This window comes from Marmota flaviventris, chromosome 15, assembly GCF_047511675.1.
Source record: "Marmota flaviventris isolate mMarFla1 chromosome 15, mMarFla1.hap1, whole genome shotgun sequence".
NCBI lineage: Eukaryota > Metazoa > Chordata > Mammalia > Rodentia > Sciuridae > Marmota > Marmota flaviventris.
Window position 1 is genome coordinate 52,259,733 of NC_092512.1, and position 72,089 is coordinate 52,331,821.

At 37.8% G+C, this 72,089-nt stretch overlaps 2 protein-coding genes across 2 annotated transcripts in view; both read left to right on the forward strand.

Annotated features, from left to right (window-relative positions):
- Positions 1-20,960: 20,960 nt before the first annotated feature.
- On the forward strand, positions 20,961-33,718 carry Fabp12 (fatty acid binding protein 12). The gene is made up of 4 exons (XM_071602433.1): positions 20,961-21,111; positions 22,779-22,951; positions 24,824-24,925; positions 33,668-33,718. Exons 1-4 carry the CDS (start codon positions 21,039-21,041, stop codon positions 33,716-33,718), a joined length of 399 nt encoding a protein of 132 aa, XP_071458534.1. The 5' UTR covers positions 20,961-21,038.
- Positions 33,719-66,214: 32,496 nt separating this feature from the next.
- Positions 66,215-72,089, forward strand: part of Fabp4 (fatty acid binding protein 4) — a 6,141-nt gene continuing 266 nt past the window's right edge. The window contains exons 1-4 of the mRNA XM_027947350.2: positions 66,215-66,362; positions 68,989-69,161; positions 69,901-70,002; positions 70,462-72,089. The exon at positions 70,462-72,089 is cut by the window's right edge and continues 266 nt beyond it. Of these exons, the coding sequence (XP_027803151.1) occupies positions 66,290-66,362; positions 68,989-69,161; positions 69,901-70,002; positions 70,462-70,512 (399 nt within the window). The 5' untranslated portion in view covers positions 66,215-66,289 and the 3' untranslated portion in view covers positions 70,513-72,089. The remainder of the gene's footprint in view (positions 66,363-68,988; positions 69,162-69,900; positions 70,003-70,461) is intronic.

Genomic DNA, 72,089 nt, shown 5'->3' on the forward strand with positions numbered 1-72,089 from the left:
TAGAAATTATCTGGGTGATTCTGGTGATTTCTCTACCAGAACTGAGAACCATGGTTACATTTGAAAGACATGAGAGGTAAGGATCATTGTCTATTTTGGTATCATGGTATATCCCAGATGCCCAGGCCAGTGCTAGACATATAAGAGGTGATCAATAAATATTTGAATGAATGGATCATATCTTACCATTTTTAGCTCTATGAATTCTGTGGAAGTGGTTTTGCCTCTGTAAATCTTAATTTTCCATGTTTCTAAAACGGGGTAACAATACGTATGGACATTTTGGAAGAACACATGAGATGACAAAATAAATGATCTTCCAAAGTGAACTCCTGAGTTGCATGTGGTGGCACAAGCCTATAATCCCAGCTACTCAGGAGGCTAAGGCAGGACAATAGCAAGTCTGAGGTCAGTCTGGGCAGCTTAGCAAGACCTTGTCTCAAAACGAAAAATAAAAATGGCTGGGGATGTACTTCAGTGGTAGAGTGCTTCCTTAGCATGAGTGAGGGCTTGGATTCAATTCCCAGTAACATACATACACACACACATGCATACACATACACAAATTGAGTTCTTTCCCCATCAAAACAGTTCTAATCCTATTTCTGACATTGATTAGAATACTATAAGCACAGAACTCAAAGTATGTATGAAATGTGTAATGAATGAGTGAATGAAGGAGTTGTGGAAATTGAAAGCCACTGTTACAGTACTGAGTGATTTAAACTGGGACTAAAAGCTGATATTATTAGATTTTAACTGTTGGATTTTGGGGACCCACTGTCCCACTCTGGGTCAGGGATAAGACAGTAAATGTTAATTGCAGGATATGTTGCAATTACTTTTGCTAAAATATTTCTGCCAGAACCTGCCAAATGAAGAAGCAAAGCAGTTATAACTTAAGTGCAATCTCTCTTATTAAAATGAACACATAGTAATTAAGAAACTGGAATATGATCAAATGCACTCATTTGGTCTCAAAACTTACTTGTAATAGCACGTTTGGTTTTCATTGACTCCCAGAGACCTTAAAAGTTGTAGTGCAGTGCTTGGACTAAATGAGGAAGGAGCGAGAAACACATTATTAAATCGTCCCTTCCTTTGTCCGTGGTGTGCAGCTATTCATACACACATGTGCTTTGGCAATATGCTTTTGGACCTTTATGATGTTAAAGTAAACCTGGTCCACGTGTCAGGACTCTTTTAACTGGTAAAGGCTACTTCTGTTTCTAAATTGTTGCTAACTGTTCAGGCTACAAATCCTGGGAAATTCTGATCCCCCCACCCTCTCTTCCTTACATCATTCAGAAAAAAAAAAAACATAAATGGAGCAAGTGAGTTTTTGCAAAGAACTCTTGTGACTCCTACTGCTTGCTCTGTTTGAGCACGTAATCATAGCCTGAGGACAACGCTACTCCAAGACTCTATTTCCAAAGGAAACTTGGCTGTTCTGATTTGAGGAGGGCTGTGGTAACAGGTAGCTGTCCTTGTTGGATTGATTTGATTCAGCAATAGCTAAGAACTGGAAACATAAATCACAGATCACAGAATATGTAAGGTTGACATTTTCTCACAGAAGACAGCTTGAGTGAAAAATGAAGCCAGAAAACCAGTATGCAGAGCTGCTGTATGTTGAACCCTAGACGTTAGCTTTCCTGTAGACATTGTTTAAACCCATTAAAGTTAGCTGAGAACACTTCCTGTGAGGAGAATCTGTTTCTGGATCATTTTAACATTTCGTTTAAATGACCAATCCAGAGAAATCACTCTAGCTCACCGAAAAATGTCTTTTCCACACCTACACACTGTACACACTGTCCCAGCAGGACTTTTTCATTTTCAATACCTCAGATGCAACTAGCAAACTGGACTTTTTACAGATGCAAAATTTCCTCCAAACCCTTAGGTGCTGAAATCAGAAATATCGGCTTTTAGACATTTTTCATGTCTGAAAAATGTGACACGAGGCAGCCACCATGGATCATGGGGGCACCTTGTAATCAGACAGTATTTCCTCAGCAAAATGTGACTTGACTCTCAAGAGGGTGAGGAAAGATTATGAATGACCTCCCTTCATTCAGATTAGGTTTGCCACCAAGGGGGCTGTGCCAAGTTACTTCTTAAATGTTAGCTTCCCAGGACTGTTTAGATCTAAAATTGTGGTCAGGGAATTGTAAAGTTGATGTCTTTTATTCCGTCTCAGGGGTCACTATCTCTATCAAGCCCCAAGGTCATCTTTGTTTTTTTGTCTCTCTTAGAGCCTCTTTCCTGTGTCCAACATGTTGACATTTCTGCTCTCTGCTATTTCCTCTCTAAGCCACCGCATCAGCCATCCCTTCTGACAGTTCCTCCTGTTTCTGGTCTCCACCTTTCCAAACTGTTCCTTCAGAAATATTTCCAAAGCCCGTGTTTACAATATATCAGTCCCAACTCTTAGAGCCCCAAACCATTCTTGAAATTTTCCAGCAGTGAATGGTATTATTTGTTTCCTATGTTGATTCTTTTCTTTTTTTTTTTTGAACATGTAGTCATGTTTTGGGCTTTTTCTTACATGGTTTCTGGCACCAGAAATGCTGTCTCTTCATTGGCAGCCCATCCAAAAAACAATCCTCACTTTCCACAGTGAAATCAGTTTCCATTTATCCCAGGAATGTGGGTTTTTTCTAGCCCATGCTACTAACCTCTCTCACCCTCTCTCTCTTTCTTTCTCACCCCACCCCCACTTCCAAAGCGATTATGGTGAGCACTTTATAGCTTAGCATTAATTACTCTGTTGATTAATGTGGATAATTTAACTTTTTTTTCTAAAATACAGTAGAAGCTCTTTAGGGTTAGAATTCATTTCTTTACTTTTTTGTGTGTATCCAAAATCCACAGAATAGATGAAAGTAAATAATCAATGTTAAATGAGTTTGATTTCACATGAAGTCTGAAATAATGAATAACTTAATATCCTTATAATACTGGACCACATTTTTAAAATGCAACAGTAAACAAATGAGTTTCTCTATTGTGGGGACCTAATCACATTCATCTTTATTTCCCCCTAGCCCAGTACCAATACCCTATATCTATTAAATAAATAAGTTCTGGACTTATGAAAACTGTCTTTTAAAACTCCAAAGGGACATCAAGTGAAGATTGATTAGACTTTTGTGTGTGTGTGTGTGTGTGTGTGTGTGTGTGTGTGTGTTTTATACTGGTGATTGAACCCATGCTAATTAACTCTCACACTAATCAAATGCTCTATCACTGAACTATATCCCCTACCCTTTTTATTTTTTATTTTGTAACAGGGTCTCACAGAATTGGCCAGGCCGGCCTCAAACTTGGGATCCTCCTGTCTTAGCCTCCCAAGTAGCTTGGATTACAGGTGTGTACCTCTGTGCCTAGCTTGGTTAGACTTTGAATCTGACCTTTTATAACGCTACAGACAAAAACCAAGATGAGAAAGTTCAGGAAGACAAATTTCATGTTTTATAAGAAAGAGTTATTTAACAATTGAAACTGGCCTGAGGTGCACTTCCCATTGAGGCAAGTAACAAATTGAAACTAGATTTTGACCACATAGAGAAATTTGTTCAAAAAAATATTTCTTGGGCAGCTATGATGTGCCAGCTATGAATCTGGATTCCTGCCATATTTAGTAGAAAATAAAGTCCATCCTTTCACAGAGTTGATTTTTCTATTGCAGTGAGGTGGGTTGAGGATAAGCAAGTTAATGAACAATAAAAGAACATTACTGGTGAGTACCAAAAAGATAGTAAAACCATGTAACACTTTAGAAAGTGACTGGGGTAAGGATTGCTGCAGACAGATGGCCAGAGATGGCTTCTACAAACATGCAACAACTGAGCTAGCATCTAAGTGATAAGGAACTAGCCCCCTGGTGATCCAAGGGAAGAGGGCTCTAAGAAGAACGATATGTGATTGTAAAGGCTTGATGCTTAGAAAAGCCAGAATATAGCGAAAAACGGGGGTGAATGTGGTGTGTGGCTGAACAGAGATCTCACACAATGCAAACAGGTAAGGCTCTGTGACCTCCAAGGTTTTTATCAAGAGGTTTTAATTTTTAAGCTTTCTGAAATATTAGTTGAATATATATGGAAAATTAAATAGGAAATTATTTTAGAATTTGTAACACTATAGTTGGAACTATTGTTATAGCGTTAGTTAATATTCCTATAACATCATTGTAGAAATTAAACTAATGCTGCATTAACTCTATTAATTTTATGAGTAAAAAAAATCAGTTGTTAATAATAACACACTCAGCTGGGCTTGGTGGCTCGCACCTGTAATCCCAGTGACTCGGGAGGAGAAAACTAGAGGATCACAAATTCGAGGCCAGTCTGGGCAACTTAGCAAGATGCTGTTTCAGATCAAAGCAACAAAAAATAGCTTAAAATAGGGCTGGTGCTATAGTTTAGTGTTAGACTACTTGGTGTATATTTTCAAGGCCCTGGGTTCAATCCCCAATATTGCAATAAAGAAAAAAAAATTGTTTTGGTTTTCATCTTTTTTTTTTGATAAATTGGTAAAAAATCTTGGTGTGATTTTGACTGAACAAAAATATTCTAAGACACATAAGCAAAAGCATGAAGACTTGCTAATGAGAACCAATGTTGTTCCAATAAATCATCAATAATACTTGTTTTGGGTGCGAGGAGTTATGATCAAGTCATCAATTGATGGGGCCGTAAAACACTCATGATGTTTCATCTTGTGCTGAATTATAAGATCTTGGTGCCTAACTAATTGTTCGTGGAAATTAAAGGAATAAATCCAAGGCTGAGAGTGAGTGTCATTCAGTTAGGGAGTCAACCTACAACTTTCTTTCTAGAGGTTTCCAATGGTATAGATTTTGCCTGTGGACTTGAAGGGAATTTTATGGGAAGAATGAGTGACCTGAATGACAATCTCTCTTTCTCTCTCTCTCTCTCTCTCTCTCTCTCTCTGTCTCTCTCTCTCTTTCTCTCTCTCTTCTCTCTAGGTAGCATGGATTGAACCCAGAGGTGCTTAACCACTGAGTCACATCCCCAGCCCTTTTTATTTTTTATTTTGAGATATGGTCTCAAAATAAGTTGCCTAGGGCCTCACTAATTTGCAGAGGCTGACTTTGAACTTGAGATCCTCCTATTTCAGCCTCTGAGCCACTGGGATTGATTACAGACGTGCACCACTGGGCCCAGCTGAATGAATCTCTTGATTAACAAAATCCCTGCTATAGTCTTTTCTTTCGTTTAAGTCGCAAATACTTTTAAAACATAATTTGGAATCTTGGGAAATAAAAAACCAGTTTCCAAATTAACTAGGAACAATTTTATAACATCTAAAAAGACAAGGGAAATAATTTGAGGGTTGTCCTGTTGTCCTGTTATACTGTGAAGAGTGAGTGCCACATGCATTTGCAGAATTACATAAACGCAAGCGTCCCTTATTAGAAAAAAAAGTAGGACTGCCTATAGCCTTTATCAATTTTCTATTTATTTGAACAGAGATGTTTTCATAAAGCATTACATTAATTCATTTTGAAAACTGCTACATTACATTTCTTTATACTGATTGGTCCCTCAGACCCTAGTTGTCATTTTAGTCAATACTTCCCATAAAGAAATTTTTCTACACCAGAAATCCAATCATATTCTTCTCTGAAAAGAACATCCCCTTGGTCCCCAAGGATGACATAATGTCCAGATCTGGATTAGAGTGGGACACAGGGCAATTTGTGTTCTGTTGCCAACCCCAGCTCTATCCCACTTTATTCACTTCTCCCTGAGACTTTCCTTACCCACAGGTTACCCAGACTCTTGCTCTTCCTAAGTACTTTGTGAGCATTTCCTGGCCTCTAAGCCATTGCTCACAAAAACTTCTTCCTGGAATTATTCTTCCCCTAACCTTCCTTTTTTTCTAAACTAGAGTATACTCCATACACTCTTCTTTGAGCCCACAAAATATGCCTTTTTAACTCTACCCATGCTTCCAAAATACTTAAGACATTTTTTGGTTTAGCACTTAAGCAATGCTTTGTGATTTTTTTCTCTTTCTCACTAGACTCCCTGAGGGCCAGACTAGCTCATCTTTGTATTTACACTGAGAGAAGAGAGTGCCAAATGCATTTGCAGAAATATGTGTTATTCAAAATTAAGCAGTCCTTCTCTTTCTCTTTCAAACTGCAGGAATTCTCATTGTCTGATCCATAAAAAAGGCCCTGCTCTCCCCGCACAGTTCTCACAATATTTTGGTCACCTGGCCCCTACCTTAGATTGAATGGTCGTGCCCTGAAACATAGGCCTATATTCTAATTGGTGGAAACTGATAGTATTTGAAAAAAGGTTCTTTGAAAATGTAGTTAGGATCTCAAGACAAAATCACCTTACATTCAGCAGAGGGGCCCTAAGTCCAATGATGAGGTTTCCTGTAAGAGTCAGATGAGAAGACACAAAGAGAGGAGAAGGCTCTGTGGAGACAGGAAGAGACTGGAGTGACCAGGCTACAAGTCAAGGAGCATCTAGAGCCACAAAGAAGCGTTCTCACTCAGAGCCTTCGGAAATGTCCCTGATGATATCTAGTTTTCAGACTTTGGGTCCCTGGGATGATTTTCTCATGTTGTGAGCCATCAATTTGTAATCATTTGTTACAGCAGCCCTAGGAACCTTCATATCTTAGTCACTTCCACTAGTTCTTGTTCTGATGCCTCCATTGATGTCAATTTTGTCCATAGCTCTGTACCTGTTCCTGTTATTTTATATTCTAGTGACCTCAGCTATTCCAGATCACCAGATGTTTTTTGGTTCTGACTAGATCTTTACTTTCTGTATTCCAGATTTGCCTATCCAACTTTCTATTAGACATTTTATTTTTTTTATTATTGTTTTGGTTCTATTTATTTATTTATTCTTTCTAGGTATACATGACAGTAGAGTGTCTTTTGACATGTTGTACAAACATAGAATAAATACAACGTGTTCCAATTTAAATCCCTTTCTTGTGGTTGGACATGATGTGGAGTCCCACTGATGGTGTATTCATATATAAGGACAGGAAAGTTATGTCTGATTCATTCTGCTCTATTTCCCACTCTTATCCCCTCTCCCTTCCCTTCATTCCTCTTTGTCTAATCCAATGAACATCTGTTCTTCCCCTACCTTATTGTGGCTTAGCATCCACATATCAGGGATAACATTTGACCTTTGGTTTTTTTGGGACTGGTTTATCTCTTAGACATTTTATTTATTTTTATTTTTATTTTTTTTAATTTTTTATTGTTGGTTGTTCAAAACATTACATAGTTCTTGATATATCATATTTCACACTTTGATTCAAGTGGGTTATGAACTCCCATTTTTACCCCATATACAGATTGCAGAATCACATCAGTTACACATCCATTGATTTACATATTGCCATACTAGTGTCTGTTGTGTTCTGCTGCCTTTCCTATCCTCTACTATCCCCCCTCCCCTCCCCTCCCCTCTTCTCTCTCTACCCCCTCTACTGTCATTCATTTGTCCCCCTTGTATTATTTTTCCCTTTCCCCTCACTTCCTCTTGTATGTACTTTTGTATAACCCTGAGGGTCTCCTTCCATTTCCATGCAATTTCCCTTCTCTCTCCCTTTCCCTCCCACCTCTCATCCCTGTTTAATGTTAATCTTCTTCTCATGCTCTTCATCCCTACTCTGTTCTTAGTTACTCTCCTTATATCAAAGAAGACATTTGGCATTTGTTTTTTAGGGATTGGCTAGCTTCACTTAGCATAATCTGCTCTAATGCCATCCATTTCCCTGCAAATTCTATGATTTTGTCTTAGACATTTTAAACGACCATCTTATTGGCTATTCAAATTGCATTCCTATTTCCTTTTTTTTTCTGGTACAAAATTGCTTTTCTATGCTCTATTTTTGGCCTGGTAATGTTATCAGGAGGGCACGTTACAATAATTTCTGATCTGAACTCCTACATCCTATCAGTTTCACAAGATCTCATTGAATATACCTTTTTTTTAAGTGATAGAATTCATTCTTCTAACTAATAAGGAATTTTAGGTAAATTGAAATTACTGTAGCAGGAAGAAACAAAAGGAAGGAAGCAAGAAAACAGTTTCATTCTTTAAGACAATCATCATTAACAATTTGGTGCATTTAAATTTCTGGTCATTTTTATTATGCATATTTTAGTATGTGCGATTAGAGTGTATATAATTTTGAATACTCAGAGATGAATGCAAGAGTAAATCTCTGTTGCTTTTCAAAATTAATTAGTGTTTGCTTTTAGGAAGACCTGGCACATAACTTCTCATCTGCTAACAACAGTTTCCTAAATTAGTTTCAAAATAGTACTTGCTTACCATCTTCCCTTTGACTTGAACCAGAGCCCAGACATTACTTTTCTTCCTTGTGTTCTTTCAAAGCAGAATCATCATCATTAAAATAGCGTGAGCTGAGGTATTTTCTTGTGACAGCTATTCCCCATTGCCCAAACCTGCTGAAGAATTATCATGTGCAATTGTTCCTGGAATGTCATCACGTACTTGAAATTTCACGGTCAATGTTAACATGGGAGGAATAAATGACTCATGCACTGCCTAGCCTGAAGCTAATTCATTTCATAAAGCACATGGGTGATCCCAAAGCCAAAGATGGAAATGTTCTGCCTTCTATGAGACTCTCTGTTATTGGATATTTCACTGTAAATTTAAGTGTCAAAAATTTTATCTTCAGTTGGAAATGATGTCAAAACATTTCACCAACCTATTGATATAGTCGTGTGGACTTCCTTCCTACGGTTGACACTGAATTCTGCCCTGTTTACCTGAAGGTGCAGATTGCAGCAGCCAGGGACCAATGTCCTTAGTAGACTTTGCTCCCTTCCTCCCAAGCTTTCCTGTCTCACCAGGTTTTGCAACTGTTTTAGTCACTGATGCTGTGAAAGATGTTAATCTCTGTCTATCCTGTTCGAAATGTGGGAAAATCTTTTCTCTTGTTCCATTGGCAATAAGGTTAGAGTTTTTCAAAAGAGGAGATTAAAAGAAGACACATACAGGTTAGAAATGGGTACATTGGTGGGCTGGGGCTGTTGCTCGGTGGTAGAGCACTTGCTTCGCATGTGTGAGGCGCTGGGTTTGATCCTTAGCAGCACATAAAAATAAATAAATAAAGATATTGTGTCCATCTACAACTGAAAAAATATTTTAAAAAAAAGAAATGGGTACATTGGTGTCATATGGATTGTGGCCCCAATGCATGTCTCTAGCTTGTTGCAACTTGAGCATGCTCAGCCTGTCAAGAGAGTTACATATGGATAGATTATCCCTGATCTACCAACCATTTGTGGGAGTATTTGACCCCATCCAAGGCTCTTTCATGACACAGTATGGTATGGAATCTCATGAACTTCTCCTTTGGCCCTCATCATGTTAATTCTAACTTTCAGATCATTGTAGGCTTGCCTTGGCTGCTCTCAAGTCTTTTGGGTGCTGGTACTCCTATCCCCTGAAACATCCGTGTGCCATTGTATAATTCAGGTATTTCTGAAGATGATATTTGCCAAGGTGCCTCAAGGTGATTGCCCATGGTTACCCTGCCAAGAGCAAGAAACCCCGTCTCCTATATGACAGACAGCCAGGAATATTTTCAAGGCACATCTCCTGACTTTTAACCATCACTTCATTCCCTTTCCCCCAAAGAAGAAGGTCAATGCCAATAGCTGTGGGGGACTTCCATTTTTTTCCATTCTAGTTGGATTATATAACATGCCATCATCAAACTGTCATTACAGAATCAGAAGGGTTTTTTGTTTGTTTGTTTGTTTGTTTTTCTGGGGCTTCAGTAGCACAAAAGTGAAAAAGGTCTGGCTACAAAAGAAGCTGTTTACCTTTCTCATTTTATTGCCTGGTGTCTGGTGCCTGTTAGCTATTACCACTGATCTCAGATCCTGTTGAGCTCTTTTTTTAAGCACTGGGGGCCCTGAAAGTCCTGTCCTTGTTGTTACACTATTAATGGGAAAGCAAGTTCTCTACTTATTGTGCTATCTCCGGATACTTCTAGGCATATTTGAATCTGGCAAGTAAATTACAACATTTGAGATTATACTGACAATAGGTGGAAATCCTTGTGCTAATCAGCAAAGGAGATGCATGGAACAATGTGATAGGAGACTTCTAGGAAGCAACACTTAAAACTACCAGGCAGGTTGGCCATCAGAAAGAGGGAAGTCTTTGGCAGGTAGCAGAGTCCCACGTAGAGAGGGATCAAAGATAAGACTGCAGCCTGTTAGGGAAGAAAACTTCCAACAGATATGGTTTGAAATTTATCTGAGTTGTTAACATACAAGGCTCAAGGGCAAAGAAGTGGTGCAGAAAATTTGAGGTCCAGAATGAGTTTGCAAACTCACGGGGCCCTTAAGAGTAAACAAGTGTCCAATAGTCAAAACTTTTGCATACTGCAGGCCTAGAAAAGGTTGGGTAATTCCAGGCTTATAGTAAAGAGCAGGGCTTCTCACATTATCTATCTAAATTACTTACCTGGGGGCCTTATGAAAAGTATGTATTCGGAAAATCTGGTGTTAATTCTGCTAATCCACTTGGTAATAAGCTTCCCATGATATAGATGCCACTAATGTATAAACAATTCCACTCTTATTTTTTATTTTTGTTGTGTGTGTGTGATTTTAGATTATGGAGAAGTTGCAGATATAATATAGTTAGTTCCCATATACACTTCGCCTAACTTTCCCTAATATTAACATATTATGGTGCACATTTGTCAAAGCTAAAGAATGAACATTGCTTTCATACCAGTGAATAAACTATAGACTTTATTCAGATTTATCCAGTTGTTCCACCAACATCCTTTCCTATTCCAGGATCCAATTTAGGATCCCACATTGCATTTAGTCACTGAGTCCTGAGGGAAAATTCCAACAAAACCTCTCAGTTCACTTGCTTTAGGAGGGGGCATGGGGTAATTAATGATGGTTGAATGTGATATCATTATTATCCAAAGTACATGTATGAAGACATGAATTGGTGTGAATATACTATGTATACAACCAGAAATATGAAAAATTGTGCTCTATGTATGTAATAAGAATTGTAATGCATTCCACTGTTATATATAAATAAAAAACAAATGTGTGGTCAGACACAATATGCTGAAAATGTAAAAATAAAAAATTTGTTTTAATTAGGTATACATGACAGTAGAATGCATTTATGCACTTTGAAATATCATACATAGATGGGGTATAATTTCCCATTTTTCTGATTATGCATGTTGCAGAATTACATTGGTCATACAGTCATATATATATACATAAAGTAATAATGTATGTTTCAATCTGCTACCCTTCTTATCCCCACATCCCCTCCCCTCCCCTCTCTTTGCTCCCCTCTACCTAATAAAAGGTAATTCTATTCTTCCTTAGTCCCCCCATTCACACATACACACCTTCACCTATTGTGAATTAGCATCCACATATTAGAGAAAACATTTGGCCTTTGGTTTGGGGGGATTGGCTTATTTTGCTTAACATGATATTCTCCATCTCCATCCATTTACTGGCAAATGCCATAAATTTATTCTTCTTTAAAGCTGAGTACTATTCCACTACTTTAAAGCTGAGTATATATCACATTTTCTTTATCCATTCATCTATTGAAGGACACCTAGGTTGGTTCCATAGTTTAGCTATTGTGAATTGAGCTGCTATAAACATTGACGTGGCTGTGTCACTGTAGTATTCTGATTTTAAGTCCTTTGGGTATAAACCAAAGAGTGGGATAGCTGGGTCAAACGGTGGTTCCATTCTGAGTTTTCTGAGGAATCTCCTTACTACTTTCCATAGTGGTTGTACCAATCTGCAGTTCCACCAGCAATGTATGAGTGTACCTTTTCCCCCACACCCTCACCAACATTTATTGTTGCTTATATTCTTGATGATTGCCATTCTGACTGGAGTGAGATGAAATCTTAGTGTAGTTTTGATTTGCATTTCTCTAATTGCTGGAAATATTGAACATTTTTAATATATTTATTGATTGAATTAATAATGGGATGGATTCAAACTAAAAAGCTTTATCTCAGCAAAGAAAACAATCAATTAATGTGAGGAGAGAGCATACAGAATGGGAGAAAATCTTAACCACATGAACCTCAGATAAAGCATTAATATCTAGGATATATAAAGAACTCAAAAAACTTAACACCAAAAAAAAAAAAAAAAACAACCCAAAAAACAAACAAACAAAAAACACCAAATAACCGAATCAATAAATGGGCTAAGGAACTGAACAGACACTTAACAGAAGAAGAAATACAATTGACCAACAAATATTTGAAAAAATGTTCAACATCTCTAGCTTTTAGTTATTTTATCACACTTTTCAGAGACTGACTAAGCAGTATGCTTCCATTATTAGCTTTGCTACAGATTACCTCTGGTATATTGATCATAATAGTGATGGTTGCTTAAGTTGGTTTTCAGGAACTTGGAGGCAGTTCAGACTGGTTGAAACCACCAACCTTTGACCTAGGCCTATGAAAGTGTTCAGGGAGTGACCATTTGACATCAGAGGGCCAAAATTCCACCCTCAGAGCACATGAGTACCGCCATTTATTGAACATGCATTGTACGAAAAGTCATGAAATTAGATTACACATATTCAGACCACTGATTACTTCACTTTTCCTTATCCAATCACCTTTCCCCACATCTCAGATCATCCTGCTTCTTTACCTCATAAATACTCCTAAGTCCTATCCTTGGGCAGGCAGATTGGTGACTTGGGGTTCCCTCTTCCTCACACTTGACTGTCTCCTGAATAAACTCTTTTACAAAACTCATTTCTGTGATTTCCATACTGTGATGGGGGCAAAAGGGGCCTCCTTTGGTAACATCCTCATGGTTTTTTAGTTTGCTGTAATCTGCGACAGTTTCTCAGGCTTTCTTATTCGTTTTGAAGAGTATTTTGTAGAATGGTCCTCTTTTTGTCTCTACATATTATATTACATCATCATCAGGCTGGAGTTATGGTGTTTAGGAAGAAGATCACAGAGGGGAAGTGCTTCTCACTATATTGTTATCAGGCTACATGATGGTCTAACTGAACACTGGTGAAGTTAAACTTGATCACTTGGTTAAGGTGATGTCTGCCAGGTTTCTATCATGACTATATTTCCCCTTCCATATTCTGTTCTTTGGAAATGAGTCAAGTGTGGGGATTGGTTCTCAAACATAAGCATGCATCAGAATCACCTGAAGAACTTGTCCAAACACACATTTGTATATCTCTTTCCCAGAGTTTATGATTCAGCAGGCCTGGGGTGGGCCCAGCCCAAGAATTTACATTTCTAACAAGTTCTCAGATGATGGCAACATTGACCAGACTTTGAGAAACACTGGTCTAGGAAATTTGTCCTTAATTGCTAGGCCTTAGATTTGAGTCAAATGACCTTTGAGAAATTTAAAAAATACATGTTTTCAGGACAAGTCCCTGGCAATTCTGATTAAGAAGACTTAGCATGGTTCACAGGAATTAGCTTTGTTTTTCCAATCAATTTTTGCAGTGCTGGGGGTTGAACCTAGGACCTTTGGCATGGTAGGCAAGTGCTTTACCACTTTATATCCTAACCCTTTTTAAAATTTTTATTTTGAGACACAGTCTCATTAAGTTGCCCAGGCTGGCCTCAAAAAATTGTGATCTTCCTGCCTCAGTCTCCTCTGTAGCTAGGATTACCAGAACAGGGGCCCAGCAGGAGTTGGGCATTTTTGTTAATGCAAATCATTCTTGGGAACCACTAGGGTTAATGCTACTCTACAATATTCTGATAAAAGTGTAATTGGTGGAGAGCCTGGGGAAATCAGGCTTCAGGCAGGGTCCCCACAGCTACAGCTGTAGGAAACAAGGGCCAGAGAGCGTGGGAACCCCTTAGGTCTGAATCAGAGGCCTCCTAGCCTCCAGGCTCTGACTTTGCAGTCTGCATTCATCCCTCCAGGAAGTCTCTCTATTATTTTGATTTGCTTGAATCACATGATTTCTTAGAAGCAGACAGTACTGGCCAGTCAGCACCCAACTCTGACACCAGCCTGCAAGGAGCCATCTGCTGAAACTCTAAGTCAGAAGAAAGAACAGCATAGTACTGTTTACTGGCAGATTTATTTTATTGTGTAAATCAAGTCTTTCAAAGTTCCCCCCCAAAGGAGGTTGCATGATTCCAAACATTGCAAAAGAAAACAGCAGGGGAGGGGAGAATGAAAAATTTAGATCTAAGGAGATGATTTTCTTATATGAACGTAAAAAATTAAATTTTTAGTAATTTACGTCATAAGGTTTGCTGTTATTATTCAGTTTTTATTCTATTTTCATAATTACTTATTTATAAAAGTTACTTCTATTTTTGGTGAAATGATTAGTATTATTACTTGTCACTGAAAAAAAAAGTTGAAATAAAACAATTCCAAACAAGTTTAAATGGCATTTTACGTAATTACATAAATTTTAATTTAAAAAGAAAGAGATCTAAAAGTTTTAAGAACTAGTTTCTTCCTGTGGTATTTTCCTAGGGCCACCACAACAAATTGGCACAAGTTTTGTGACTTAGAAAGGGCTAGGGGTAGGGGTTAGGGTAGCTCAGAGGTAAAATGTGTGCTTAGTGAAACAAGACCCTGGGTTTGATCCCTAGCACTAGGGGAAAAAATAAAACCCAGAAATGGATTTTCTTACAGTTTTGAAGGCCAGAGGTTTAAAATGAGGCAGCCTGTTGGAGGCTGAGGAGGAGAATCCACTCCTGTCCCCTCTTCCCTGCTGGGGGCTACTTGGCAGTTCTTGTGTGTTCCTTGGCTGGTGGCTGTTCTCCAGTCTCTGTGTCAGTTTTTATGTGACCTTTTCCTCCATTTCTGGGTATTTTGAATATTTTTTCTCTTATTAGGACATATGTTATTGGGTTTAAGGTGTGCCTAAGTCCAGTAGAATCTCAAATTGAGATACTACCTCTGCAAAGACCCTGTTTTTAAAAACAAGGTCACTTGTTTACAAGTCCTGGGCGTTAAGACTTAAACATGCCTTTTGGGGTGACATAATTCAACCTACAGAAATTTCTATCCCGACTAGGAAATGTTGAACAAGAGTGGAAAGAAAATTGGGGTGAAGCAGTGCCATGTTATGCTGATCTGGGCGTCCATGTGACTTGGGGCAGTTATTCAATTCCAGCTTCTGGCCTGCTGCTCACCTCTAGCTGCTTTTTTGGACAGAGTGGCCAATGAGAACCACCCTGAGCCACCTGGACAGGCCACATGGCCACCACTTTCCTCTCCTCCTTAACAAATGTGCACTTGGGGATGACAGGCAGGGCTGCACTCTCCCCAAGTTCTATTAAAACCCTTCCTATAAAGCCAACCAGTATAAGCAGAGAGCTCTATAGATATTTAGATTGCTATTTTTTGTTTGTTTTTGTTTACATAGAGCCTAGTTTTGTAAAAGGACTTCTCTCCTTTTCTTCTTTCTTTCTTTGTACTGAGGATTGAACCACAGGAGATTTACCACCCTTTTTATTTTTCATTTGACACAGGGCCTCACTAAGTTGCTAAGGGCCTGGATAAGTTGCTGAAGCTGGCCTTGAACTTACGATTCTTTTGCCTCAACTTCCCAACTTCCCCACTTTCAATTTATTTTTTTTAAGTTATTATAAAGTTTATTTTTTTTACAGCTTAGTCTTAATCTAAGCCAAGTAGAACTACAGGAATAACTTGAGGTAACATCCCTAAGGGGACTAAAAAAGTGGGAGAATTTTACAGAGACTCAGGGCTATTTCTGAGAAGAACTTTATTATTTAACAGGCTCATTGGCTGCTGGGAGTGGATTCAGGAAGAGGCAGGCAGGAGGACAACATTTTTACCCTGTTTCTTTCCTTATGTCTGTCTGCCTCATGACACTCAGAGCAATTTTTAAAATATCCCACCTATGTTTGACTGATAACCAAACATAATGTTTCTAAGATGTCATACTTCGACTCCTTATAATAAATTTGTTATCCTTATTCATGGTATAATTATAAAAATGTTCTTTCTTGATGAAAAATGTCCTCTACCACTCTTCTAGGCAAAGAAAACCTACAAACACAGCCGTGGTTAGGTTATACTCCCCAGTTTAAATAATCAGACATAAGATTCTGAAATAGGGACTGAGAAACTTTTTTTTTCCAACAAGCCAGATAATAAATATGTTGGGCTTTGTGGGTTAAGTGGTATTTGTTGCAACTACCTGATGATAGCATGAGAGCAGTCATAGATAATATGTAAAGGAACATGTGTGGCTATCTACATGCAACACCTAGATATATGGATCATAGTTTGCCAATCCCTCCTCTAAAATATTAATTTCTTCTACAGCTACCTATTACGTTGCTAGGTATCCATCTGGAATCATTAGGGAATTTATCATAGTTCCAGATCCTCTTTCCTAATGTTGAAAACATTTTGGTTGTCTTTTTCAATCCCCACTCCGTAGTGGGGATCTGTTCAGTAGGCATTCCGGTGACTATTGAATGAATAGCAAATGAGTAAGGCCTGAGTTTCTCTTGCCAATATCTTCAGAGGGTTCACTGTGACTTGTCCAGCTTAATTATACTTCAAATTGTTTAGATGAAATAACTCAAGTTCCATATGCTAAAAGGCTGGAAACTCTTATATGGTGGGGCTTTCCTTTTCTTCTTTGTAAAAAAGTTATGAGATCTGTACCTCTGTCATTGGTCAATAGAGTCAAAATATCTTCCAGAAGAGGGAGGGGATGGAGAATGGTACAATCAGAGGATTATGTTCCAGAAGAGAATCCCAAAGATGCACCATTCATCAGATCATCAGAATGCATGGTGAGAAGGGCAACAGTAAACACCAAAAGTCTCAGTGCTTGCTCTTTCCAGGTGGCCATCAAGTTTGGCTTATTGATAGCAATGGGCACAAAGAGGAGTCTAAAGCAGTGTGGGCCAGATAGCAGCACTTCCCTGCCACAGGTCAGGGTACTATAGTTGCCATGATACAGAGCAAGATTGAAGGCACAATTAAGGGGGTTGACCTGGAGGGGGCTATGTAGATGATTAAAAGGACATTGAATTCATGGAAGCAAAATAGATGGTAATGTTTAATATATTCAACCTCAAGTAGGCAAGATAAGCAGTAAGCTGGAGATGGTTGTCCCAATAGAAAAATTATCCTTTGCTTAGATGTCATACAGAAGCCAATTTCAGACTCAGAAACTGGTGACTAAAAAGGCAATAAGTCAACAGGGAAAAGAACACTGAGATACCATGATAACTACACTGTTAGTCTCCCCATTCTCCTCAAAAGAGACCTGTGATAATTTACTTGAGAAAACATGCAAAAAGGGAAAGAAGAACATCCAGATACTTTCAGGGCATTGGGACTAAATTAACAGAGTCATGATATTCCAAAGCATTATGCTAAAGTAAAGTCATACAGGGACAGGTAATAAAACAGAATCCTGACCAAAGTCTCCCTCTCAATAAGTCCAGCAGGTCAGTGAGATCATCAAGCGGTCATTCCCTCAGTCACTGAGTGTATAACTGGGATTGACAAATGTAGCCATTGAAGTTACTTACACTTGAATTCTTCTACATGGGAGCTGCCATAATGGGGAAAACAAATGGGAAGCTCCTGAAACTGTACTCCCTACATCCCCATGCCCTAAACCCTCCATCCCTGGCTAAATGGTGAATCAAAAAAATATTGCCTTTGGTAGTGGTGGTGGTGGGAGGAATGGCAGAAATCAGTGCTATCCTGCAGAATCTGAAGAATGTGGAGTGGTGGGCCATATGCTAGTGCATTTAATTCACCAGAGTGACTACTGCAGAAACCAAGTGAATCCTGGAGAATGACTGCTGGCCTCTGAAGACACAATAACTCCGATTGCGGCTAACTGCTAGATGAGTTATCCTTGATAGTGGAGACTGGAGAGTCCTCAGGTACACGGTATGCAGACCTTGGTTTGGCATTCTCTTCTTAGGAAAGATCAGAAACTGTTAGTATTTACATGAAACAGACACCAGTATATATTTGCAGTTTTGACCCAGACTGTGTGATCTCCTGCTTTCTGTCATCATCTACTCAGATGAGGTCCTGACTGTCTGGATATGTGACACAGCATTGTGTTCATAAGGCAGAAGGAGTGAGAAGTGGCTAATGTTCTAGAGTCCTTGATTGATAAGGACGACCATGTCATACAGAGCGCAGGAGTAAAAAGTTGTGATGATTGAGGGGCCTTCAAATCTTGTCCAATTTTTAGAGTTCCAGTGAGTGAAGTCAAGCCATGTATGGTATTCTCCTCCAAAACCCATTTATTTTGCCTCTTCTACCAAAACGTTCCTAGGACCCTCTGACTTACAGTGCTGCCAGGTTGCTCATACAGGAGTGTGCTCCAGCCAATATACTTACTGGATGCAATGAAGGCTACCTGCCTTCAGTGGGGCCTGAAGCAGGAAAGGCATCTCCATGCAGAGAGGCTACAGTACTAGCAGCCTTACTGCTTGGGTCATATAACTGGTAAACCCTGTATTGCTGAAGGTGTTAGTGGTAGGAAAAAATGCGGTAGGACATCCATATACAAAGCCCCTTGGGAGTACCGTGGCACAGATCCCTGGGGTTCCAGAACAAGGACATCTGCAACAGAGACATAAGCCTTTTGAAAAAGTTCCTGGTGTGTTACTAAGTCCCAGTAGAGATAGAATTCCTGATTACAGAACACCAAGGAACAATGCAACCAGAACTCTCCATTATGAGCCAGGTTCCATCAGACTGACCCACGGGGTTATAAACTCTGGTAGTTCTGGTAGCAGTCCTCTGGGATCAAGCCTGAGCAAGACCGGAAGTCATAAGGTAACCTCAGGAGCAGACAGCCCAGGTTCCCAGGTCACCTACCACAGGAAGCACCAATACCCCACCCTCTGATCATGCCTAAGACAGCATGGGAGGTCTCACATAACCATATGAAGGAGGATGAGGAAAAACCTAAACATGTTTATGGGTCAGTCAGCTCAGAGTTGGGGGCAGGCTGAAAATCAGCACAGCAGTGCTTTTACTACTCGTGGGGTGAGAGGGGCTTGAGAAACTGGTATAGGAAAATCATCTCAATAGGCAAAGCTCAGAGCTGGGTGCCTCTTACCCATTTTGTATGGAGGGAGCAGTGGCTTGAGATGGGAATATATACATAGCCACGGACGAAGGCAGATGGTTGCCTGAAAAATTGCAGGCAAGGAGGTTTTGTGTAGAAGACTGTGGATGCCCATATGGGAGTGAGCCTAATGTGTGGAGATATTTTACTCACATATGGACACCAGAAAGCATCCGTCACTTGGACAACTGAGAATACAAAAAGACTTGGCCAGTTGGCAGGTCTTGGAACTTGTGCGACGGACACATGAATGGAGGGGTCATAGTGGCAGAGCTCATACCTAGGCTCAATCTTAGGATTCATCTACTGACACCTTTCCAAGTTTAACTTGTCAGCAGCTGGGAGAAATATTGCTCCTGACATAACATCATCTTCAAGGATCATCATCATCTTCAATTGTGATTTCCTTATGATGGGAATCAATAGGTGTCTAACATATATGGTAACATGTTGAACATTTTTTTGAAAAATTGTAGGGATTTCAGTACCTTCAGTGCTTAATTTTAGTACCCTCACTAAGGTATGCCCTCAGTGGTGGGTTATTTCCTGGCTTTACCCCCATGCCTTTTGAGTGGTCATAAACTTATAATTGGTACACATTAACATGAAATGGCCTAACTCAGGAAAGGAAAGCCAATCATAACTGGGATATTTAATCAGTACCATATAAAAAATTTAGCCTTGTATTAGGCTAAATATATAAACATTTAAATAAATATGAATATATATGTATATATATAAATAAATAAAATAAAAATAAAATAAATATAAATATATGAACATTTTGTTCCATAAATGTTTGTTAAATAATTAGTAATAAAACTATTGACTTGGGTAATTGCCTTCACAGATGTTAGAGTTTGGACATTTAACATTTTAATGGGAATTATAAAGTGTTATATCCCCTTTCCTATTTTAGAACAATTTATGATGTCAATGTTTCTTAATAACTTTATACCAATAAGTGAACATCCTATGCTGCTGAGATTGGGTGGATGCCAACGCATCAGGCTGAGTTTGTCCTCCGACCTGATGTTTGATATATTTGTATTATATTCTTTGCCCTGTTCTGATTTTTTACAGATATCAGTAGTCAGCAGTGTGTCACAGTCAAGGTTGAAAGGTACAGAAATCATCCTAAATTAAGGAAGGTTTACTAAGAAGATATTTGGCAATCTCATGACGATGATGATTAAGGTTATGAGAAATTGAGCCGGCACCTGGAAAACCATCAGAAACAAGGCCTGTGTGTATGTGTGTGTGTGTGTAACACAATCTCTTTCTTCTCTTTTTTCCCTCTGTTCCAGTCTCTTGAATGCTTGTTCTAGTCCTGACCAATCTTTTTACTTCAAATGCGAAATACCATATATGTATTAGTTCAAATTATCAAGAAGGAGAATATAAAATCACCAAGCAGCCAACAAATTGGTGTGTTTATTGTTGTTGTTGTTGTTTGTTTACTTTCTGAATCATCCTTGGTCAGAGAGCAAGAGACCTGGGGCACAGCAGTCTATAGCATAATCAGAGGTGCACAAACACCTGTGTGAGTGTGGCCGATCCTAAGAAAGGGAATGGCATCTAGCTTTGGTCCTTTATTAGTGCTAGAAGTCCTGGTAAAACTACCATGTTTCCACTCCATCCTAATTTATTTATATTTAAGAGAGCTTTTCTGATTTAAATTGTATTAAGGGAAAATCACAAGGATCAAGAGTTTCTCAATTTTTTTCCTCCTGATTTTTCTCATTGCTCTTTCTACCCAGAATTGTATTAAAAACAGGTTCCAATACTATTTCAGGGAATACCAACACACATCCATATGAAGCCATTTTTCTTTGAGATCAACTTATCTCAGACAAAATGGTGGATCAGCTCCAAGGGAAATGGAAATCGATTTCTTGTGAAAATTTCGAAAAATATATGAAGGAAATGGGTAAGCCATGTTTATTTCTATAGCATATCTAGTATTGATGGGAGTTTTGATAATACCTAATTTGCTCTTATTAAATATGATTAATTTGTGGCTCCTAATTTTTCACAAAGAAAAAATAAATACTGTTTCTATCTTAGGATGCAGATTTGTACAAAACCAGGTTGGAATTGATATAACCCTTCATGTAATATCCCATGTTTGTTTTATATAAACAAAATATGCATATTTTATTTACTAAACAGCAAATGATTTTAATAATTAAAACAAAAAACACAATTACTTTTAAAAACAATTATTTTATAAACATTTGCTCTAATGTTTAGGAGATCTTCAAAATAGATCTTATTTTCCAGCTTCCAATAGCTATTGGTTTTCCTTTGTGTGTGGTTACAACATCCCAATTTTTGCTCCCATTTTTTTACTCTGGACTCTTTTCTTCTGTTGTCTAAAATTCACCTTTTCTTCTCATACAAGGAAACTTGTGATTAACTTTAAGGTCCTCTCTGATAATCCAGGATAATCTCCCCATCTCGAGATCCTTAAATTAGCTATCCCTGCAAAATCCCTTCTAGCATATAGAATAACATTCATAGGTTCCAGGGATTAGGATATGAATGACTTCAGTATCCATATTCAACCTGTAATATCTTGTAATAATGTTTTATAGCATGAATTCTGTGAACCAAGTTATAATATTTCCCCAATATATCTTCTCTTAGAAATTTACCTTTAATATTACTATGTAAAGAATTCTATTTCTATTTGAAATATTCACACATAAGCTGCCATAAAACTATACGTGCAAAGATATTTACTGCAGAAGTATTTGTAATAACAAAAATGGAAACAAACCAAGTGATCATCAATGAAGGATAGAGAAAACAAATTTTGATATGTACATGCTGTGGAATATTAAGTTGCTATGAAAATTTACATCTGTATGTACTTATGTCAATGGTCTTCAAGACATAGATAAGAGGAAAAGGAAAGTTGAATAACAATATATATAATATAGCAATTATATTTTTAAAAACCTTATATACATTGGGGATAACTGAGGTACTTACAATGCCTGAATTATACATTTAAAATGATTTAAATGTAAACTCATATTACATGTATTTTAATATAGTTTTATTTTAATCTGCATACATAGTAGAAAGATCAAACCCTATATATGAATGTTAAGTGAAGAACTAAAGATCTGGAAGACTCCATACCAGAATATTTTGTTTATATGTGAAATAGTTATATTTTTTTAAAAATAGGGAGATGGTTCATATCTTTAAACAGATATTCAAAGGGATCTTTGCATCAACAAGATTAATAACTTACTTCTGAATTAGAGAAACAAAACAATCACTAAACAAAAACTGGAGACTGCCTTTTCTTGGTCAAAATTAATGGATTTTATTATGTAACGGTGGAGCTGCTAACTTTAGATATTTGCATTCATTCTGCACTAAAATCTGTTTCACTCAGCTTTAGGGCTGGGGCAAGACCTGGTTTTGATCTCCAGTACTGAAAAAATAAAAAATTTAAAAAGGAAGGAAATTTTGTTTAACTCACAACCCCCCCCCCCCCACTTCGTAAAGAATAATACAAACAATATGAGTCATTGAAACCAACAACAGATTTAACTATATGTTCATTTATCTGTTTCCCAGGAATAGGAAGAGCCAACCGGAAACTGGGTCGTTTGGCAAAACCCACTGTGACCATCAGTACAAACGGAGATGTGATCACCATAAAAACCAAAAGCATCTTTAGGAATAATAAGATCTCCTTCAAACTGGGAGAAGAATTTGAAGAAACCACACCAGGTGGCCATAAAACCAAGGTGAGGCCTGCAATAGTCTTTCAGATAATTTTCATAAAGACGCTTAGTAGAAATCATCCTAAGTAAGCAATAATATCAAACATAGACAAAGTCTTATTAGATAAGCTCTCAACATCCTAAATCTGAAGATGTTGAATGTTAGTTAGTATACATTAAAATCTCCCAGGATACTTGTAGAAAATGCTTTCTGCTCAATCCCATCCCAGGGGTGCTGAAGTCTGTTATGGGCACCTGAAAATTGCAATTTTAAAAAACAATTCAGATGCAGATGCCTAGTAGAATCACATTCTGCGAATCATTTTCCTAGATTAATATTTAGTTCTATCAGAAACAAAAGCTTTCCCTTTCAATTTTGTAATTTTCCACACATAGAATCTCAATGGATGAAACTTTAACAAGTGAGTCACTAGCTCTCCATGGCTTAACATATTACAAAATTATTTCTAACTAAGAGTACATAGGCAATGCTGGGGCAGGGGTGGAGTTGAGGAAGTGTGTGCATGTGTGTGTATGTGTGTGTGTGTGTGTGTAGTAGATGGAAAGAATATCTGCCTCTCTTAATCTCTCAGGAATTCATGTGAAAAGATGTTCATCTACCTCATAACTGCATGATCTGGAACTTGTGGTCTCTTTGTTCAAGACAAAGATACTCTGAAAGGGACAGCTTTTAGTCATATCTCTTGGGTTCCAATTGAAACATGTCATTTACTTATAAAACATATTTTATTGTTTGGATATGAGGTGTCTCCCAAAAGGTCCTGTGTTAATGCAGGAATATTTGGAGATGAAATTATTGGATTATGAGACCTGTCACCTCATCAGTCCATCCTAGTTTGAATTGTGGGATTGGTGACTGTGGGCAGGTGGGGTGTGACTGGAGGAAGTGGGTCTCTGGGATCATGCCCTGGAAGGATTCATCTTCCCTGAAGCCCCTTCCCTTCATGCTCTCTGCTTCCTGGCCACCATGAATGGAGCGGTACTTCTCCATCTTCCCCTTTTGCCATGATGTTCTGCCTCACCCTGCGTTCAGAGCAATAGAGTCAGTCCACTATGGACTGAACCTCTGAAACCATGAACCAAAATAAATTTTTCCTTCTATAAGTTGTTCTTTTCCAATATTTTGATGACAGTGACATAAAGCTGACCAACACAACATATTTTACCTTGTTTATTGTTTATTGTCTGATTCCCCACCCAAGAATGTGAGCATCTGGAAGATGTTTCTCATCTGTTTCACAGAACCCAGTACTTGGTACACAATAGTTGGTCAATAAATACTTGTTGTTTGACTGAATTAACTCAATATAAGATTGTTAATCTCGGTGGAAGGCAATATCCTGATAGAAGGGACTGCCATACCATTTTAAAGTTAATAAATATGAGACTCAATTTCTGTACCATGTAAAATGAAAGAATTTTGAACTAAAATGTGGAGTCAAGATGTGGGTGCTAAATTTAAAAAAGAGAAACTACTGTAATTTAAAAAAAATTCTTTAAAATATTGTTGAGGTAAGAAAAGGAAAGGGGACTTTTCATCCTTAGGTAAGCTCTTAAAATGGGAGTGTGAATTAGCTTCATGTATCTTTAAAGTTGAAACTTAATTGGAATTCTTTATGCAAAAAGATAATACCATATGCAGTAAGAGATAAAGAAAGGGTTCAAGTTATTGTGTTTTTACTTTTGTAAAGCATTCTGCCACTCCCCAAAGAATCATTCAACAGAATTATTGCTGAAAAAGTCTTAAATAGAATTGTAAATACCATCCTAAAACTACCCGAAGGTATCAACAGCTGAAGAGAATTGGGCACTTGATCACATGTTAGTGTTCAAAGGTGACAATTGGATCTGAACTTGGTTTGGCCTGTTTTTCAGAGTACCGTGACCTTAGATAATGACACCTTAGTCCAAGTTCAGGACTGGAATGGCAAGGAAACCACCATTCGGAGGAAGCTGGTAGATGGCAAAATGGTGGTGGTGAGTGAGCTCTTCCTTCCTGTTCTCTCTTACACCTAAGATGAAATCACCCAAGTAACTGGTTCTAAGACGATCTAAGACATTTTTCTTTTTTATTCTTACTTTATAAGAATTGATGAAAAACACTGACATATCATAAACAGTATAAAATGTGTATGCTTGAGGTACTAAAGAAACCTAAAGAGTTAGAAAATTGTGTAGCTCAGTTCTTCAACTCATGGATAAACTAAAGCAAGCATGAATTTGTGCAATAAAGATTTCAATAGGACAGTAGAATAAAATAGACACTAGCATTGCTGTGGGTTATACGTGACTGCATGACCAATGTGATTCTGCAACTTGTACACTCAGAAAAATGAGAAATTATATCCCATCTGATTCAAATGTATGATATGTCAAGGTCATTGTAATGTCATGTGTAACTAATTAAAACAAAAAAATTAAAAAAAAGATTTCAATAGGGATTAAGGTTGTTGCCAACCCTCCACCCTATGCCAGAATTAATGTCACACTGTTTTTCCAAATCAAGAACAAACCAAAACATGAAAGGGACATTTGAGCTAGGGTTGTGCAGCTGAAGGTGGGGTCTTCTTGGCACAGGGATGAGTCAATACTGGTAAGAACCAACACATGCTGTTAACATGTCACCATGTTTTTAGGTATTATTCATCTAATCCTCACAATAATCCTGTGAAGTTAGATTTATTAGTCCTTTGACAGATGAGGAAACTATACAGTTAGAAAAGTGTGTTAATGTTGGGATTAAAACCCAGGAGACTTAAATCCAAAGTTTGCGCTCTTGTGTGTCCTTTCTGTTCCTGTTCAAGATTCCCTGGTCGTCTTTCTTACTTCTACAGAGTGGAGGAAGGAAGAATGTCAATGACTCTCCTCCTCCAAACCCCACCTCCACCAAAATAAATAAAAAAGATAATATTGAGCAAAATATAAAATAGTTTAAAGGAAAAACACAAAATTTGTGTGGTGGTAAACAAAAAAAATCTAGACTAATCTTTTTTTTTTTAAATTTTTTATTGTTGGCTGTTCAAAACATTACATAGTTCTTGATATATCATATTTCACACTTTGATTCAAGTGGGTTATGAGCTCCCATTTTTACCCCATATACAGATTGCAGAATCACATCAATTACACATCCATTGATTTACACATTGCCATACTAGTGTCTGTTGTGTTCTGCTGCCTTTCCTATCCTCTACTATCCCCCCTCCCCTCCCCTCCCCTCCCCTCTTCTCTCTCTGCCCCCTCTACTGTCATTCATTTGTCCCCCTTGTATTATTTTTCCCTTTCCCCTCACTTCCTCTTGTATGTACTTTGGTATAACTCTGAGGGTCTCCTTCCATTTCCATGCAATTTCCCTTCTCTCTCCCTTTCCCTCCCACCTCTCATCCCTGTTTAATGTTAATCTTCTTCTCATGCTCTTCGACCCTACTCTGTTCCTAGTTACTCTCCTTATATCAAAGAAGACATTTGGCATTTGTTTTTTAGGGATTGGCTAGCTTCACTTAGCATAATCTGCTCTAACGCCATCCATTTCCCTGTAAATTCTATCATTTTGTCATTTTTTAATGCAGAGTAATACTCCATTGTGTATTTATTTACAGTACAGAGATTGAAGTAAGTAGAGAAGCTAGGCAAACACTCTTTATCACAGAGATACATTCCCAGATCTTTTTTTTTCTTTTAAATTTTTGAGATAGGTTCTTACTAAGTTGCCCAGGCTGGCCTTGAACTTGTGATCCTCCTGCCTCAGTTTCTCCAGTAGCTGGGCTTATAGATGTGTGCCACTGCCCTTGGCAAATATTATCTTTTATATAAGAAACTTGAGCTTATGAGGAGTGGGGTATCTGCAGAGAGTCCCGAAATCAATCCCCCATGGATATTAAGGGACAAATATCCAATCAATTCACACATGGGTCTTCTTCTGTGTGCCAGGCACTATTTTTTTTTTTTAATTTTTTATTGTGGGTTGTTCAAAACATTACAAATTTCTTGACATATCATATTCCACACTTTGATTCAAGTGGGTTATGAACTCCCACCTTCACCCCATACACAGATTGCAGAATCACATCAGTTACACATCCATTGATTTACAAATTGCCATACTAGTGTCTGTTGTGCTCCGCTGCCTTTCCCATCCTCCACCCTCCCCCCTCCCCACCTCTCCCCTCCCCTCCCCTCCTCTCTCTCTACCTCCTCCACTGTATAACCCTGAGGGTCTCCTTCCATTACCATGCAATTTCCCTTCTCTCTCCCTTTCCCTCCCACCTCTCATCCCTGTTAAATGTTAATCTTCTTCTCCTGCTCTTCGTCCCTACACTGTTCTTAGTTACTCTCCTTATATCAAAGAAGACATTTGGCATTTGTTTTTTAGGGATTGGCTAGCTTCACTTAGCATAATCTGCTCTAATGCCATCCATTTCCCTGTAAATTCTATCATTTTGTCATTTTTTAATGCAGAGTAATACTCCGTTGTGTATAAATGCCACATTTTTTTTATCCATTCGTCTATTGAAGGGCATCTAGGTTGGTTCCACAGTCTTGCTATTGTGAACTGTGCTGCTATGAACATCGATGTAGCAGTGTCCCTGTAGCATGCTCTTTTTAGGTCTTTAGGGAATAGACCAAGAAGGGGAATAGCTGGGTCAAATGGTGGCTCCATTCCCAGCTTTCCAAGAAATCTCCATACTGCTTTCCAAATTGGCTGCACCAATTTGCAGTCCCACCAGCAATGTACAAGTGTACCCTTTTCCCCACATCCTCGCCAGCACTTGTTGTTGTTTGACTTCATAATGGCTGCCAATCTTACTGGAGTGAGATGGTATCTTAGGGTGGTTTTGATTTGCATTTCTCTGACAGCTAGAGATGTTGAGCATTTTTTCATGTACTTGTTGATTGACTGTATGTCCTCCTCTGAGAAGTGTCTGTTCAGGTCCTTGGCCCATTTGTTGATTGGGTTGTTTGTTCTCTTATTGTCTAATTTTTTGAGTTCTTTGTATACTCTGGATATTAGGGCTCTATCTGAAGTGTGAGGAGTAAAGATTTGTTCCCAGGGTGTAGGCTCCCTATTTACCTCTCTTATTGTTTCTTTTGCTGAGAAAAAACTTTTTAGTTTGAGTAAGTCCCATTTGTTGATTCTAGTTATTAACTTTTGTGCTATGGGTGTCCTATTGAGGAATTTGGAGCCCGACCCCACCGACTGTAGATCGTAGCCAACTTTTTCTTCTATCAGACGGCGCGTCTCTGATTTGATATCAAGCTCCTTGATCCATTTTGAATTCACTTTTGTGCATGGCGAGAGAAAGGGATTCAGTTTCATTTTGTTGCATATGGATTTCCAGTTTTCCCAGCACCATTTGTTGAAGATGCTATCCTTCCTCCATTGCATGCTTTTAGCCCCTTTATCAAATATAAGATAGTTGTAGTTTTGTGGATTGGTTTCTGTGTCCTCTGTTCTGTACCATTGGTCCACCCGCCTGTTTTGGTACCAGTACCATGCTGTTTTTGTTACTATTGCTCTGTAGTATAGTTTGAAGTCTGGTATCGCTATACCACCTGATTCACACTTCCTGCTTAGCCTTGTTTTTGCTATTCTGGGTCTTTTATTTTTCCATATGAATTTCATGATTGCTTTCTCTATTTCTACAAGAAATGCCGTTGGGATTTTGATTGGCATTGCATTAAACCTATAGAGAACTTTTGGTAATATCGCCATTTTGATGATGTTAGTTCTGCCTATCCATGAACAGGGTATATTTTTCCATCTTCTAAGATCTTCTTCTATTTCTCTCTTTAGGGTTCTGTAGTTTTCATTGTATAAGTCTTTCACCTCTTTTGTTAGGTTGATTCCCAAGTATTTTATTTTTTTTGAAGATATTTTGAATGGATTGGTTGTCCTCATTTCCATTTCAGAGGATTTGTCGCTGATATACAGGAATGCCTTTGATTTATGCGTGTTGATTTTATATCCTGCCACTTTGCTGAATTCATTTATTAGCTCTAATAGTTTCTTTGTAGAGCCTTTTGGGTCTGCTAGGTATAGAATCATATCATCTGCAAATAGTGATAATTTAAGTTCTTCTTTTCCTATTTTTATGCCTTTAATTTCTTTCGTCTGTCTAATTGCTCTGGCCAGTGTTTCGAGAACTATGTTGAACAGAAGTGGAGAGAGAGGGCATCCCTGTCTAGTTCCAGATTTTAGAGGGAATGCCTTCAGTTTTTCTCCATTCAGAATGATGCTAGCCTGAGGCTTAGCATAGATTGCTTTTACAATATTGAGGTATGTTCCTGTTATCCCTAGTTTTTCTAGAGTTTTGAACATAAAGGGATGCTGTACTTTGTCGAATGCTTTTTCCGCATCTATCGAGATGATCATATGGTTCTTATTTTTAAGTCTATTGATGTGGTGAATAACATTTATTGATTTCCGTATATTGAACCAGCCTTGCATCCCTGGGATGAATCCTACTTGATCATGGTGTACAATTTTTTTGATATGCTTTTGTATCCGATTCGCCAGAATTTTATTGAGGATTTTTGCATCTAGGTTCATTAGAGATATTGGTCTGTAGTTTTCTTTCTTTGAAGTGTCTTTGTCTGGTTTAGGTATCAGGGTGATGTTGGCCTCATAGAATGAATTTGGAAGTTCTCCCTCCTTTTCTATTTCCTGAAGTAGCTTGAAAAGTATTGGTATTAGTTCCTCTTTAAAGGTTTTGTAAAATTCTGCTGTATACCCATCTGGACCTGGGCTTTTCTTAGTTGGAAGTCTTTTTATGGTTTCTTCTATTTCCTCAATTGATATTGGTCTGTTTAGGTTTTCTATATCCTCCTGACTCAATCTGGGCAGATCATATGACTTAAGAAATTTATCTATGCCTTCACTATCTTCTAATTTGTTGGAGTATAAGGATTCAAAATAGTTTTTGATTATCTTCTGTATTTCTGAAGTGTCTGTTGTGATATTGCCTTTTTCATCCCGTATGCTAGTAATTTGAGTTCTCTCTCTTCTTCTCTTCGCTAGCATGGCTAAGGGTCTGTCGATTTTGTTTATTTTTTCAAAGAACCAACTTTTAGTTTTGTCAATTTTTTCAATTGTTTCTTTTGTTTTGATTTCATTAATTTCAGCTCTGATTTAATTATTTCTTGCCTTCTACTTCTTTTGCTGTTGTTTTGCTCTTCTTTTTCTAGGATTTTGAGATGAAGTATGAGATCATTTATTTATTGTTTTTTTCTTTTTTTAAGGAATGAACTCCAAGCAATGAATTTTCCTCTTAAAACTGCTTTCAATGTGTCCCATAGATTCCGATATGTTGTGTCTGTGTTTTCATTAATCTCTAAGAATTTTTTAATTTCCTCCTTGATGTCTTCTATAACCCATTGATCATTCAGTAACCTATTGTTCATTCTCCAAGTGATGTATTCTTTTTCCTTCCTTCTTTTATCGTTGATTTTCAGTTCCATTCCATTATGATCAGATAGGATGCATGGTATTATCTCTACTCCTTTATATTGTCTAAGAGTTTCCCTGTGACATAATATATGATCTATTTTTGAGAAGGATCCATGTGCTGCTGAGAAAAAAGTGTAACTGCTTGATGTTGGGTGGTATATTCTATATATGTCAATTAAGTCTAGGTTATTAATTGTGTTATTGAGTTCTATAGTTTCCTTATTCAACTTTTGTTTGGAAGATCTGTCCAGTGGCGAGAGAGGTGTGTTGAAGTCTCCCATGATTATTGTATGGTGGTCTATTAGACTCTTGAACTTGAGAAGAGTTTGTTTGATGAACATAGCTGCACCATTGTTTGGGGCATATATATTTATGATTGTTATGTCTTGTTGGTGTATGGTTCCCTTAAGCAGTATGTAGTGTCCCTCTTTATCCCTTTTGATTAACTTTGGCTTGAAATCTATTTTATTTGATATGAGTATGGACACTCCTGCTTGTTTCCAAAGTCCATATGAGTGATATGATTTTTCCCAACCTTTCACCTTCAGCCTATGTATGTCTTTTCCTATCAAATGCATCTCCTGTAGGCAGCATATTGTTGGGTCTTGTTTTGTGATCCATTCTACTAGCCTGTGTCTCTTAATTGGTGAGTTTAAGCCATTAACATTTAGGGTTATTATTGAGATATGGGTTGTTCTTCCAGCCATATTTGTTTATTTCTGTTACTAAACATGGTTTGTTTTCCTCTTTGATTATTTTTCCCCCCTTTACTGTCCTACCTCCCACTGTTGGTTTTCATTGTTATTTTCCATTTCCTCTTCCTGTAATGTTTTGCCAAGGATGTTTTGAAGAGATGGTTTTCTAGCTGCAAATTCTTTTAACTTTTGTTTATCGTGGAAGGTTTTAATTTCATCTTCCATCCTGAAGCTTAATTTCGCTGGAAACACAATTCTTGGTTGGAACCCATTTTCTTTCAGTGTTTGAAATATGTTATTCCAGGATCTTCTAGCTTTCAGAGTCTGTGTTGAAAGATCAGCTGTTATCCTGATTGGTTTACCCCTAAATGTGATCTGCTTCCTTTCTCTTGTAGCTTTTAAAATTCTCTCCTTATTCTGTATGTTGGGCATCTTCATTATAATGTGTCTAGGTGTGGGTCTCTTATGATTTTGCACATTCAGCGTCCTGTAGGCTTCTAGGATTTGGGATTCTGTTTCATTCTTCAAGTCTGGGAAGTTTTCTCGTATTATTTCATTGAATAGATTGCTCATTCCTTTGGTTTGAAACTCTGTCCCTTCCTGTCCCAATGGCTCTTAAATTTGGTCTCTTGATGTTATCCCATATTTCTTGGATGTTCTGCTCATGGTTTCTTAACAGTCTTGCTGAGCTGTCTATGTTCTTTTCAAGTTGAAATACTTTATCTTCATTGTCTGATGTTCTATCTTCTAAGTGTTCTACTCTGCTGGTAGTATTCTCCATTGAGTTTTTAAGTTGGTTTATTGCTTCCTGCATTTCTAGGATTTCTGTTTGTTTGTTTTTTATAACCTCTATCTCCCTGTATAGTTGATCTTTTGCTTCTTGGATTTGTTTATGTAATTCATTGTTGAAGTGATCTTTCATTGTCTGATTTTGCTGTCTGATGTCTTCCTTGAGACTCCAGATCATCTGAAGCATGTATATCCTGAATTCTTTATCTGACATTCCATCTGCTGCAGCTATTACCTCTTCTAACGTTGAGTTGACCTGCATTGCTTGTGGTCCTTTCTTTCCTTGTCTCTTCATACTGTTCGCGTTCCTTTCTACTTGGTGAAACTGTTGTGCTATTGAATTTTCCCCCTATATATTTATATTGGTCTTGTATAGTTGCAAAGTCTCCCTCGCAGGCGCGGGTGGCGGCTCTGCCCCTCCTCCAATTGGGGCAATGTGCCTACCACGCCGGCAGGCCACTGGGCCTGCTCTGCCGGTCGGTAGCAGGTCCGCCTACCTTGCAGGCGCGGGCGGCGGCTCTGTCCCTCTGCGGGCCGCTAGGCTTGTTCTGTCGGTGGTCGCAGTTCTGCCTACTTTGCAGGCGCAGGCAGCGGCACTGCCCCTCTGCAGGCCTCTGGGGCTGTTCTGCCAGTGGGTCGCAGGTCCGCCTACCTTGCAGGCGCGCGGGGGGGGGCAGCTCTACCCTTCCTCAGGCCACTGGGCCTGTTCTGTCTGTCGGTTGCAGGTCTGGCCTGTTCTCTTGGTGGTCACAGTTCTGTCTACCTTGCAGGCGCGGGGGGAGGGGGCGGCTCTGCCTCTCAGCGGGCCGCTGCTCCTCTTTTGCCCGTGGGTCGCAGGCCCACCTACCTTGCAGGAGTGATTGGAAGCTCTGCCCCTCCGCGGGCCACTGGGCCTTTTTTGTCGGTGGTCACAGTTCCGCCTACCTGGCAGGCGCGGGGGGTGGGGGGCGGCTCTGCCCCTCAGCAGGCCGCTGGGCCTGCTCTGTGGGTGGTCACAGTTCCGTCTACCTTGCTGGCGCAGGGGGAGCAGGCGGCTCTGCCTCTCAGCAGGCCGCTACTCCTCTTCTGCTGGTGGGTCGCAGGCCCGCCTACCTTGCAGGAGTGATTGGAAGCTCTGTCTAGACTAATCTTAATAGGGGATTTTTTTTCTTTCTACAACAAAGACTACAATAGAAGGGAAGGGTCAAGAATGACTGACTTTATTGATTCTGATAATGATATTAACCAATGAACAGGCAAATAAATAGTTCAATAAATAGCCAATAAACAGAGTTCATTAGAAAGAACAATAAACTCAGAATCCAAGGGCGTGGATTTTCATTTCTGCCATTGAGTATGTATGTGACTTTGGACAAGTCATTTATCCTTCCCAAAATTAAGATTCCTTGCCTTCAAGATGTAGACAGTACCTTCACAGGTGTTCTGGGAGCAATAAATATCATCATGTACATAAATCCGTGTTCTGAAACCATAAAATGAGGCATTGATCTAAATTCGTATTATTATCTCAAAAACACCAAACATGTAAAATAGCAAAAATGCCTCAATGTAGGCATTTAAAATATTTTAAGTAGGACTTTAGATTCTAAGTGTATGCCTTACTTTTTTGTATGTATACCAATGTATATAATATACACATCTTATATATGATATCAATGAATATAACCTATATATCTCTTTTCAAGATTTTTAAGGAATGGTGTATATAGACAGCACCTAGTTTATATTTTTCCAGGTGTTCATTTCCTTAACAATACTGAGATAATTCTCCCTCTTTTTGTCTTCCAGGAAAGTGCCGTGAACAATGTCATCTGCACACGGACATATGAGAGAGTGTAAACATACTCAGTCTCATGCCCTTGCCACTCCCAAACTGTGATCCAACTGCTGAAGTTGTTTGAATCAAACTCCAAAATTAACTGTTAATATGAGTGAGACTTTATTTGTACAAATATCAGTGATTTTGGTTACTCTGTTAAGAGTGTCTACATTATATAGTATCTTGGTATTGGCGCAGCTATGAGAAAGTAGGATGCTATATCTGTTCAATGCAGGGTTAGGATCATATATTCACAGAAGCACTTTATACTGATTTTTTTCTAGTTAGGCATATTATGTCCATCTTTCAAATTCAACACAATCTTCATGACATTGAAAAAAATCATGTTAATTTTTAATGACATTGAAAAAAATCATGTTATTTTTAATGAACTACTTAGATCATAATGTTCTTCACAGGTTATACAACGGTTGTATCTGAAAAGAAAAAAAAACCCACAAGTTTAGAGTAAGGCAATAACTGACACTCCAATGCCTAACTATTATTACAGAGAATACCCATAACCATTCCTACCATCACTAAAGCCACCCGGACAAAGGGTATATTGTTTTATTCACACCAAACCTCACACAGTAGGTCGATCATGGGGAAATGGGTCCTAATCAGTTAACTATTTCAATATTACCCAGGGGGTTTCAGAAAGAACTGGAACCAGAATTCCTGTTTTCCCATTACTAGCCTCAGAACCATAACGAAGTGAATTTAGATGGGAGCCATTAGGTAGAACCAATTTCTCAGTGTACGACAATGAATCAAAGGTAACACCGCATCAAAGAAATGAATAAACAAGCTTCCCTTACAATGTGTGGCAGGACACGACTGCTCAGTCCCAGGTGAGGACACAGGGTTTGACCATTTGAACCTGTGGCTGGTCACTGCTTATTTATGTGAAATAGTATACAGGGACATCTTGTATTTTGGTAGAAGTGAGAGAAGCTTATTTTTAAGCATGATGAAATGATAAAGATGATAATAGAAAGCATAGAAAGATGTTGTCCCCTTGAGCTTCTTGGACTGGACAGAGGATTCCAAGCAGGGGTTAAAGGATCTGTTTTCTGTGCCCTGTGTGTGGTGGTGGGCATAAGCAGCTCTGCTGCAGGGGACCAGGTAATAGCTTGCTGTACAGAGAGGAAAAAGATGCTTTCTCTCCCACCAGAATGGAACCCAGAGTTGCTTGATACCTTTAAGGTCAGAGCCAATGGTGGGGGGTTGATTCAGGACAAGGTGCTCTTAACTTTAGTATTAGGGTATCCTGGCTGCCATGGTAATGGAGATAGTCTTGTGGGCAGCAGGATGCAGTCTGGGCAGCCTTATAGAAAAGGGTTCGTTCTATGAGTACATAGGAGAGATATCTCTGATAATTCACAGGACACCTAGTGGGAGGGGCTAAGAACAGGTAGAATTTTCAGGCACTGGAGTTCTTCATGAGCAAATGCAAGCAAGAGCCTGCTCCAAAACTACATAGTTCAGGATTCGTGGCACTACCCACCATGTACCAGGCTCTGTATGAGAAGTGTTGAAGAAAGGAGAACTAACTTCTGTTTGGTGCCCTTGGACTCAGGAATTAAGTGCTATGCTGTAAGTTAATCAGCCTTCTGTCACTACAGCAAATACTGGAAATAACTTAGAAAAGTTTTATTTTGGCTCACAGTTTTAGATGTTCCAGTCCACAATCAGTAGGTCCCATTGTTCTGGGTCTGTGGCAAGGCAATGCATCATCATGAGAGCACATGGCAGAGCAAAACTGCTTGCTTCATGGCTGAAGCAAGACAATGAGAAGAGGAGGCCAGGGTCCCTCAGTCTTTTTCAAGGGTACAGCCCCAATAACTGAGAATTCCCCCTAAGCCCCACCCTAAATGTTCCACCAGTTCCCAATCAATAGTGCCACCTCAATAGTCGAGCTTTTATTACATAGGCATTCAGGGGGACATCCAGATCAAAACTCTAGCAGAAAGGAATCATGGGCATGCTAATCTTAGGTGATTTATAAGCAACAGATGTTGTTTCCACCTGGAGAGAGAGAGAGAGAGAGAGAGAGAGAGAGAGAGAGAGAGCGCTATCTAACATTACTTTCTTGGTAAATAAACCTTGCCCAGGATGGAAGGTAACTAGCAGTAGGTGGACAGACACAGCAACTGTGAGGACCTCAGTTTGGCCAGAGAAGCACAGATGCAGTCCTGCCAGTTCTTTTTTGCAACATTTATTTTAGAGAGTTTGCCCTCCTGTGCTGCAGTTTTGGTGCACTTTACACCATTCAGTTCAAGTCAATAATCATTATTCAGGATATTAGGAATATAAGATATACAAAGATATACACAAGGAGATTTATTATAGCAATTGGTTCATGTGATTATGGAGGCCGAGTCCTACAATTTGCCATATTCAAACTGGAGACCCAGGAAAGCTAGTGGTAAAATTCAGTCCATGTCCAAAGACCCAAGAACCAGGGGCCCCAATATTCAAGGACTAAAGATGGATGTCCCAGCTCAGGAAGAGAGAATTTACCCTTCTTCTCCTTTTTTTGTTTTATCCAGGCTCTCAATAGATGAGATGATGCTTGCCTATAGTAGTCAAGGAAGATTTTTTTTACTTAGTTTACTAATTCAAATGCTAATCTCTTCTAGCAATATCTTCTCAGGCACACTCAGAAATAATGTCTTGCCAGCTATCTGGCCAGTTGACATAAAAAAAATTAACCATCATAATATCTTTCTCCACATACTTGAACATTTATAGTGTAACAAATCAGTTACATGCTTCTACCTAATAAGATGCAATTATACACGATGCAAACTATAGTAGAAACTACTATATTTATTGATGAATTCAATATGGAAATTTTGGTTTTAGAAATATGTATTTCATTAACATTATGACTTATATATTTACTGAAAAACTAATCAGCAAGATAGAACACATTAAAATCATCCCTCCAAATGTGGCTAATTTGTTTATTTAGAAAGCAACAGAGGCTGGGTGTGGTGCGCATGCCCATAATCCTAGTGAAGTGGGAGGCTGAGGCAGGAAGATCACAAGTTCTAGGCCAACCTGGGCAACTTAGCAAGACCCTGTCTCAAATAAAAAGTAAAAAGGGCTGGGGTTGTGGCTCAGTGGTTAAGCATTCCTGGGTTCAATTTCGGACTAGAAAGAAACAATGAGGAAGGGAGGAAGGGAGGAAGGAAGGAAGAAAGGAAGGGAGGGAGGGAGGGAGGAAGGAGCTAGAGACTTCCCTTTCTGGTCAGGATGGAGTAGCATGGCCCATATTTACCCTTCTAACTGAAACAACAACAACAAAAAGAACAAATTATATGAAACAATGGCTTCTAGACAGAGAATATTAGGCAAAAAACCCCAGTGATCCCGAAGAGAAGGAAAAAACACATTAGGTCAACCTAGTGATTGCCCCAACCTCTACACATAAACTTAGGAATACCATATACCAGCTCAGTAGTATGCTGTGTCTTCAGAAATAAGAGTTCTGCTGTTATTCTCTTTGCTCTGCCTCCATGTAACTTTTCTAGTTCTCTTATATCAGTCTCAATAATTTTTATATAAAAATCTCTCAAATATGTTGTTTTTACTCTTAATTTTTGAGTTAGTATTTTCATTTTGTTAGGAAAAAATATAATAGGAGGGGGCCAGGGCGAGGGTCAGTTCTATGAGTAAATAGAAGAGTTGTCTGGGGACCCCAGGGGTGTTTCCCAGGTATATTATTAGAGCTTTATGGTTATATATAGTAGTTGGGTTCATCCTGACAAACTTATATCTACATGGAAATCGATTTCAGTTCATGATACCCCCTTTTCCTTCCCATGCTTGTTTCTACATTTCTAAATGCTATAGAATGTTAAGAAATGTACTAGGTCACTTTTGCTATTTTTAAAAAATAAATATGGTATGGTAGATTAAAAACATTCTCATTTTAAAATCAAGAAATTTGAGCCTTGGAGAAGTTAAATAGTTCACCTCTAGGTTATGAAGATGTTCATGGTACCTTCAGGAAACAAATATATATTAAAGCAAAGGCCTTGCTCTCCATCACTAGTTGGACAAAAGACTTTGAAAGAAAAGTAAGGCTTCTAGCATTACTCCTAGGAATCATGGATAAGGCCAGGATTACTTCTATTATATTTCATATTAAATTATTTTATTTTAACTAGTTTATAATTAGAAACATACTAATTAAAATGTGTTTTAGCAATCTTCTCCATGATTGGATAATTGGTCCAAATTTTAATGAATTATAAATATTCATCTATAAAACATAACACACTATTCATTTAGTTCTATTAGATATTGAAGACTGGCAAAGGGTCAGAGAATTTGACCTCAAGAATTTTAATCCTTATACTCCAATACATTAGAAGATAGTGAAGGCATAGATAAATTTCTTAAGTCATATGATCTGCCCAGATTGAGTCAGGAGGATATAGACAACCTAAACAGACCAATATCAATTGAGGAAATAGAAGAAACCATCAAAAGACTACCAACTAAGAAAAGCCCAGAACCGGATGGGTATACAGTAGAGTTTTACAAAACCTTTAAAGAGGAACTAATACCAATACTTTTCAAGCTACTTCAGGAAATAGAAAAAGAGGGAGAACTTCCAAATTCATTCTACGAGGCCAACATCACCCTGACACCTAAACCAGACAAAGACACTTCAAAGAAAGAAAACTACAGACCAATATCTCTAATGAACCTAGATGCAAAAATCCTCAATAAAATTCTGGCGAATCGGATACAAAAGCATATCAAAAAAATTGTGCACCATGATCAAGTAGGATTCATCCCTGGGATGCAAGGCTGGTTCAATATACGGAAATCAATAAATGTTATTCACCACATCAATAGACTTAAAAATAAGAACCATATGATCATCTCGATAGATGCGGAAAAAGCATTCGACAAAGTACAGCATCCCTTTATGTTCAAAACTCTAGAAAAACTAGGGATAACAGGAACATACCTCAATATTGTAAAAGCAATCTATGCTAAGCCTCAGGCTAGCATCATTCTGAATGGAGAAAAATTGAAGGCATTCCCTCTAAAATCTGGAACAAGACAGGGATGCCCTCTCTCACCACTTCTGTTCAACATAGTTCTCGAAACACTGGCCAGAGCAATTAGACAGACGAAAGAAATTAAAGGCATCAAAATAGGAAAAGAAGAACTTAAATTATCACTATTTGCAGGTGACATGATTCTATACCTAGCAGACCCAAAAGGGTCTACAAAGAAACTATTAGAGCTAATAAATGAATTCAGCAAAGTGGCAGGATATAAAATCAACACGCATAAATCAAAGGCATTCCTGTATATCAGCGACAAATCCTCTGAAATGGAAATGAGGACAACCACTCCATTCACAATATCTTCAAAAAAAATAAAATACTTGGGAATCAACCTAACAAAAGAGGTGAAAGACTTATACAATGAAAACTACAGAACCCTAAAGAGAGAAATAGAAGAAGATCTTAGAAGATGGAAAAATATACCCTGTTCATGGATAGGCAGAACTAACATCATCAAAATGGCGATATTACCAAAAGTTCTCTATAGGTTTAATGCAATGCCAATCAAAATCCCAATGGCATTTCTTGTAGAAATAGAGAAAGCAATCATGAAATTCATATGGAAAAATAAACGACCCAGAATAGCAAAAACAATGCTAAGCAGGAAGTGTGAATCAGGCGGTATAGCGATACCAGACTTCAAACTATACTACAGAGCAATAGTAACAAAAACAGCATGGTACTGGTACCAAAACAGGCAGGTGGACCAATGGTACAGAATAGAGGACACAGAAACCAATCCACAAAACTACAACTATCTTATATTTGATAAAGGGGCTAAAAGCATGCAATGGAGGAAGGATAGCATCTTCAACAAATGGTGCTGGGAAAACTGGAAATCCATATGCAACAAAATGAAACTGAATCCCTTTCTCTCGCCATGCACAAAAGTGAATTCAAAATGGATCAAGGAGCTTGATATCAAATCAGAGACATGCCGTCTGATAGAAGAAAAAGTTGGCTACGATCTACATACTGTGGGGTCGGGCTCCAAATTCCTCAATAGGACACCCATAGCACAAAAGTTAATAACTAGAATCAACAAATGGGACTTACTCAAACTAAAAAGTTTTTTCTCAGCAAAAGAAACAATAAGAGAGGTAAATAGAGAGCCTACATCCTGGCAACAAATCTTTACTCCTCACACTTCAGATAGAGCCCTAATATCCAGAGTATACAAAGAACTCAAAAAATTAGACAATAAGAGAACAAACAACCCAATCAACAAATGGGCCAAGGACCTGAACAGACACTTCTCAGAGGAGGACATACAATCAATCAACAAGTACATGAAAAAATGCTCACCATCTCTAGCAGTCAGAGAAATGCAAATCAAAACCACCCTAAGATACCATCTCACTCCAGTAAGATTGGCAGCCATTATGAAGTCAAAGAACAACAAGTGCTGGGGAGGATGTGGGGAAAAGGGTACACTTGTACATTGCTGGTGGGACTGCAACTTGGTGCAGCCAATTTGGAAAGCAGTATGGAGATTTCTTGGAAAGCTGGGAATGGAGCCACCATTTGACCCAGCTATTCCCCTTCTCAGTCTATTCCCTAAAGACCTAAAAAGAGCATGCTACAGGGACACTGCTACATCGATGTTCATAGCAGCACAATTCACAATAGCAAGACTGTGGAACCAACCTAGATGCCCTTCAATAGATGAATGGATAAAAAAAATGTGGCATTTATACACAATGGAGTATTACTCTGCATTAAAAAATGACAAAATGATAGAATTTACAGGGAAATGGATGGCATTAGAGCAGATTATGCTAAGTGAAGCTAGCCAATCCCTAAAAAACAAATGCCAAATGTCTTCTTTGATATAAGGAGAGTAACTAAGAACAGAGTAGGGATGAAGAGCATGAGAAGAAGATTAACATTAAACAGGGATGAGAGGTGGGAGGGAAAGGGAGAGAGAAGGGAAATTGCATGGAAATGGAAGGAGACCCTCAGAGTTATACAAAAGTACATACAAGAGGAAGTGAGGGGAAAGGGAAAAATAATACAAGGGGGACAAATGAATGTCAGTAGAGGGGGCAGAGAGAGAAGAGGGGAGGGGAGGGGAGGGGAGGGGGGATAGTAGAGGATAGGAAAGGCAGCAGAACACAACAGACACTAGTATGGCAATATGTAAATCAATGGATGTGTAACTGATGTGATTCTGCAATCTGTATATGGGGTAAAAATGGGAGCTCATAACCCACTTGAATCAAAGTGTGAAATATGATATATCAAGAACTATGTAATGTTTTGAACAACCAACAATAAAAAATTAAAAAAAAAAGAATTTTATAAATATTATTTCAAATACTTATAATAAAGTATTGGGACTTAATGTTTAATGACTCTTGAACACCAAGCATAAGTTTATCAAATGTGGAATATGGGAGCTCTTACATGCAAAATGTAACATCCTATGTTTGGTGGTCTTTGTCTACTCCTTTGAGGAGAATCTAAAAAGTGTTTCGAAATTAGCCCTGATAGGGCCCACCTTTTGAACACTTGATGTCCTAAGATTTCCCCAATTCCTATGTAAATATAGACATAGAGTTGATGCCCTAAGATTGCCAATTCCTATGTAAATATAGAAGTGTAGAGAGTTGGCATGTTTTGGCAACAATGGATACAGACATCTCAATTCCCAACACTCACCTCCATTCTCCTTAAGGGACTGGTTGAAGGAAAAAGCTTTTCTTTTTTTAACCTTCCCATATTATGATCCTAAGCCCATTTTTTAAAGGATGATATACAAATGGAAGGTGGTATGAATTAGTGAAGTTGGCTTGTTTTAATGTTATATCGCATGGCGGATGATAAACAAATGGAAGGTGGTATGAATTAGTGAAGTTGGCTTGTTTTAATGTTATATCGCATGGCAGATGAGATCAAAAGGAATTGTGGAACTTGTTTATAGTCGTAATCACAAGGATTGGGTTTGCCTTTGTGTCATAAATAGTGGGGATACTGAACAGAATACTTGAAACAGCTATTTTCAAGTGTTGGAGTATAGGAAATGCAAGACTGTGCCTTAGGAAAGAGAAATATTTTTAATGAGTCCCCACCATCATTTTTGCCTGGGGACACACCCCAAACGGCAGTGTAGGAAGAGGGTCACAAGAAGAGCACTCTGAATTGAGAGATATTGGAAGGTAGGAATTTTTAAGGCCGCTGGGAGTCGTGGGACAGCAGAGGTTCTGGAGAAAGAGGGAATCTATAACAAACAGAACACTAAAAAATCTGTAAATTTGGAGATTATGGTGCCTTTTATTCTTGAAAAAATCCTTAGCTGTGCAAACATAGAGTGAAACTTCAGTGAGGTTGGGGAAAAGTGGCCAGAGGGCAGTGAATTGAGTAATCCACAGGCCCCAGAGGGGGCAGGGAGTCATTTAAGTTAAAACCAATCAGAGTGAGGTGTCTCAGTACTCAACTAGGGCATCAGAAGGGACCCTAGAAGGGCCTTGTTACTAGGACCAAGACATCCCTAGTGTAAAGGATATGCTAGACTCTAACAAAGCTTAAAAACATGATTTGGAATGTGAAAGCGGATCTGCAAGTAGCTTCAGTTTCTGTAGGCACACAGGCCAATGTTCTTTAAAGAAAGACTACAAAAATTTGGACACGCAATAATATTATTTATGTGAGATTCATGCACCTAATCCAAAATTGTTACACATGACAAGAGCAAGGCCTTTGCTTTAATATATACACACATGACAAAACAGGATCTATAATTGGGGTGGGCGGATTTGCCAATAGAAACAAAGCCAGAAACAACAGAGATAATGGAATTAGCAAACAGACTTCAAAACATAAATATGTACAAATGCTCAAAATTTTAATGAATTTGAACATAAGATTAATGGAAAACAATATTTCTAGAATCAAAAAGTACAATATCTGGCGTGAACATTTGATGGATAAGATGAAGAACAATTAGAAACTACAGAAGAAAAGATTAGTGAACGGGAAGATATAGCAATAGAATCAAACCAGGCTCAGCTGAAGACTGAAAAGTGCTTTGGCTAAACAGAGTTCCCTTATCCAAGTGTAAACCCCTTGCTGAAGGGAGGTACAGTCACACCCAATGACCACTGTGAAGGCACAGTCATCCTGGGATGAGGTTAGTTCTGTGACCTTCAGAAGCCCACCTTCTGGCACTCAGGGGGACATGTGCCTCAGTCCTGAACATGGGATAAAGGAGTAGGCCACAACATTCACTATGCTGATTTTTGAACAGTTTTAGGATTGACTATGGAATGATACAAACAAATCCTGATTTATGCAAGCCCCTTCTGTAAAGACACATTTATAAAAGAAAGTTCCAATGGTTGTTTCAATATTTTTTGATTTAAAAATCCTTTAAATTCTTACTACACTTTTAAAATAAATTGTATTGTTTACAAAAACCCAAACTACTTTACTGCTTTTCTTTATAGATAAGCTCCAAGAAGACAGGGTTGTTTCTGTTTTCAGTTTTGTTCGTTTTATTGTATTCCAAGCATCTAGAACAGTGCTTGGTATACCAAGAAAGGCTACGTTAAACATGAAATGGTATTTCCTATTGTTTTCCTCAAGGTGGTGCTGTGTACAGTAGAAAGGGTCACCTAAGGATTTTTTTTTTTCTAAGATAGCCTTTATATCTGATCAATTTTCTTCTAGTATGTAAGTTTCTTTCTCTCTCTCTCTCTCTCCCTCCCTCCCTGCCTCCCTCCTCCCCCCCCTCTCTTTCTTAACCTTATCTTTCTGGCTTCCTGGTCTTTGAGTTCACGTTCTTTACTGGAAGAGATTAATAAGGGTGTCAGAGGTGTTGGCTTTCTTTTCCTCCTTCCATTTATCACTCCCTAATTGTGCACATAGATTTTCCTTTGAATGCTTCTTGAAAGTTGTTATGTCTACTGATTAATCTTATCTGCTCTATTTATCATTTATTATAGAAGAATTTATATGACAGATTTAGGTACATTTAAAGCTTATATTTTTCCAATCTATTATTTATTTTATTGTATTTTATGTATGGATATATCACAATCTGAGAATTCATTCACTTATTGATGTACTTTTGAATTTTGGCTACTGTGAATAGAGCGGCTCTGAACAATCGTGCATAGACCTTTGTGTGGATACTTTCATTTCTCTTAGATAATAACACCTAGGAATGGAATGGCTGGATCATAGGGAAAATGGTCAATTTTCTAAAGTGGATGTGTTATTGGACATTTCCATCAACTGTGTCTGACATCTTCAGTTTATTTGCAGCCTTGCCAACAATTGGGTCAGTTTTAAATTTTAGCTATTCCAATATGTGTATAGCAGTGACTGGCTTTTTTTTTTTTTAATCATCAACTTCCTAGGTTTAAATACATTTTCATTTTTTTTAATGAATTCTAAAAAGTTTGTAATGTTCAGAAATAAAGCTAAAAATGTATAAATGAAGACAAGTCTTTTCAGGAAATGGAGGAAGAGTAAAATTATGGTTAATTATTCTCAAAAAGATTGGCTCTGAACATAAGATCTATCTATTTAATATTAGCCTTTCATATAGGAGGGACTAGTACAGGTCTAGGAAGAATAACTCGAGAGCTAATGAGAAACCCTATTTCTCACTCCACTTTCACCCCTCTGTTATCTCCTGTCAGGAGTCTTAGAATGGCACCATTTATTTTCTTTATCTTTATGAATTCCCTTTTAAAGCCAAGTACTGCTGAGAAAAGGACCATGTTAATCTCAGATATTTCCTAACACTGGATGAGCTCAAGGCTTTCTGATGGGATGGAATGCAGATGAGTCAGAAAGGGGAGTAGAGCTATCTAGGGGTACAGCTCTTAACTCCCACCCTCAGGGGAGTGTCTCTCCTCTCTGCCCTCCTACAAAACTAAAGATTTCCAGTCACTCATAATTGCAAACAGCTGAACAAGCACTGAGGCACGTGAACCTGCACCATGCCGTTCCACCTCTGAAGACACACCATCTCACCAGAGACATTGTGCGTTCTTTCCCAGTGTTCACAAAATGTGTAATCCAAGCAGAGATCAATGAAAATATAAAACAATCATAACCAAAGAAGGCCAATATTTGTCAAGTCCATGAGTACAAATAATCTTTTTTAAGGAAAAAAATCATCCTTAATTAACTCCTCAGAGTGCTATTCTTTCCTGATTGTAAATAAATCATTTTTATATTTTCTATTTGGTTGATATTTAAATTCAGGAGATACATAAATTTAGATTCAGGAGGCACACACAAAAGTGTGATATACACAAATGAAATGCTAATAATATTTAAATCCGGGGGCTGGGGTTGTGGCTCAGTGGTAGCGTGATTGCCTTGCATGCGTGGAGCACTGGGTTCGATCCTCAGCACCACATAAATTAATAATAAAATAAAGGTATTGTGTCCATCTACAACTAAAAAATTTTTTTAAATATTCAAATCCTGCTTTGTCCCTATTTAATTTGGAACAAAGATTTTCTACTCATTCAGAAGAATAAAATTAGATGTGAATACAGGATTTTTCACCCTTCATAACTATAGGCTTGAATTCCCCAGAGAGCACCACAGGTAAGTCATCTTGTGATGGTTCTCATGGGCTGTTGATGGGCTCTGAAATAGGAGTGTTATAGAACCCTGCCCTGAAATGAATTCGTAGAATAAAGTCATTGGCAATGCCTCTCCTGGCTGCGGGGACCTCTCAGCAGTGTCTCCTGGATCTGTGTTATCAGTCAGCCAGCCCACATAGCAGTATTTTCTGTCTTTTAGAAACAACGTTAGTCTCTTCCACTGGCACTCAGGTTGAAGTATGGGGACTCTGCTGTTATGCTCCTGGGTCACCTTGATCAAGTTACCAAACATTCCTATATCTCAGTCTACCCAACTGTAAAAATGGGATGATGATGTTCATATTTAGGGTTGCCAAAGTTGGATATTTTATTTTACATAAAGCTGGTACGCAGTAAGCCCCTATGCAAGTATTGCCTATAATTATGATTAAGGAGTTGGAACTCCAAAAATATTACCTCTACACCTCAAAGAAAATGCAAGAAGCAAAAAGGAATAGATAGCTGGAGATGCCAAACTAACCAATTGATGAGATTAAAATTATTCCTGTCTCAAAATTAATCTTAACCACTTAATTTTTAGAAAGGAAAGTTTTAACTTTTCAGTCCTTATTTCTCACTGTTAATCTACAAATGTCATTAGCATTTATACCCTATTAGCATTTATACCCTATTACCTATGTGCTGAGACTTTATTGTTTCACTCTGTTAATGCCTTGGCCCTTTGCAATGTTATTTTAGTCAGGTACTTGGCTTTTCTCCTGGCTCTTAGTGTGCGCAGGCAACATTCAGGACCTTTGCTATTTGATGGATTCATCCATCACTAAATTTTTGGTTCTAATACTTTTCGGATGGTGAATTCTAGCAGCCTCCCTAGAAGAACAGCACTGTCAGATGTAACCTCCTGATTGTTTTCTGGTTATTTGCTCAAACTTAGCCAATGGAACATTTTCCATGTCACTTGCTGTGCTAGCTCTCCTGTTCCCCAGTCCCCACCCTTTCCTGCTATTCCTTTCCCTACAGAACACACTCTGGAACACTTAAACAACGTCAGGTGAATGGTCAAGAAAACTGGCTATAAAAAGAGATAAGAAAACTAGTTATGGGATCAAATAAATTATAGTCTCAAGTTTCATTAAAACTCAGTCATTTTATTTAAGCAGTTTTAGAAAACGATAAAGTTAAGGTAATAGTGGGCCACGAAAGGTCGGTTATCTTTGAGGAAGGTTTATGAGATTCTTTTCTGTCTGCGACATTTGTTTTTCTTGAAGGGACACAGAGCTTCCAGAAACAAAAGGGCCCACTCCACACATGCTGGCGCCTCTAGTCATGTCCTTTGACTGGATTTCTCCACCTAATTTCTTATTTAGAAGATTATCTTTCTCGTTTCAATTTCAAACCTGAATGTCACAATTTTTAAAAGTTGGAGTTCAAAATAAAAAAGAAAAGAGATACTTAAAAAAAAACCCACTAGATCCATTAAATCTGACAATTAGATATTTCAGTGGCTTCTGGTGCCAACTTTGGGAAGAACAGAGATGGCTTACTGCAATCCTTCATCAAGGGAACTGTTAACCAGAGACTTCCAATACACTTCAGCTGTTTTAAATAGATGGATTTTGTCCTGCTTCAGAGGTCTTGTTTTGGAGGAAGTTGGATGCTGCTTCCTTCAATGTCACAAATATAATCTCCCGTGTTCCCATCCATCCTCCAGGGGACCTTGGGAAGGTCTGACTTGCTGGTTACCTCCCTCTTCTCAACATTATATTTCAAGCATATTTATTTTCCTCATAAACCATAGACTGATTATTTCAACTTAGTGAAAAAAATATTTGTAACTGAGTTAAAAATCTCCTGGTAGTTAAGACATAATTTGTACTTTTTCTGAATTGAAAATTTGGATACATAGGTACTGGACAGTTAACTGCATGTAGCTAATGAAAACCAAATTCCTATGAGTTCAGGCCTATTAGAAACTAATCTTGAAGTCTGTTCATAATAGGCTTTTTAGAGGGTCTCTACCATGATTTTTGACCATGCATATGAAAGTGACAATAAAGCCATTTCCAAATGATAATTTACATGGCATTGGTGAACATCATGGTCATCAACAAGAACAGTCCCTGCCCCGAAGAAGCCAGGAGTCATAACAGACTCAGCAGAGTTTGTCACCACAAGACAATAGCTGTCTCATCAGTAATTGGACCTAAATGTTTTAAGAGAGCCAAGAATTGACAGGTAAATCTCAAGTGAGAAAAGCTGAGGACAGGTTTCAGAGAAGAGATGCATCCTAAATGAGAGCTGAGGTTTTAGAAAGAAATTTGGGGGGAAGGGAACTGTGTAGACACAGAGAAGTAGGGATGAATTATCAGTAATGATTAATGAGAAAAACAACTAATTGAATAGTAGGTTCAGAACCAGGAGGTGCAGGAAAAGATAATTAGATCTAGCCTCCTGGCTGTAGGGAGGCAAGGTCTTATTATCTTGTTTTGCACATAAAATAACTGAGGCCAAAATGCCTGGAAAGGTTAAATTAGGTGACTTAAGTTCTTCATCTAGTGATTTTTCAAACTTTACTGCATAATAGTTTTTTCCTTCTAGGACTTTCATTTATTCAAACTATATTTGCAATAGAAGATTTTGGTAACATAATTTGTGACGGAATAGATAATCTAGGTAATATATATGAAAGATCTATTTTTAAATTTTTGCATTTTGTTATTTGTAATTGTATTAACCTAAGCAATAAACAACCATTGCTATTTCTTTGAATGTTGCTTTCTGCAAATGTTTAAGATAAAACTAAAGGTTTCCAGGGTTTTTTTTATGTATCTTAGAGATGAGACAGATCTTTCTTCTATAAAATTGTTCTTCTGCTTTTAATTACTGATAGACTGACTCTGCACTTATCCCTAAATATCACTTCTTCTCTTATTTATTCTCTTCTAAGAAGATCTTTTAAAATGTAGATGTCAGGTTCAAACCCTAGGAAGTCTGACTCAGTAGACAAGGGTGAATCCTGGATTTCCCATCTTGTACAAGACCCTCAGATGGTCCCCAAATGTGGGGACATGAGAGATCTTCAGGGATCAACCTGTGCCATCATCCTGTATTAAGAATAGGCCTGTCAAGTTTTCTTCAGCTCTGGGTTGATGGATAAATATTTGGTTTATTTCACCACTGATACTCTTCATCCATTTTTCCAGTTTTCAAAACTTCTTTCACAGGAAGTGGCAGTCTGCTATCATTCACATTTGCAAAGGTCTACATGTATCTGAGTCCAGGCTCCTCAGACCCAACACTCGTGATAACGGTCTCCAGGAAGACCTGGGAATGCTGGCGAGAATACCAAGTCAAAGCCCTGGGTCTGAATCCTGTATTTCCTCCTTGTTAGGACTGAAGTTGGATTAAGTACTTTAACCCACATTTTAAAGAAGGCCAGTAAGACCTTTGTCAATAACATTACAGGGTCATGGGCAGAAAGACATAGTATAGAATCTCTCTGAAACTATAAAGACCAGTACAAACTTAAAAAAAGATCATCATAGGGATTTTAATTCAACATAATTTATTTAATTACTACTAAATACTTATTATAAGTAAGCCACTGTAAAAGTGACAGGGAAGTAGGGTCCTCAGTCCTCATCTCAAGAAGGGAACATCCCATAGATGAACTATATTCTTCCCACGCTGCCATCATCTTTTGGTCTCTGACGTTGATCAGAGAACGGGGCTCCCCAAAAGCAGAATCCTAACTGGCACTTTCTCTAAGAGATGGGCAACTCATGGGGGAAAGGTTGAGAGGAATTATAATTTTAAAAAAATTTTGCTCCCTCTTTTTATTTTTCCCTCTGCAGATTTAAGAGGCTTGGGTGCTCATGTTTCTTCTTGGAAAGTACTACACTTAGGGAAAGTTTGACAAAAACCTTAGTAGGGATCTAGAGAAGGGAATGTACAGAGCTGCTACTGTACCTTTCTCAGGATCAGGCTCTTTTGGAGAAGAAGTAAGGGGTCTTTTGGAAGTTTCTTCATTTCATAGTTTATTTCATCAGAACAAAATTGTAGTGGATGAGGAGAAGGCATGTTTAGCCTGAGCACCCCACTTAATGTATTTTGGGGAATCATCTGTAGAGAAACAACCAAAGTTAGATTCAAAGCAGGGGAGGAAAGCCTATCTTAAACAAGTTTACGGACAGTGCATGTCACAATGCAGTTAGTGCAGTGGTATTTCAGAGAAGCCACACGCTATCGGCAGTGTGGAAATGGGAGATAAAAGGCCATATATTCTTGAGAAAAGCAAATGATAGCAAACGACTATACAGTGGTAAAGAGAGCTGAGCATGAGAAACCACAGGATTGCAAGCCAGGAAGCCTGCCTTTGCCATCCTAGGCAAATTGTTTTACCATCTGGGGCTCCTTTCATCCTTGACCCATTCATCCTCCTTTCACTTCATTGGTTTGTTCTTTTGTTTGTTTGTTTGTTTTCGACAGTTGTAATAGTTTTCTAAGTTGGTCCTCTGATCACCTTGCCAGAAACTCAAACCAAGCCAATCTGCCACTAGAATCATCCTGTTAGAACTTTAACCTGTTTTCAAAACAAACTTCTGTCCTGAAAAGATTTCTTGCTGACAAATGTCTTTGCATGACCCGCAGCTCCAGAGCCAACCCCTCAGGTCTTCCTTCTCCAAACACAGACACTGAATCCTGATCTTCAGCCTTCAGTTCTCTTTTAGCATGAAAACCTGCTCATTTCTTTCTTACACACATGCGTACACCAACTCTCCCCTCCCCTCCCCTCCTCTGCCCGCTGGCTAGCTAACCCTCATCCTCCTCCTCTACATGACAAAATCTTGTTCATCCTTGAACATTCAGCCCAAGTAATACTTTGTCGGTGCAGTCTTTCTGGACTCTGTGTTGTCCCTTCCCCAGGAATTCCACCCCAAATCTAAATTGCAGTGGGATTTTTCTTTTGAAGGATTTTCTGGAATTTCCCAAATGAGTGAGCTGCTCTGTTATTGGCAGGTCCATTTCGAAGTAAAATCTCCTGTTGTTCTGCTTGGAGGTAGACAGGATAGTTCACTTGTGTTCTTGTACTGTTCTCTTTTCATGGAAGTTTCAACAAGAGAGATCATAGGAAGGCTCACATTTTACTGTAGGAGGAAATTCATCCTCCTTTCTATGTGCAAGTGCTCCAAAGTTCTCTTGCTTGGAAGCCTGCTTAGTTCATCCTTGTGGGTTAAAGCAAAAGCTTTGAGCTGTTCTCATTACTCCCATGAAAAGTTTTCCAAGAATTTTTTTTTCTTTTATCATCTTCACTTAGAAACCAGTAAAATCTCCCTCCAGTAGATCCCAAAGAGTTTCTTATGCATCAAAAAGCTGTAATATGTACAACCACGAGGGGTTCATTAAACCAGAGAAAAATAAACAGTGCTAACTCGTGGCATAAGTTTTCTTTAAGTTACAACTTAAAGAAATCTTTAAGTAATAACTAGTGGCATAAGATTTGTTTCTGTAGGATTTCCCCCTTTGACTTCTTAATCTCATTTTAAATCACATAAAAGATTTCTAGTGTGACCATTAGATTTTTAATATGGTGGAGGAGGACCAGGAATGTGTTTTGTTGCTGTTACAGTTTTTTAAGTTCTCCAAACGATGCTGATGTGGAGCTGTGGAATGAATGAATAACTCTCATCTGTTTAAGCAGCTTCATCCAAAATTTTTTTTTCTGCCCCAACTCCCACCCTCATCTCTCAAGCAGGTCCATTATTGGATTAGGTCTTTTCCAGATTCAATAAACCTCCCTGGCAGGTGAGCTAGTGGAAAACTGATGATCGTTGCTTTCTGAACTGGAAACACAGGCATTATGTGGTCAAAGGGAGTTTCCCTAGATTTCCGAGACAAATGAAAGAGGAGCTGGAAAAGGGCTCTGATGCAATTGATTAGATCAAAGGCCATTCTTTGTCCCGTGTCAGGCAGTTTTCTACATAATGTGCACCTTGTAATACATGGAGTTAATAAGGGCTGTGGTCATTGGTAGCTGTTCTTTCTCAAGGCCATTCCTTAAGAGCAATAAGCTGTGAGACGGACCTTCTCCTTTCATCTCAGCCTCGTTGTTTTTCAAAAATCTTTCTGTGGTTAATTCAATAAAATTGCAACTCAGGCAGCCCTTTGTAATTACAGCAGGAAAGGTTTGATGACTAATAATTTCATTTATTCAAGCAGCAGAAGGATAATTTAGCAGGAAGACAATATTGGGCAATGATTCCTAAATCTGACTACGTGTCAACCCTTAGGGATGTTCTTGCTGCGTCAGGACTCCCTGTTCACCCTGAGCCTTCATGTATTCAGAGAGATGGAGCCTCCCAAGCTATTTTTTAAAGTTGCCTGATCTATTTAGGTGATTAGTTCAGTGTTAAGGATCACTTGTCTAGGAGTCCCTTGCAGGGGTTTTCAAAATTATTCCTCTCTAAGAAATTATAAAAAGTCTAGCTTTTATGTCCAACTCTAAAGGATTCTGATTGCTAGTAGGGTCTAGGAATAGGCATTTTTTAAATAAGCCCACAAAGTGCTTCTGAAACAGGTGGCCAGTGTATCTCACTGCTCTTCATGGCTTGTCAAAAGTGAGTAGGACAGAGAAGAAGTCACACATCAGTGAGGCTTGGCAGTCATCTGTCCTAGGCCAGTTGCAAAGGTCCTCTCAACACAACAACTACCTGCTTCCCAACAGTGCCAGAGAGAGCAAGGGTCAGAGCTGACTTAGGGACAGGGCTGAGCTTCTTGTGCCTTGAAGCTGAGAAGCCAAAACCAGACAGATGCTTATGCCCTCCCTCTGGAGCAATTATTTGTTCAATAGCAAATCTCTGGATTGAACAGCTCCTACATGAGCTTCATGCAGTTGGTGTCGCCCTGGCTTACCTGCTTCCCCTTCCCCAATTTGACTTCAGCTTCAACTTCTCTGTTTTTGCTAGAATTATTTTTATAAAAGATCATTTTGGTTCTTCATGATACAACAATCCCCAAGAGTGCGTAATCATTTGGTGGGTACCAGATCCAGGCCCTTCTACAAAGAACACAAGGCTGTTTCTCCTGCAGCCCTTTGAACACCCCAGCTTTATCTTCCATGCTGATTCATGAATGATCAGCTGACACACATGAGAGCACGAGGACATGCCTCTGCCTACAACATCCCTGCCGTGACCATTGGGTCATGACCATTTGGTGGACTCTTCAACTTTCAACCTTAAGCTAAAGCATGATTCATTTTGTAAAGACTTCTTTGACTTTTCCAAGTAGATCAGTCTCTCTGAATCTTACATTACCTTTATTTACTTTAAAGTCTGCTCTCCACAACACAATTGTATTTTAATATTATTATCGTTAATAAGATTATAATAGTAGCAGCTATTTCATTGTAGTTAATTATTATTGCAATGTGCTGTATCTTATGCTAGATATGAATTATCTCCTATAGTTCTTTTAAAACCTTAATAAGTAGATACTACCTATAGAAAACAGCAATCCAGAGTTGGAGGACAGGTCTGTCTTACTTGAGAATAAATGCATTGCATTCAGTAGGCACTTAGTTAATATTTGTTGAATGTGTAAATAATTGATGTATAAATGAATGAATGAATGTGATGGCAAGTTTTCAGGAAAGTTGCTAATTAAAAAGATGTCTGTTTCTGCTTACAAAGTGGTCACAGAGATTCCTGGGCAACATTTATATTTGTGGAGAAAGACAAAAGGAAGTGATAGAAGTGGCTCTTTTTTATTCTGAAAATTATTTGTTCAATAGCAAGTCTCAATAGGAAATCTTGAAGGTAGATGTTAAAATAAAATACATATGTCAAGAGACACACAGAAAAAGTGACCTTGAAAGCCAAGTCAGGGGAGAGAGGTTGGAACCATGCATGGTTATCTTGATCTGTTTATCCCCTGATCATTCAGTATTTTCTATGCATCCCTTCCAGAGACCCAGAATTGCCTCCACCTCCAGAACAAGTCTTATTCTGAGAAAGTACAGCTCTGTCTAGGTCCTTGCTTGGAGACAGTATTGTCTTGCCCATTGACCTTGCAGCCCAATTTTCAGGGCATTAGCGTCCATCCAATATTCTAGTCCTGATAATTGGACTTTCTTCTTGTTTCTTGCTCCCTAGCACTTACTCTGTGGACCATATCCAGTGATGACATTCTTATCTTACTCCAGTGACTGGGCTTGTATTATTTGTCAGCCTCTTGACCGATTCCCAAGAAGTATCATTGGAATCCTTCTACCTGTCTGGGAGGCCCCACTGACAGACTTGCACATCCAGATCTCTTCCAGTGAAGATACCATGTCTAGCACACCTATTTTGACTAGGGATATCACCTGGTTAAGTTGATGGTCGTTCTTCATTATCTTTCATGATCCATCTCTTCTTTACCGGGTCTAGACAGGTAAACTGAATAGGGATGTGGTAATGGACCAAAATCCTGCATTTCTACAATTCTCTGATGGTGACATTAATATCTACAATCCTTCTAGGAATGCAATATCATTTGTGACTGTCTTGGCTGCTGTGGAGGCTGTGGCAGAGGAAAAAGTTGGTCTAAGAGACACAACATCAAACTCTAAGGAGATACTTATTTATGTCCAATGCAGATGGTGAGAGTTATAATCACAGTTCTTCTCCTGCGTCTGTGATGGATTGGTTCCAAGACACACACTTACACCCACCATGGATACCAAAGTGTGTGGATACTCAGTATCTTATCTTGGAGTATCTGTAGATTACCTACACAAATCCTTCAATATACTTTTCGTCATCTCTAGGTTAAGTATGACACCTAATGCAGTCTAAATGCTATGTGAATTGTCATACTGTTTTTTTTGTTGTTGTTGTTCGTATTTATTTTTTAGTTGCAGTTGGATACAATACCTTTATTTTATTTATTTGTATGTGGTGCTAAGGATTGAACCCAGGTCCTCAAGTGTGCTAGGCAAGCGCTCCACCGCTGAGCCACAACCCCAGCCCCATGTCATACTGTTTTGTTGAGAGAATAATTGACAAGAAAATAGTGTGAACATATTCAGTAAAGACACAAGTTTTTTTTTTTTTCCTGAATATTTTAAATCTTCAGTTGGATGAATCCATGGATACAGAACCCATAACTATGGAGGACTGACTGAACTAACCAAGTATACTTGGGGAAAATAGAATAGCACTGGGAAATAAATGTTCAATATGGAAGAGGGCATGCACATAAAATGAAGTGAATTTTGGTTAAGTTGGTATCTATGAGATATTGGTTGAATTGGTATGTAGCTATGTAATTTTAGACAAGCCATACATCAGAAGGGTCCTTATTTCCTCATCAATAAAATAAAGAGAATTCATTAAAGGTTTAGCAGTATAACCCATGATTTTTCAAATTATTTTCTGGGTGTCATTTTAAAATTGCAGTAATTAAAGGAATCCAGGGGAGAAAGAAAGAGTAGTAAATTTATTAATAACAATATACCTTATGCTCCATGAAGAATAAAGAACATTTTTGGAAAAAACAATTTAAAAACATCAAAAAGAGCTGGGCGCGGTGGCACATGCCTGTAATCCCAGCAGCTCAGGAGGCTGAGGTAGGGGGATCACCAGTTCAAAGCCAGCCTCAGCAAAAGCGAGACCCTAAACAACTCAGTGAGACCCTGTTTCTAAATAAAATACAAATTAGGGCTGGGGTGTAGCTCGGTGGTCAAGTGCCCCTGAGTTCAATCCCTGGTATACAAAAATAAATAAATAATAAAACATAAAAAAGTAGAGCCTATACACAATTATTATATGCCTTTTTTCTATCTTTATTTTTATTTATTTTTTTATGTGGTGCTGAGGATCGAACCCCTGGCCTCACGTGTGTGAGGCAAGTGCTCTAGCACTGCGCTACAACCCCAGTCCCATATGCTTTTTTCTATATATTATTTAGATTTAAAATTATTTTTCCAAATCCTATTATCAGGCAAGTATCCAACAATGAAAAGGTACTATGTACATTTAAAAATGTCTGCTCACTAAGGTTTTGTTTCACATATTTCTGAGATAGCTCTGCTGTACTGTGACGACTCTGCAGTAAATGTTATGTTTTATTTTAATAAAGACAATATACATACTTTAATAAAAAACATATATGGGAACTGAGAGTGTCTCTCATGGACTTGATCTAAAATAGTTCATGTTCTGTAGTTCAGAGGAACTCAGAAATATGTCAAAGGACGAAGGGGAAAAAAGCCATCCAGGAAGAATCGAGAACAATGTCCCCGGGGTCTGATTTGTGAGAAAGCAAGAATTACATTTGCATAGTTTGGCAAGACAACTAGGGGAAAGAGCAAGGGTTGGGATAACTGCTTCCAAGTTTGAAGGCAATCAGCAATCGAAACCTCAGGGGAACCTGGGTGCAGGGAAATTCCACTTTGGACTCACTGGGAATATTTAAACTCAATATCAGCTTTTGCCTGCTGATATTATTGAAAGGATGCAGATTCCTTCCTTTGGCTGAACCAGGAAAGGAAAAGCAACACATTTTATTAAACTTAGACACACCGTAGCAAAATAAAAGAAAAATCGCTTCACATGTTTCCCTTAATACAGGACTCTTTTCTTTGAGGATTTAAGAAATAAATATTTAAGAAACTCCTAAGGAATAGAAGTAGATTCTAGGGTATATCTTGGAGCAACAAGGCACATGTTTAAAATATAGTTAAACTTCAATGAATATTTGAAAAGGCATAAGGCTTCAATGTACAAATGACCTGAAACCTCCACAATTTTTTTTTTTTTTTTTTTTTTGCCAAGATTTCCCCAGGAAAAAAGGAGGTAAAAGAAATCTGTGGGAAAAAGTTAACTCATGTCAATATAATACACAATTCTTAACATACATACACAAGGGTATATATACTCAAAAACAATCAAAGAGATAACTTCATTTGCATAAGAGGACACTATTGCTAACTAGAATTTTTAATAACCAACACTCAACACTAAAGACTGAGTCTCTCTTATCTGAAGTGCTTGGAACCAGCTTTAGGATTCTTTTTTTTCAGATTTGGAATATTTGCATAATATACATAATGAGATATCTTGGGGATGGGATGCAAATTTAAAAAGAAAATTTGTTTTTTTATATACTTTCTACAAATAACCTGAAGGTAATGCTATATGATATTTTTAGTGCACCTAGATTTTGACTATGAGCATCACATGAGATTGGGGATGGAATTTTGCAACTGCAGCATCATGTCAGCAGTCAGAATGTTTGGGGTTTTAAAGAATTTGGGATTTGTGATTTTTAAGTTAGAGATCCTCAACTTGTAACAGCACTTGTTTATTAGAGATGTTCAAAGAAGTTTTTCAGCATTTGCATTCATTGCTATGCCTTTGAAGAGTGACTGATGTCTTTGTGTAGGCAAAACAAATTATTTTTGGTAGAATTCCTTGCTCTATGCACTACTAGTGATCGGGAGGCAGCTTCATGATGTACACACCATGGGAGGATTGTGAAATGGGCAAATGGTCCCAATGGTGCCCTCTTTGGCAAGGAATTCACAGTATTAAGAAATACAATCCACAGTCTGAATGTTAAATCAAATCTTGTGTTAAGTTTTTCTCTATCTTCATGTTAAAGGAATACCTATACTATTTAAATGTGTCTTTAATTTATCACATATTTACTGCAGATTTGCATTTAAGCTACTTACTTTCCATTCATGTGAACCAGTATATAATACATGTAAGCCACTCAAGCATTTCTATACTTATGAGAATAAGCACTCTAAGAGAATAAGTATCATCAATCTTTTTTATTTCAGAAAAATATAATATTTCAAATTTGTTTGCTATCCTTACTAGGGAAAAAAATCATTTCCCTTGGGAACTGTAACTGAAAATTCTCAACCACCCAGAAGGCACAAAGGGGAAAAGCCATACTTTGTAAGGTCTTGATTGGTCTTGAGAGAGCAGTTATGACCCAAGTTTCGTCACTGCAATCTTCATGCCTTATTATTTGGATGGAAGATGAAAATATACAATTGAATAATATACTCCACCTCTCTCTGACTGAAATTTGAAAGGGCCCAACTCTCTGTCAAAGTCTTTTTGAGAGAAGTTGCTTCAAATTCTACATTCACACTTATTTTTAGTAGATTGTGAATACTGATATTTGTCTATAACATTCCTTATTTCCTCATTCAATTATTTTCCTTTCCTAAGCCGAGCTCCTGATGAGTTTAGCTCCACAGCAAAATATTAAAACATGTGTAGAGTGACTATTGATTTCTATGAACCAGGCTCTCTGCAGGCTTCTGAGAAGCTCGTGGTTTAATACTCAAATTCGTGTGTTTTTTTTTAATCTAGTATTTATTTTGTGTCCATGGTGACTATTTCAAATAATAGGTACTATTGAAAGAAAGTTTTATTTTAAGTCAGTTCCACTGAGGAAATAGGTTGTCTCAGTTACAACTGGAGGAAATTAAAAGTGCATGACTTCTTAGGAAGCAATTCCTTAAGGCTCATCAACATTTAAATGTATGTAACCATTAGCCCATCAATTCTACTTGTAGGCTTTCACTATTCAGAAATATTTATGAAACTAGAGAAAGCTATAGACATACAAGAATGCTTACTAAATTTTTTTAAGCAATGAAAAGTGGAGGTGCTGGTTAAAATGTGGCACATATAAACGGAACACTTGGTGGCAATTTAAAAAAATGACATCTATTTATATCCTGACATTTAAAAATGACCATGGTATATTACTAAGTGAAGATGAAGAGTATTCATGTGCATTGTCTTAACATATTACCCAAAGTCAATAAAATTTATTTTCATATTCCACATGTATGTTTGCATATGTATAGGAAAAGACTGAAAAGATATTCATAGAATTATTAAAAGTTGAGATTACCAGAGAGAGGAACAAGTATTTCCTCTTCTGTGTAATGTAGGTTTAAATTTTTTATCAAGCATTATTAATTTTTTTAACATAGAAAAATATCCAATTTGGGAAGGAAATTTTTCCATCATGAGAAGAAAGTATTAGTCTAGTATTGTTTCTTGAGAAAAAAATTCTTGCTCTGAATCATGAATATCAAGAAAATTCATTTTGAATTTCATGAAGGTCTACACTGAAATTGGTGTTAAGAATGCCATATAGAATCATGGCTATAGAAAACTCAGCCTTTTGAGAGTTCTAAGATCATAGATCTCTCTAAGTAAGGCTATTCAACATCAGAGAAAATTCTCCAATTCTTCCCAGCCCATTACTTATATTTTCAAGTGGGTGATTTGCCTTTTGGGACCCTGTCATTTATTACCACTGCTAATATTATAGCAACCACATGGTAAGTGAGGTCTAGGCTAGGCAACACTCAAAATACTTGACATTTAAGATTGCTGATTTAAACAATAACCATAAAATATAGTTTTCCAATTTTACAGATGAGAAAGCTGAGTATCATAGAAACTAATTAGCTTCCAAAGGTCATAAGCCTGTGAGCAGTGGAAATAGTATTTCAACACATCTAACTCTAGAGTTCATGGATCTTTTAACCCTATAACATAATTTATAAGGCAACCACAAAAATGTCACAGGTTTATTAGTGTCCACTGAATAAAAATGTTAATGCAATGGCAAAATTATAAAATATCCTAGGAGCATAGAATCACCATTAAGAATCTTGTAGCCAGAGAAATAATATCTAGATGTGGAAGATCTTGGCAAGCCACAGGATAAATTCAGGAATGCACATTTCACCCAGTGAGAGAGGATATTGTCGTCAAGAGGGAAGTTAACACCCAGATGGCAAATATAGTTCGCAGATGCCTGACATTTGTGCTTTCTTACCCCATCAGAGTTCACTGGTGGAAGTGTCACAGCAAAATTGACTCCCAGAAAGAATGCTCAGAGTTTCCTTGTAATCAAAATCGTCCCTGGGTGAACAGCTCCTGTTCTGTCTCTTCATCAGCATTGAGTCTCAGTTATGCTTCTTGTGGCACCTGCCACTGTCTGGTCTTTCTTTCTTTCTTTCTGTGCTGGGGATTGAACCCAGGGCCCTGTGCATGTGAGGCAAGCACTCTACCAGCTGAGCTATATCCCCAGACCTGGTATTTTCTTTCTAGCATGTGGTTCTCATATTTTCTGCAACCTCAGGTATCACCATGATCATCCTGTGTTTGTACTCTCTCTCCTTCCTCCATCCTCCTCTTTTCCTTTCATGTCTTTTTTCTTTTTCCTTTTTTATTCCTTCTCTCCCCCAATCTCCTCCTTTTTTCCTCTCTCTCAAACATTATTTCTTAAGTATTTACTATGGACCAGAATCTATGCCCACTGTTTTCTAGAAACACTCTGCATATAGAATTCTTCCTTCAGGAAGCTTGCAGTCTAGAGTCAGAAAAAACACACACACAGTGATAGTGGGCAGAGTGTTATGGGGTCATCAAAGGATCATGGTTCTGAAAAGGAATCAAACTGAAATCTCATGTTCCTTAAATCCAGTTCTGTGTTACACCCATATAAAGTTTGTGATTAAAATCTGTTTTGCTTAGGCTTTCTGGACAGAAGAGCAGAGATTAATGGAAAGAGTATTGAACTCACAAAACCTGTACACTAGTTGTGGCTGTGCACTAATGATTGTTCCTCGGCTCCCTCTAGGCACCCACACTGGCTGCAATGACACCATGAACACCTAACTTAGTCCAGCACACTGATGCATCCTTCAGCCTTATTTTGAATCTCAGCGTTTGGGAAATCTTTGCCAGTCCCCCTCTCACCTGGTCAAGGCTGCGTGAGGCGTCTTGTTCTCGGAGCACTCTGTGGTTCTTTACTTATAGTCCTCTGATGCCATCCTGATCCTCATGTACCTTCTCCTACTTGTTTTATTCATTCTTGTACCAGGACATCAAACTCTGTAACTGGCACTTATTAGGCATCTAATAAATACATGACTGAATATCTCCCTTGCATTACGGTCTATTCATGTAATTTAAATTACACACATATGTGCAATTTAAAAAAAACATATAAAATGTAAGTAAGCTGAGATTAGTAAAGATGAGGTTATGAACAGAAGTTTGGAAGAAATAGGATGTTCTTGTTCTTTGTGGATTGAAAGAGCTCTTACAAACAGGTTGTGTCAATTAAAACTTCAAGGCTCACGTTGATTCTTCTGCCCCATGTGTGAAATGTTTCCTTCACCGTGTCACAAACAATTTGGGAGGTCAATCAGGATCTTTTTTATAATACAAATACTTAAGGTAATATGACATTATCTGTCATTTATACCTTAAAGTGATCTGAATTAATCTTATTTTCTCCTGACTCAATGATGAACTATACAAACCTACCACAACTCATACATCTTGCTAAGCCTGAGGTACACAAGGACGGATAGGTGAACACAAAGAAGAGAACAAATTTCACATGTCTGCATGTGTGTGTGCGCATGCATGCATGCATGCTGCCCCTCTGGATATTATTTTGGTGACTTTTGCTGATATTGTAACTATTTGTATATTCCTTTCTGGTTTTTTTAGTTAATTTTTTCATTTTTGCCTATAGTCAGTTTATAATAATGTTTGCTTTATTAAAAAAAGGCAAAGTAGTTTACAGTTTATATTTGGAAAGTGCTTTGCCAGCTCTTTGGTTGGTTCTCACTTGCACCCACTGAACTATGTGTGAAGAGTCCCTTTTATGAGTAAGAGGACAAGTGGAGAAGTTTCACAATAGGCTTCTGGGCACAACACAGTCTGTAATTAGCCACTACCCTTTTAACTGACGCATAGCCTGTGGCTTACTCCCTCTTGCCAAAACTGCCACCATTTTGAAGTCAAAGAGTCAAGAGTCAATGATCAGTCACTGTGAACATGTGTGCAACAAATAATATACAAACTCACACACGACTTTGACTTTGTCTCTTAAACCTAGGATGGGAAACACAAGACAATTCTCATAGTACATGTTCCCACTAGTACCTGGGGAGTGAGAGTCAAATAAAATATGCCTAATTTTGTGGTTAAGGTTCCATCTTAAAACTCCAAAAAAATTCCAAAGCATTTAATAATCATCTGTTAGTAAAGGAATTTTTCTTCCAATAAAAGGAGAGCCTGGGCATGAACCCTCACCTAACTCTCCACCCTCACATTGGCTTTGTCCCTGCTCCTTATCCAGAGAGAGGTATGTTTCCTCTTCAACTTAAAAATTGTCCCCAAAATGCCCTCATTTCCTCCAAAAGAAATAAACACAGGCAAAGGTCAGAGGGATGCATTCCATGGAAGCTGCCCATAGGAGAGCAAAGTGCAAGGCAGACGGCCTAGACCAGAGTGCCTTCCTGTCAGCCCTGAGCATCTGGGGTCTTATCCCCGGGCTCTACACTCCCAAGGAAAAGTGGGGCTCTCTCTGCTGCAGTTCCCATCCCCACAGCTCTAAGGAACATTCTGGCCTGGCATGTGTGCATTTTCATGCTCTATTAATGCCAAAAAAGCATAGTCATTCCTGCAGGAATTCTTTTTGCAATCAAAGGCAAACTGCCTGCCATGTGCCTTGTTTGTGGGTGTTAGACCCCTCCAGAAGGAAGCAGCATTCTTCACCCTTTCTGTCCCATTTCTCGATTTCTTCCACTGCTTTCCCATTGTTCTGTGGCCATTTTCTTGCTTGTCATTTTCTAACTCTTGCCTTGTGAGCAGATCCACATCTGTCTATTCTACCCTTTATAATCTACTTTTTTCTAGGGCTGTTATGTACATGCTTTTAAAATTCAAATAAGAGTCCCTGGCTTTCTTCATTTAAAACACATATACAAGTAGGAAGCATGATTATGTGGCCAGAACCCATATCTCATTCATTTGTTAATTAATTCATCAATCTAAATATTCAATGAATGAGCAACGTGCTAGGAACTTTAACTCATAGATGGATAGAGAAGGGAAGTTAGGAATGAGAAGAGAGTGGGATGGGATGGAGGTGTCTCTTTGTATATATTTTGTGTTAATAAAAGATGCCAAAAACATTTTTAAAATTAGGAAATCAGCCGGTGCATCTTATTTCAAAAATTCCCATCTTAAGGTAATTATCAAAACAAGGTCCAGTGGCGGCTGCACACACCTATAATCCCAGTGGCTTGGGAGGCTAAGGAAGGATGATCAAGTGTTCAAAGCCAGACTCAGCAATGGTGAGGTGCTAAGCAACTCAGTGAGACCCTGTCTCTAAATAAAATGCAAAATAGGGTTGGGGATGTGGCTCAGTGGTTGAGTGCCCCTGAGTTCAATCCCTGGTACTCCTCCCCCGCCAAAAAAGATAATTATCCAAACAAAATCCTTTTAAAAAGGCTCTGTATTTTACTTTGGTCCCAGGCTGGTAACTAAAATGGGAACTTGGATCAGTGAAGAAAGACATAAATCTTGTCTTATTTATTATTATATTCCCTTACCCCATGTAGAACCATGCCTTGGACATAGCAGGCTTACAGAAAAAGATTTTTTTGAAACTTATTTGCCAGTGTGAACTTTGTATAATGAAACTACATGTGGAAATGTGACTAATTTCTGCAAGTTTGCAAGAAAGAATGACAAACTTTCAGTTAAATTTTAACTCTTTCTTAATTCTGAGGTAGGATATTCTTCAAAAAACACTATGTCCAAGACCATATAATATTGAATTTTTTTAAAAGCATGATTCTCTTTCTTTTGTACTACTTCTTTCACACAGAATTCCACTGATATTGTGGTGAAACATGATAATGATTTGGTGAGTGAACATTTCAACTTAAGGGTTGAGGTGGAGATAATCTCTGGAGGAACCAAGCAGTTGGGTGTGTTTCTGTTTATACTGTGACGCATAAGGTATGGGCCTCTGTAGTAAGTTTCTGGCCTATTTATTGTATAGAAAGAGTTCCATACCTTAACATCAGATATAGCATGGTAGTCTTGTGCATAATTAAAAATATTAGTATTTCACAAGAGGGTCCATATGTAGGGAACATAAACTGAGACCCTTCTAAGGACAACATCCTTTCAGGTAAGAAACTCTGTCAGGCCTATTTGTTACTTTCCACGGTGATAAAATAAAGTTTCTTCATGTGGACTCAACTACTCTCTCACATCTCAATTATTTCTTTATAATTATTTAAATTACCAAGGCTCTTCACTGTAAATTACTACTATTTGTATATATATAAAATCATTAAAGGAGGTTATTTCTAGAAAATCTCAGCTCTGCCATTTGTCCAATGATGGTCAGGCATTAAATATAAGAAGATGATGCTGTCACACAGAAATATTCTTGAAGATTTTTTTAGAAGAGTGCCAATGGACATGTACTAGCTAGCCCACCTAATGAGAGCTTCCTTCAGGTATTTCATTGAATATTTAATTGCTTGGTATCTAACAGTGGATAAATCTGAACAAAAGACACCACTTCAATAGCCCTTGGCCTTTGCTCACCAAGAACGCATATCCGTATGTTTGTCAAGGTTTGTAGGTACTGTTGGTGACCAGATTGGATGCAACTGTATTGAAAGGGAATCAAAACAGCAATCCCTGATGTTCTCTATGGCCAGACTACTTCTTCCCCTGATCTTCCTATCGCTGTCTTCTCATCTATTAGGTGATAAGTCAATGGTCCACCTCCTTCAGTGGGTTCTCCTGGACTGCTCCCTCTGGTATTGCCAACAATAGTCATTACATCAAATGACCCTGCTCTCTTTGCTCAGAAACAAGCTATACCTATAACTGGTGTCTTTGTCCCCTTGCATAGTACCTTCTCCCATTCTAGACTATAAGCTTCACAAGAGGAGGCAAGTCCGAGGGTGGCTTCTCACTGTCGACTCCTGCACTTAGTTCAGTGCCTGGTTCATACTTGCATGAACAAATGAACCTTGGTGTCATGATGGTACTCGAAAATATCCTTGTTTAAGGGAACTGTAAGGTGAGCCACATATATAATATTAAGTTTTCTAGTAGCCACGTTAAGAAAGTTAAAAAGAAACAGGTGAAGCTAATTGTAGTCACACATTTCATTTAATCCTATGTGTCTAAATTATTGTCATTTCAGCATATAATCAATTTAGGGAATTTTAATAATATGTTGTATATTATTATTTTATATTGACTTACATGTCTGGTATCTATGTTATATGAACAGTACATCCCAATTAAGACTTGAAATTATTTATTGACAAAGTGGCAATTTCATAAAATTTACAGTTGAAGGTATAGATTGACATATCCAAATTGCTCCAAACATATTTAAAATTTCTCCAAGAACCAAATTAGAACATTTTTTATGTTCTTACTGAATGAAATTCAGTTTTATAGTCACACCAACCACACTGCAAGTATTTAAGCCACATGTGACTAGAGACATAAGTCTTGGATGGTTCATCTCTAAAACAACATGGTTAAATAGTAGTGTTACAACACATGTTGTATATATTCAAACATGATAATCATTTAAGATTGGTCTGAAGCACCTTGTTACTACATATCAGGAATCAACATATATGCTAAAAAGAAAACTATAATTAATTTAGAACATTATCAAAATTATTCCTTTACTAAAAATAGTTATATTTATTTACTTCACATTTTAAAGAGCTTATTGAATGAGTAACAGCTTAATCTCTATCATGAACTACCATGAACTGAACATCACCAGTCTATGGATCTATGCAACAGACCCTAATGGATGAATGTTATTATCATGCCATTAAAAATTATAGCAGTTAAAAATTACCATTGTAATTTAACTTTATTTAACTTACATTCCTACAGAAAATCCTATTATTTACAGAATTCCTTGCCCCAAACCTTTCTGTGACGCCCCAGGTTGTGGATACTGGCTCACAAGTCAATCACATGCTCTGCATGTTCTGCTTAGTGAGATCCACAGGGTCAGAGCTCATCACTCCACAATGTCCTAAAATCTAGATATGTTCATGGGAGACTGTTGTACATGTGAAAATCTTCCATTATGCTGGTGTGGGGTGAGAAGATTGAAAATCACTTTCGAAAAGTAATTTCACAGGTCAGTCATCATATAAATGAAAAAAAGGTTTTGATAGCTTGTGACAACATCATTTCTGATCACTCAAGTAAAACAATATCATCTAGAATGGGTTAAATTTGGAGTATTTACTATAGTTCAGGAACAGAATGAAGAGTGTATCTTTAATTTGAGCCTATTTTTAAAGGAGTCCTTAGAATTCAACACCATGTTGTCATTACGGGGTGGAAAGACTAAGAGGTTAAATTCTTATTTTAACAAAATCTACAATCTGGATTCCTGGTGGATTAAATGCTCTTTATATTCATATAAAACATTTGAAATTAGAAATCTGGGGTACTTTAAAATGTCAGTATTTATTTTGTTTTAATTGCCAGGTTTGTTCTGAGACAGTACTGTCACAAAGAGACTGCAATTGTTTAAGACTCTCCTAGGTAGTTTTTATGTTCCTCCATTCAAAAGAACGACATAATTGCAATTTTAATAAAATGAAAACTCAAGAAAAGAGGGTCAAAGTTCACCCCAAGATAATTGTTCCACTCCACAATGGGTAAATATGTATGGAAATAATAGGGGGAAGTTCAAGCTACTGAGCATTAAACAGGCAAAGCAGGAACATTTAAAATATTCTGTTCGTTGTTAAAAATAATTTGTACTCCCAGTCCAATGACCATTTGCCAGGGAGAACTAAAGTTGAGAAATTTCTATTAAAAACATGACTCAGAGGAAAAAATACAGAGGCTGGTAATGAAGGAAACAATCTGATATCCTTCCCAATTGGTTACTCCTATGATCACATGTTCTGAGCATCTTTAAAAGGGCATCGTCTGGACTCCAGGGGGTCACAGCACCTTCTGGAATCCTGCAGCCTCTTTCTCACCTGGAAGAATACTCCTAGAAACCTGGCAAAATGTGTGATGCTTTTGTGGGTACCTGGAAACTTGTCTCCAGTGAAAACTTTGATGATTACATGAAAGAAGTGGGTAAGTAAATGTGCTATGGAATGATGGGATTTTTAACTTTTTTCTGGGGAGAAAAGGCTTACAGCTGCGTTTTCACTCTGGAAGCATTGGTCTCAAACAAAAATGCTATTTTTCTATATGGAGGCCGTACAAGCAGCAAGTGAGAATCTATTTCTAGAAACATTCTCAACCAAAGCTACAACTAAAGCTTCTTAAAGGTGAACCAAAGGGTCTAAATGAAATTTTTTAATAATCTATAGAACGGCAAGATTTTACTCTAATTACAAAACTTGGGTGTCTTTGATTTACTTGGCACTTTGCTTGTTTTTCTTTCATCCTCTTTTGCATATTAAATGTGCAATACCTTAAAAACATATTTCTATCGTAGCATACAATAATTTCCATTTGAAACTGAAGCCACTGTATTTCTCAGCTTAGCAAATTAAATTTTTTTTAGTAAATGTATGTTAATAAATTATTTTTTGTCCCAGTGTCAATGCATTAGAATATGTAGTTATTTTATTGTAGACAAAAATATTAATTTCAGAAGATACGTTCTGTAAAATATTGAAATACTTTGACTAGACACAGGATGCCATAGATTATTGAGTAATTCAAAAGGAGAATGTTGCGTATGTGACCTATAGATTTTTAGACTTTGTTAACATTGTCATTTTGTTGTGTATGAATGTTCATCAGATAATTACGGCTGGAAAGTAATAAATGTAAATTATAAAAGTAACTTCTCAGTTCACTTTGGCTTTGAAAGCTCTTTCTATCCCAAGCCTCATACATGATAAAGTCAGAACCAGGATTATCAAAATGGGGAGAAATTTTATACAGTATCTTTATTAGGGATTAGAAGTCAATTCCCTAAATCTCAAAAGACTTGACCTTCTCCTCAATTTTATATAAGCAGTTTTTTTAACTTGTCTGAAACTACTGGGTTTTTTCTTGATTATTGATGAGAAGGAAATAAAGAATTTCAGCATGGTAAAGATTTAACTTTCTAGAATATCAACTAGTTGTGATTCAATACACTAATCAAAATGCACCGATATAGAAATGCCAGGATTGGAAGGCATTTACCCCTCATTTTTTGGAAGCATTTTACAACTTTTAATATTCACATATAAATTCTTGTGACACTGCTTAAATTATAAAAGGCTGATAAAGACAATAAGATGCCTCCTGAATGAAGCTGGCTGCTCTAATTGAGGCTGGGTGAACAGGTTTTGTCTTCTGAGCAGTCAAATAAGGACAGAATGAAACAAGTAGAGATTTTTTTTCCATAGTTGGTCCCTGCAGAATCCCTCTGTGTTGCATCTGTTCTCTCTGCTGATTCAATACATACATTTAATGTATTTCGCAACAAAGCCGGGACTTGAAGCAATGTCTCGTCTTCCCACTGTGCCACTTTTTGAATAGGCAGCTAAATCTGAGCCTCAGTATTACTTATTTCACATCATATTTCTCTCCCAGTTTTTTCCTCTTTCTAGCCCTTGGTTGCTTTTAATCAAAGAGAGAACCTACATTTATGTGCATGTGTCAAAAAAAAAAAATTCAACACATTTATGATTCTCATGAGTTCTGTATCTGCAGTGATGGCGAGTTATCACAGTTCATACTACGTTGCAATTGTTCACCTCACACTTTATACAAGAAAATACATTACCCTTTTTAAAGAATAAGAGTTCATGACTTAGATGATAAGGAATCAAAATATTGTTTTCGTGAGAAACAGTGAAGTCTTTTTTTCCTTTTTCTTTCTTTGCTTTATTATTCATGTTTGCTAGGCAAACACTCTACCACTGAGCTACAAACCCAGCCCTAGAAATAGTGATTTATTAAATTTTGGTGTTTTCACACACTTGATGCCTAGTCTCTCCTTAATATTTCCTATAAATTTCTGGCAATTCTATCACCATTATAAAATGATATGAATTTACAGAACATTTTCCCCCCATTTCATAGGAATTAATCCAAATCCTTATTCCATTGGGGAATAATTTGGGAAAGAAGCCCAGAAAATTAGACTTAATGGTAAATGCTAGGAATTGTGACTTTTGTACACTCAAAATAGATGATCTCTTACCTGAATAACTCTATAATAGCCCACAAAGTCCTATTTAAAATTCGGACTGTGGATTTTTTAATAAAATTTTTAAAAGCTAAGAAAGAATGAAGTGGTTCTGTTGCCTCAAGTATTTCCATATTTTATAAATAGAAAAAACGTTAATGGAGATAGATATGTGTCTGTATGTGTGTGTTTGTGTGTGTATGAGCATATATGTGTGTGTGTGTATATATATATATGTGTGTGTGTGTGTGTGTGTGTGTGTATATATATATATATATATATATATATATATATACCATAAAACTTAATTTCTATAAATATTTTTGTTGAGAATTAACAGTGGGTCTCCTGAGGAGTTATGTCCAGAACTAGAGAAGGAGAAGTTTAAAGACTAAGCCTCAGAATTTTTCTTGTTAGCCTAGTGTGCTTATCCTCAGGAACTATTTAAGTGAGGCCTTAAGAAACTCGCGGGTATCTCTTTTCCCTCTTTCCTCTTACACCACACTTCTCTGACTTACTGATGTGAGAGAAAGTGTCAACCTTACATTTTTCCTTTCCTAACTGCAGGAGTGGGCTTTGCCACCAGGAAAGTGGCTGGCATGGCCAAACCCAACATGATCATCAGTGTGAATGGAGATGTGATCACCATTAGATCAGAAAGCACCTTTAAAAATACTGAGATTTCCTTCAAACTGGGCCAGGAATTTGATGAAGTCACTGCAGACGACAGAAAAGTCAAGGTGAGGAACAGGGTATTGGCAGAGTGAACACCTGGTTTCTAAATTGCCTTTGTCTGCAAGAAACGTTTCATAATAAAAGCAGAAAAACTGTTCTCTCATGGGCCAAGACCCCTGAATTCCACCATCTACACCATGTTGCCTTCAAAAAGTAGTTGGTGAATTTCTCCCCTTTTTACTAAGTGGACCTCATATTTAAAAAAAATGATTAACATAATTTATATGTCACATAATACATAGAATATTTGAAAGGAATTAAAGTAATAAAACATGTTTTTAAAAGTTTATATAAAAATGGAAGAAATAAAGAAAAAAATCACCTATAATCTTACCATCTCAGTATAAATTTATGATCTATATTCTTCCACAATATTTTTTACAAATGCAATTTTGCATATTCTAGTAATTACACACACACATATAATATATTCTATGCTGTTATTGCTTTTAAATATTTATTTTTTAGTTGTAGTTGGATACAATACCTTTATTTTATTTATTTATTTTTTTATGTGGTGCTGAGGATCAAACCCAGGGCCTCGCACGTGCTAGGCAAGAGCTCTACTGCTGAGTCACAATCCCAGTCCTATGCTGTTATTTTTAAGACTCATTTTTTGAATACATTCTTGTCATTTAGAATTACTAATGACCTCAAAGTATATCTTTGAAACAGGGTAATATTTTAAAATTTTATTTTCTGCCTTTATATTCAGATTATAATCACTTTTTATTGTGTCTTCAGAGCATCATAACCTTAGATGGGGGTGTCCTGGTTCAGGTACAGAAGTGGGATGGCAAGTCGACCACCATAAAGAGAAAAAGAGAGGATGATAAGCTGGTGGTGGTGAGTATCTTCTAGGTACTTATTCAAGATTCTCCTACTAGGATCTAGAATTTTGTATTTATAAGCAAGGTGAATTTCCTTAAGTAGAATAATGATCATGAAATAACCTAGCAATTTTTATTAGGATTATCTTTCCACCCTGGCTATTTCCCTTTGTGTTTTTTGTGATACTGGGGATTGAACCCAGGCACTGGTACTCGCTAAGCACACATAACACCATTGAGGCACACCCCAGTCCCTCTGTGCTTTTAAGCTCAGCCCAGGCATGCTGTCTCCCAGAAGGCATTTCCTGCCCCCTCTCAGGCACAAAAGCTTGTCTGCAGCAGTGCCCCCACCACAACAAATGTCTTTTGAATGAATATTGCTTCCTTTCTAACATTAAGAAACACCATAATTAAACCCATAGTGTAGTCCCAGTGAGTAACCGAGAATTCATTTTGTTGTGTTTTGCATGTCTAGGAATGTGTCATGAAAGGCGTCACTTCCACCAGAGTTTATGAGAGAGCATAAGCCAAGAGACACGGGGACCTGGACTGAAGTTTGTATCAAACTCCACGACATTCTGTTGGATGAATTGTTCAAAGAGATATTATTATTTTCCCATAATTACCAAGCAACTAATTTTCTCCCGGGATGGATTTTGCTAAATATGTTTGGTTTGGTTAAATAAAACTTTTTAGATTTAGAAGGTGATATGATGGATGATATATTTATTGTGCTTTGTAATTTCATTTACTCATAATTGAGTGAAGAAAATAGAACAATTGCATTATTGATCTGTTTCTCATATAAGTCATAAGATCTTTCATAATAATAATGCAAGGTAAAAAAAAACATTAATGTCTGTGAATTTTCTATTTGCCCAGGTAGGAGGCAATATGTACCATGACTGAATATTAGGTCCCTTTCTCAGTATATCTAATTAAGAAACTATCTCTTGGAGACTTAATATAGTTTTACATAGAGTAAAATGTCTATTGTCAGCTGGTATAAATGCTTATGTTTCATACCTGCTCTGTCCTGGATCTTTGCAAGTGAGTTGTACATTCTTGTTGCATGTGGTAGAAAAAATCTTTAGTCTGTAATTTTTAGTTGGTGGGTACACGCCTATAATCCCAGCGGCTTGGGAGGCTGAGACAAGAGGATTGCAAGTTCAAGGTCAGCCTCAGCAACTTAGCGAGGCACTAAGCAACTCAGTGAGACCCTGTTTCTAAATAAAATACAAAAAAAGGGTTGGAGTTGTTGCTTAGTAGTTGAGTGCCCCTGAATTCAATCTCCAGTACCACCCCCCACAAAAAAATATTGATGAACCAGGTGTCTTAGTTTTCCATTGCTATAACAAAATTCCCAAGACTGGTGTTATAAGAAAAAAGTTTAGCTCACAGTTTTGGAGACTGAACATCCAAGATGAGGTAGTCACATCAATTTAGCCTTTGGTGAGGACCTGATGACAAATTACATCATGGATGGAGTGCATATGAAGAGAGATCATGTAGTGAGACAGAAAGCCAGAGAGCAGGGACAAATCAGTCTTGCTTTTTTGTAACAGCCCACTCTTATAGGGTCTATCCAGTATCTCCCTAATTCTTTTGGGGAGCTATGTCTCCCATTGACCTAACTACTTTACAGTAGGCTCCACCTCTTAAAGTTATCACAACATTACCACCACACAGAGAACCAAGTGTCTAGTACATGACCCTTTGTAGGACAAACAACTTCCAAACCATCGCAGTCTATTTCTGAAAGCTACAGACTTCAGTGAAAATAATTCCATAGTGTATTCCACAAAAGTGGTGACAGTTTTGTCCATAAGTAAAGATTCCCATCATTGTAGTAGTTTCACATTTATTGTTTTCTTACTAGCAAAACTTTTTATTCAAATACAATCTTCTTGTAATCTCAATATTCAAAACATACAAAGTATACTGAGGTTTCCCAAGTGTGTGTGTGTATGTGTGTGTGTTTATCCTGTGTCCTGTGAAAGCCATGAAGCACTTCTACAGATTATACAGATTATTGGGTTTTCACTTATATAGGGCAAAATTTCTAAATCACACAGTTACATTTATAGTAAGACAAAAATCTGT

Excerpts from the sequence above, each read along its gene's own strand:
- Fabp12 (XM_071602433.1), top strand. The coding sequence starts at position 21,039 with ATGGTGGATCAGCTCCAAGGGAAATGGAAATCGATTTCTTGTGAAAAT. Across the intron at positions 21,112-22,778 it reads AAAATATATGAAGGAAATGG|GAATAGGAAGAGCCAACCGG; the intron begins GTAAGCCATGTT and ends TCTGTTTCCCAG. Across the intron at positions 24,926-33,667 it reads TAGATGGCAAAATGGTGGTG|GAAAGTGCCGTGAACAATGT; the intron begins GTGAGTGAGCTC and ends TTTGTCTTCCAG.